Source organism: Lissotriton helveticus, chromosome 4_1 (genome assembly GCF_964261635.1).
Source record: "Lissotriton helveticus chromosome 4_1, aLisHel1.1, whole genome shotgun sequence".
Taxonomy (NCBI): Eukaryota; Metazoa; Chordata; class Amphibia; order Caudata; family Salamandridae; genus Lissotriton; species Lissotriton helveticus.
Window position 1 is genome coordinate 1,559,200,295 of NC_136063.1, and position 72,089 is coordinate 1,559,272,383.

At 43.2% G+C, this 72,089-nt stretch overlaps 1 long non-coding RNA gene across 1 annotated transcript; it reads left to right on the plus strand.

Moving 5' to 3' along the window:
• Positions 1-2,964: 2,964 nt before the first annotated feature.
• On the plus strand, positions 2,965-57,943 carry LOC144827597 (uncharacterized). The gene is made up of 3 exons (XR_013610258.1): positions 2,965-3,078; positions 5,131-5,238; positions 57,824-57,943. It is a non-coding gene; the product is annotated as an uncharacterized LOC144827597 (long non-coding RNA).
• Positions 57,944-72,089: the final 14,146 nt, after the last annotated feature.

Here is a 72,089-nt window from a genome sequence, read left to right on the forward strand (position 1 = left end):
ACTCAGGCACTACTGTTCCACTCTTCCATTCACTCAGGCACCACATATGCACTCATCCATTCAGCCACGCACTACCCATGCACTACCCATGCACACATGCAATCACCCAATCACTCTGTTTGCACTCATCCAATCACTAAGGCACTACTAATGCACTCATAGATTTACTCAGGCACTGCTGTTGCACTCATTGTAACATTCCTGCAACAGTTGTGCACTCATTCAATCATCCATACACCAGTCATCCAGTTTTTCCAGCATAAATAAATACTTTATCTTTTTAACTGTAAAAGGTGGTTCCAGCAGGAACATTGTTTTCTAAGGATTTTGTAAAGTCTTACATTTTTTTTATTCTGTGTTTATATAATAACAAAAATGGCAACCGGGACAGCAGGAACTGAAGAAACGTGCACTGAAAAATGTGCTAAACATATAAAAGAGGGATAAAATAACATGTATGCTGTTTTGAAGCATTGTGAATTGCTGTGAGACTGCTCACCAGCATTTATGACAGCACTACAGTTCATGCAGTACGTGGCCATTCTTGACATCTTTGAAGCTTATATGTTGCACTACTCTGGACCTCAAAAGCGAGATTTTGACCAGGATGTTTTGGTGCTGCCACTGAAGTAGATGGTCCTCCAGCTACCCTCTGCTTGATTGCCAGTTGGAGAGGGTTTTTATGATAGGTTTTTAGATGGTATAACATGGATGTTGTCCTACATGAATATTTCATGTTCCTCCCTCTAGAGAGGGTCTTCTTGCAGATTGTGCATTTCAGAAGTTTGACAGCTGTCTTTGATTCCTCTGATGGGACAAATCCCATGCCACACTTGCTCTCTTTTGTGGAGGTTCTTCTTTTTCCAAATCTCCATCCTCCACCTCCTCCACATCCTGGTCCATCTGTTGTTCTTGCAGACCCCTATCTCCTTGCTGTGTTACCATTTCTGCTGGAAAAAAAGGCCAACAATTTTGTAGAGCAATATGAATCCACCTGCTTAGAATGAAGTTGTGTGAAAGTAGTTTCAAGACGAAGGAGTGGGTGTGTACTTCCTATTGATTTTGCTGAAAAGTATTTTATCAAATTATATTCCTTGCTTTGCCGGTCATATGATATCCGCAGTGACCAAAATAGTTGCAGTACCCAAGTGAAGCGGAAATGCAAAATACAAGTTTAAAATACTTTTCTTTAAAAAGGGGAATAAAAGCAGATCTTTTTAATACTATAATAGTAAACAGCTAGACTAAACTTGGTGATAATACCTCTACATATATGTTTTAGAGTTGTCGAAAAACAAGCACTATTCGCGACTAACAACATGATCTCGGCTATCTCTGTTGTCGTGGAAACAGGAAAAAGTGTTTGGAGACGATTAGTCTGGAAACTCACTTGAAAAATATTAGTTTTAAAAATTACACTAATAAACCTCTACCGTTAAATATACTGTAGAATATTTCTATATATATGTTTTACACTTTGCATAAACCATGCACTCTTCATGACTACCGACTTCAGCACGATACTCCAACACTCATATATACTGCCTTTCACATATGCAGTTATTCACCTATTTACCACTGAGACATCCATTTACTCACCGACACAGCCATATGCACACTCACTCACCCATACAGACCCTCTCAGTCTTACTCATGAACCCATCCAGCCAGTGATTTACCCACTCACTCATCCATGCAGGGAGTCACACACACCCTCACCCACCCACACAGACACTCAGGCACCCATACAGGTACTCAGACAACCAATCAATAACCCATATATATACTCATTTACCTACTCACTTACCCATGCAGCCACTTACATATCAATTGACAGACTGATACAGACATTCACACAGATTAGTCACTCACCCATACATTCACTGAGACATGTATAATCTCTCACTTATATAGTCAGTCATGCACCCACTAAATCATCCATACAGGTACTCATACACCCACTCATTCATCAATACACCTTGGCAAATATATATTTAACACTCATAAACTTTTTAGAAACACTCAGTCACCAGATGATGTCATCAGTGATCAGTGATGTCATGTGAGATGTCATCGGTGATGTCACTGACCATGTCTTGAGTGATGTTAAATGTGGGGGAATTGTGGGGGCGCAAGTTATAGTTAGCTCAGCTAACTACAATTGCTGAATTTCTCAGGTTTTGTACGAGTGAAATGTCAGCTTAACTATAATGTCCCTGTAACCTTTATTTTTTTTCAGTGAATTTCTAAGGTTTTTTAAAAATTATATTTCCTAACGATAACGTCCCTGTAACCTTTGCTTTTTCAGTAAATATATATATATATATATATATATATATATATATATATATATATATATATATATATATATATATATATATATATATATATATATTTCTTTCATTTCAAAACATTCTTTTATGGTTCTTCTACTACACTTGTCTCAGTTTTGTGTGTTACTTTATCTAACGTGTGCAAGGTACACTTTCAGCTTTTCGTGTCTTAAATCAGTTAATGTGTCATGTATTATGATTTTTTAAATCTTGCATTATCTGCTACATATCCCTATATAAGGTGTACAGGTTGCAGTACGAACATTTTATAATAGGAGCAGAAAATGAATATGGAAGGGTTCTGCATCAGATAGCTCCTTGCTGTAAAAACGATGCAATGTTTTTTTTATGTGTTTGTTAAAGTTATGCTTATCCCATTACAGTTTTGACATAAATTACTTCAATTACAATATTACAAAGACAAGCCTTGAAAGGAAGCGTAAATCGTGCAATTGGGTTAAAGCACTGCAACATTAGGTCATAATGTAATCTGCATCAGTGAAGACAAGGATCTTGTTTTGCAACTGAAAGGGAAGCGATTTAGATAGAAGGGAAACAGGGGCGTGGCTTGGAGCCCGACGGAGATGGCGGTGCTTTGATGAGGCTCCCGGTCCGGCGCGGAGGAGACGCGCGTGCTTCGCTTCTAACGGGGAGCTTTCTGGCTGAGCAGAGATGTGAACTACTTCTCACATGAACGAGAGACTTTTCATGACCTCTCACATCGGCATTTAATGATTTATTGCAGGTAACGCAGCCGGGTTATTCTCTGAAGTGAAAGCCGCCATTTTGCTTCACCGGCGCTTACCGCGAACATCTAAAATTGCGGTCTTTGCTGGCACTGGTCCTAGAATCAGCGCAAAATCTACTCAGCCCCCTTGGATGCAAGGCTTACCTTTAAATGTCCTCTAACACACCAAAGTGCCTTCATTAAATCTTCCTCTGCTTGCTACAAGTTCTGAGGACATGCATATTCAGCCGCCATTTTGGGGATTAGCACAACATTGTTTTTTTGGCTCTCACCCCAGTTTTAATGCGTAATGTTATCGCTTTCGCCCACATACCAGTGCTTATTCCTGTGCATATTTGACCTATGTTACTTTTCTCCTTGTAAGAGTTTGGTGGTGGCTCAGTAGTCCAAGTTTTCCTTATCTATTGTTAGAGATTGAGGTGATGTGATTACAGCCACGATTTCTTCTTTCAATTTAAGTTACGTGGTGACTTTTCTGTGAGTCAATAAGAGTTGTAATTTGAGAGTTTGTGCATGATCCCTTTTTCTTATGGGAGGCGTTTTCCTGCTCCTTGGGTATGCTTTGAAATACCTCACAGGGCTTTTTTCAAGCTATTTGGTTGTATGCTCTGGACTGGGGACTAACTGAATTCATGTTATATGGGAAGAACAAAAGGCACCAGCTCTACTGCTTTCAAACCTAAACATACATTTATCAAAATCTCTAAAGTCTTCTCAGAGCTTTCTAACTTGGACACTATGGGTCTCCTTGTGTTATACCAGTGCAACACAGGTATGGAGCCTGCGCAAGTACCTACAGGCAAGTCGAAAATAAAAAGATTAAAAAAAGACCCCCCATCACCACCAAAACCAACTTCTACAGTATCAATGGAACTCTTATTACAGTTGAGGCAGGGCTATCCTACATTGAAGGGTAAGTCCTAATGTTTTCTGACTAGTGAAAGCATATATAGCTACTGATATTGATATGATATACAAATCATTAGCCAGCATGATATTGATGGCTTTTTTGTTTGGTTGTCCTCTCTCTCTCTCCCTCTCTTGTTTTTCCAATTTACAGATACCTTGTGTATCACCTGACAAGAAGATACAGGAATACTGGTTGTGTATAAATATTACTTTTTCCACATATTATAGCAGCAGCAATTCTATTATAGCTGGTCCTGAAGAAAGCCAACGATACAGGGAACTGATCATTGGGCTGAAACATGTTGACCATAATTTGACAGTGGTTTTAAATCTATACCACTGTGTTGCTTTACGTTTTAATGCTGTCAGGTAGAGCACAAATATAAATCTCAAGGTAGTGCATCTATCCTAGATAGTTTTAACTTTTTTCACCATTTCTTTATTTCACGCGGCTCTGCAACCTCACAACACCCATCATACTCTCATATGGGAATTAGTACCCATCCTTATAGTAAAACAAAACATCTCCGAGCTCCTTCATAACATCACGAAGTAGTAGCTCCCAGTGTTGACTAGGATTTCTTCACTGGTAAGGAGGACCCATATGATGAAGCATGTCACCTTCGGGTGAGTGAGGGGTCTAATCCTTAATGGATGAATTTCCCTTACTGATTGACACCTGCCAGAAGATCACCTGGTCTGGTGCTACACTATTCTTTGCACAGGACTATTCCAGAGCTACTGCGTCAAGGCGTAAAGCTTTTCTCGATATGAGACCAACTCTTTGATGCATGGGCACCAGATATGGACTTTTTCATCCATGTTTGTTGAAAGTTACCTATAATAACAAAACTATTTCTTATGATGACCCAGTACATTCACGAAGTTTCATTAATGCGCATAGCACAGTTTTTTATGGACTCTTCAGGGCCATCCTCCTCACATAGAACTTGATTTATTTGAGGTTACTACTTAGGTTGTGAGATTTCATGTTGATTATGCTATATTCACCACTACAAGTTCTTACATTCTAGTCATATCTTTGCTCTTTACCATGTACTTTTATACGTTTTTGTTTACGCTTAGCATATATGCCAGAGTTAATCCTATTAATTCACTTTTCTCTTGTTTTTTTTAAAGCCAGATTTATGTTTTGGCGTGTCCCCTCCAAGGTCCGGTTCGGTCCTCATTGGATGTTTCGGCCGCTCCATGTGGTCCCACCTCTCCTCACTCTTTCCTTCCCTCAATGTAAGTACGTCTTTCATTTGGTCTTTTGTTTTTTGTCTGGTTTCGCATATGTTCTCTTTTTCCTTCTGGTGTCTTATGCAATTTCATCCACTCTTTTTCTTACCTTTACTTTCGATCATCTCTTACTTCATTATTCAGCATCTTATCTTTCCTATTTTCTCTTCATTTTATCATTCTTAATTTTCGTTGCTCTCTTACCAATTTGATCTTTCATTCATAGTCAATACTTTCCATACTTTATCTCTTTTTCATACTTACCTTTATGCTTTCACTCCATTTCCGTTTACTCGTTCTTAATATTTCACAATGTTGTTATAACAAATCAGACTTCTAACCTCATAATTTTGTTGTCCTTTGCTTCTGATTATTTATGTCATTGAAGCTTATTTCATGGAACTTTAGGGGTCTAAGTTCACCCATTAAAAGACAAAGAAACAAATGTAGGTAAATCTTTTTTAACACTTCTTAAATACCGATTCATACCGAATCGGTATTTAAGAAGTGGTAAAAAAGAGGAGGGGAGATGTAGGTATTTCAGATTCGGTAAATACCGAATCGTTAAGATTCGGTATTTACCGATTCTGTAAATACCGAATCGGTAATGCCCATTGATTCCTATGGGCATTGAAGCCCATAGGAATCAATGGGCATTACCGAATCGGTATTTACCGATTCGGTAAATACCGATTTCAGCAAGGGTGCAGGGGGTGTCACTTTGACACCCTCTGGCACCCCAAAAATAGGCATGTGCGCCATGTGGCACACAGACATGCCCTAAGGGCATGTCTGTGTGTCACATGGCGCACATGCCTATTGTGTGTCACATGGCGCACATGCCCTAAGGGCATGTCTGTGTGTCACATGGCACAGGTGTGCATGCACACATGTGCATGCACACCTGGATTCGGTATTTTACCACCCAATTGGATTGGGTGGTAAAATACCGATTCTTAAAGCCCTGTGGCACTCTGACATGTGCCAGCTACATCTGCATTTACAGAATCGGTATTTTACCGAGTCTGTATTTACCGATTCGGTAATTTTACCGAATCGGTAAATACAGAATCGGTAAAATACCGATTCTGTAAATGCATGCCCTACATCTGAAAACCCTAATACCGGTCGAAAACGGCCAAAATCGGCTGTTTCCGACCGGTATTAGGGCTCCTACATCTGGCCCCAAGTGTCCTTACTCATTTAGTCAAACTGAATGCTGACTTGGTGTTTTTGCAAGAAACACACATAACAGACACTGAATCACAAGAATTGAAAATAGGGTGGGTAGGGAATGTTTTCTCATCTCCAGGAGATGGGAAACGCAATGGTGTAACTATACTTTGTTGCAAATCATTTCCACTTTCACTCTTGTCACAAGAATCTGACAGCGATGGTAGATGGTTAATTGTCAAATTGTTATTTAAAGATGTCCCAGTTTCTCTTCTTAATGTATATGCCCCCACATGTGGTGAACCCTCTTTCTGGTCAACATTAGCCAAGCAGATTGCACAATCTATGGATGACAACTTCATATTAGCGGGTGACTGTAATCTGGTTTTTAACCCATTCATAGATAGGAATTCTAGATTTCCCTTTGTTCCCAATAAACCACATAAATCCTTTGTTCATACCATAAGTCAACACAAACTTTTGGATGCTTGGCGATTGTGTAATCCAGTTACCAGGGAATACACTATTTACTCTCCTACCCATCATACCAAGTCCAGAATTGATTACATCTTTGTCTCCCACACCATATCGCAAACGCTCACCCATGCAAATATTGGTCCTATTTTAATTTCAGACCATGCTCCTGTTTCAGTTGGTATTGATATTCTACCCAAATCCTCAATCCCTAAAAGATGGCGGTTTAATAACGCTCTTCTTTGAAAACCAGAATTCACTACTTCTTTTACTAATTTTTCCAACGAATATTTTGAATTAAATCATACAGACATATTCCATTTTCAACCATATGGGATGCCTACAAACCCTCAACAAGAGACTTCATCATCAGTTTTGTTGCTAAACAACGTAGATCTGCCCATTTACAGACTAAAAATCTTCTCCAAGACATCAAGAAGCTAGAGCACTCCTACTATACCTCACACTCACAAGACTGCCTAATAGCTCTTGTAAACGCTAAGATGCAATTCAACAGAAAGTCGACTGATGACGCCTCATTGTACATGTTAAAATCTAGTGCTAAGTTCTACGGAGGTAAAATTAAAGCCGGCAAAATACTGGCTAATTATTTAAAGGTCAGACAGAACAAACTAAATATAGAATCGATATATGATGACAATTTGAACTTAAAATTTAAAGACTCTGAAATTCTAAGTGAATTTTCCCTTTTCTACAAATCTTTATGCTCCTCCAAAACATAACCCACTGTACATTCTCTAGCACACTTTTTCTCCAATATACCAAAACCTCATCTCTCCTCTCTGGACTTGTCCTCCTTAGGCTTTTGAAAAACACAGGGGACCCCTACTTATGATGCATTTGCTACACGTAGGGAACAGTAAACATATGTGAAAAACAAAATGTAGCAAACAAATTAATTCATATATGCCATTTCCTATAAAGTGGATTACAAAACTGTACACACAGACATAAAAAAACACATAATATTTAGCTAGTTTGTTGTAAAAATATATATTCTATTTATTTTTTCATATTTTTATCATTTTATAGATGTATTTGATAACATTTTCAACTTAAAGTAATCAAAATCTAGTAAAGAAAAACTATACAGACAAAAACACACAAATCAATATCAAATGACTAGTTGGTACTAGGACTGTTGACGTTGGCAGTGCGATAAGTTGGAATCAGATTTTACACAACAGGAATTATTGTCTGCACTACATCATTTGAAAAAAGACAAGGCACCGGGTCCGGACGGCTTCAAAGTTGAATGTTTTTCACACTTTTCCAAATTCCTTTTGTCTAAGCTGCATTTTTTAACAACTTTCTTCACCTCTTCAAATAAATTTTCTGGATCTTTTTCAGAAGCACATATCTGCCTTATTCCTAAGGAAGGTGAAGACTCTAGGTTTTGTAAGAATTATAGACCCATTTCACTGGTTAATATTGATTACAAAGGGCCAGATGTAGGTAGCCAAATACCGGTTGGTAACGGCCTATTTCGGCCGTTACCGACCGGTATTTGGCTTTTGACATGTAGGTGGGTCGGAATTTACAGAATCGGTCTATTTACCGATTCGGTAAATTTACCACTTTGGTATTTTTCCGAAACGGTAAATATACCGATTCTGTAAATCCATATGTAGGTGGCACAGTTTGCAGTGCCACAGGCCCTTAGGATTTCTTATTTTACCACCCAATCCTATTGGGTGGTAAAATACTGAATTCCAGTGTACATGCACATCTGTGCATGTACACCTATGCCATGTGACACACAGACATGCGCTTAGGGCATGTCTGTGTGCCACATGGCACACAAGCCTGCTTTTGGGGTGCTACAGGGTGTCAAAGTGACACCCCGTTCCCCCTGCCAGGATTCGGTATTTACCGATTCAGTAAATACCGAATCGATATTTCCCATTAATTCCTTCAAGGCCCATAGGAATCAATGGGAAATACCAATTCGGTACTTACAGAATCGGTAAATACCGACTCTTACAGTATCGGTAATTGTAAAATTAAAATTACCTACATCTGCCTCCTTCCAATTTACCTACTCTTAAATACCGATTCAGTATGATTCGGTATTTAAGAGTAGGTAAATGGGAATTACCTACATCTGGCCCATAATCTTTTCAAAATCATGGGCTATCAGACTGGACTCTTTCTTACCACATTTATTGGGAAAAGAACAGTCTGGCTTCGTTAAATGCCGTTTTATCACAGACAATACCCGACTACTTTTCAATATACTGTCCAAGTCTTCCCGCCTGAAACACTCTCTGGCTGCCATCGCGTTAGAAGGTGAGAAGGCGTTTGATAGAGTTGAGTGGGCCTATCTGTTTCACACTCTTAAATGGTTTGGCTTCGGTCCTAAATCTATTTCTTTGATTTCTCTCCTCTACTCTAATCCCCGGGCAGCAGTTTGCGCAAATTGTTTAATCTCCTCTTTTTTTGATTTGGGTAGAGGGGTCTGTCAAGGATGCCCCTTATCTCCCTTTTTGTTTAATTTGGCTTTAGAACCCTTTCTCTCCAAACTCTGCCAGAACCCAAATATTCATGGCTTGAAGATGGCTAATTCTCATATTAAACTAGCAGCTTACGCTGGCGATATTTTACTTTTCATCTTCGATCCAAATGAATCAATTCCTGCCTCTTTAGCTGAAGTCCAAGCATATTCCCTTATCTCTGGTTATAAGTTAAACAATGATAAATGTGAAATTTCACCCTTAACTAAATATACTTTTAAATTAGACTTCCATGCCTCTCATTTTATATGGAGTTCAAATCATATTAAATACCTAGGACTCCACATTACTTCTAACATATCTGATAATGTAGTACTATGTATGATTAAATTTACTCAAAACCTAATGGACCTGACCACTAAATGGCATCCTCTTTACCTATCTTGGTAGGGTCTCTTAGACACCATTAAAAAGATGCTAACACCCATAATTGTATACACTATATGTAACATACCCCTTTGATTCCTGTTAAAGTCTTTAATAAAATCAATTAAATTCTCTCTTCCTTCCTACGGAACAAGAAAAAACCCAGAATGTCTCTAAAAGGTCAACTTCGTTCTAAAGAAGAAGGTGAAGTCAACTTTCCAGATTTTCAAACTTATAAGAAAGCATTTCTTTTACGTCAGGCATCCTTTTGGTTACTTGAACCCACAGATGATCAGCCTTTGTGGACTTCAGTTGAAAATCTCTTCTTATCTCCCTTTTCATTCCGAGAGTACCTCTCCTTTTCACATAAACCGCAGACCCTCTCCACCCCCATAATCAAATTGATTTCTAATCTTCTCCAGATATCATCTCCTCCTCAAACACACACTATAGACTCCTTTCTTAATTCCCCCATCTGGCATAATAAAAGTCTACATATCCGTAACAAAACATTTTATTGGAGGACTTGGAGACAGAGAGGACTAATCTGGGTTCATCAGCTATTCTCTCAATCGGCCTTTTTATCTTTCTCTTCATTTAGCCAAATGTTTAACTTACCTACTTCATTTAATACCAAATATATTCTCTCAAAAGATGCTGTGATGACTACTTACACTAAACTCTCAAATGCACCTGTTATATCAAATGACTCTGACTCCCTCTCACAGCTAAATACCATACGAAGAAACTCACCTAGAGCTTCTACTATTTATTATTTTTTACATGGCGCAGACATTACCAGACAAAAATCCACAATTGAGGTAGCGTGGGAACATGATTTTCAGACCTCTTGGCCAATCCCTTTATGGAGGAATTTATGGATTAAATTACACAAATCTTCTAGGGCAGCAAATATAATGCAAACGCTGTTTTTTGCATTATAACAGACTTTTATTTTCACCATATGTTTTAAGCAAAAGTTTTTCAACTTTTTCAGATGTGAGCTGGACATGTCTCTCTTCAAAAGCAGATTTATTTCACATGTTGTTTTCTTGTCATTTTGTTTGTAATTTCTGGAAACAAGAATGGAATCAAATCAACTTAATTTTTGGTATTGTTTCCTTTTTCTTTCACCAATGTCTTCTTAGGGAGCCTTTCACCTGTATAGGAAAATATGACGTTTAATGTTAAAATTATAGATTTTTACTAGCTGTAGCTTTTCAGCGAATCACTATAAACTGGAAAGACTTTACAAAAATTTCCTATAGAGCCTGGTGCTACAATATTTTCCATAACCACAGGTTAGATACTGCTTTTGTTTATCCTCTAAAATTAGCAACAAAACGTTTGGATTTATGGTCACCTGTTACAATATTTCTCGATGTAAGTGCTCAAAGGTTTTCCCAACCACAACCATTACAGCAGGATGCTCCTAAACCTCCCTGATCCCCTAAATGTCCCTTTTTTCTTCTATGTTTCATTAGTATTTAAGATGTTATTTACATCTTCTTTATTGTCATTTGTGAGTCTGATTCTTATGTTTCTAAACTTGCTTACGCCTGATATTTCATTATGAGGATATTAAGCTGAACTTCTTATTGACAACTTTATATTACTAAATAAAGTGTTCTTGAACTTAAAAAAAGATAGAAGGGAAACAAAAACTTTAAACCAAACACTGATTGTCCCGGTGCCAAAGATGTGTATGAGTGCAAGGAGTCACGTGTAAAGTGTTATGTGGTGAGGGGGGAGAGAATGGCACTGGAGATAGATGGGTGGAGTGTATTTGGCACCAGCACACTCCCCTGTTAACCGTAGAGGAAGCAAATGTTGTGAGTTACAGCAGCAGATGGTTACCATGTCAATAGTGAATATGCCCCAGTACATTTTGCTAATGGAGGATTTTTGGCACACGCGGGTCCCGGAGGGGCAGCCCCCCACACCCGTCATGCAATGATTGTAAATGTTTTCCCAGTGTGGGTGAGTAGCAGCCTTGGGCTGCGCTAAGGTACATTTCAAGGTGGACGCTTGTCAGTCTTGGATTCTTCGTTGAATAGAAAGGTTTCCCAGCAATCCCCACTGATGCAAGAGTCCCCTCTCATGCGGAGCAATTTGAGAATATGGTCTCCAGCTCTGGCCCAAGTCAACCGTGCACTGAGCCATCGTTTGAGCTTGGGAGGGGCAGGGGCCTTCCATGCCATAGCTAAGTGACGTTTAAACAGCATGCATGCCAGATCAATGAAGCGATGAAAGAGTTTATCCCCCTGATACACGCACGTAAACCTGACAAGCAAGAGTAAGGAGTAGGAGTAAGGGATTATGAAGACAGCTCAGATACCATGGTTGTCACTTCCTGCCATACTGGATGCAGCACCACACAGGACTACACCATATGAAAAAAAATCAGCATTCAATTGTTCATAAAGGGGCGTTCAGGGGAGTACAAAGGGAACATGCATTGTATGAAGTAAGGTGAATGATAGATAGGCAGTTGCACATAATTGCATTGAGTAGAATGGAGCCTAGGATACAGGAGCTTCCCTTCACTGACTGAAGGGCCCAAGCCCAGGCCGTATCTGTCAGAGGATGCTGGAGCACGGCGTCCCATTTTGCATGTTCTCTAGCCATGCAAGCTGGTGAGGGAGGATTAAGAGTGGTATAAAGGGACATGATGGTATGCTGCTGTGTGCCCACTGCAGATAGTATTGTGTGTAGTATCTCTCAATTCATTGGTTCCGCATCCCCAGCATTCCATGCCATATAGCGTGATTGTTCAAGAACTGACCAGTTCTGAGGCCACAGGTGTCTGTCATGGCCTGAAAGGCCACAATAGTCCCTTCCCTTTGGAAGTCCTCTATGTGTCCAATTTCCCAGACCTCCTGTCATATAGTTACTGCTTATCTATATATTGTGTTAAGTTAGCGTGAGCTTATTAAATGTTTAAACGCCATTTTTCCTTTTGCTGCTTCTGCACACGACACTTACTTGTTGATTTAGCTTTCAACCTACAAGAGCGTTGTGATTTACATGAGAATAATATGTTATTGCTCTGATATCAGCTTTGCTTAGTAAACTATGTCTGTACAGTGAGTGCTGAAGTCTAAAAGATAACTCGACACAATTGTTGTGAAGTCTGATCTCCGCACCTTCATAGACATAACATAAGTGCAGCTCCTGCCAAATCCTGGCTTTAGGCGGGTTTTATATTGCTTTGCTTAGAGCACACATACACACTTGATGCGGTTCGCATGCAGAGAGAGCTGGTGGAAGCAGATGTGATCTCTTCATACTAGGATCTTGAGGTATGGGCCCGCCCTGCTAAAACCCAAAGAGACCTTCTTAGATATTAATATAATATGCTAGTTAGGGAGGGTGAGAAATAGGTGTGGTTAACGCTTATTCATTACAGCAGGTTAGCATGCTGTCACCTTTTGCTTTTTATGGACTAGTAACTATGCTGATAACTTTGCTTCTGATAATATGTTTCCTTGTATTATCTAAGATACTGCGTTTGAGAAAACGGCATTAGTAAATAAATATTTCAAATGTGCACGTGTCCTCATTTACTCCACGTTCTGGTTTGAAATGATTGTATAACGAAACAGTGCTCATGTGTTCCACGTGACCTGAGGTATTGTAAGTTCATGTTCTGGTTTGTCTAAACATTGGGAGTTTGTTATGACCAATGAGACACTGTAGCTAGCCTGGTAAGGGGTTTTGGGTACTGAGGTGAGTTTTGGGTCACCCTAATTTACCGAGGTTCCAAATCTCTATGCACAGTTCTGTGGGAGAACGGAAACCCTGCGACACTCCAGGGAGAACTATCGACACACTGAAGCATGGCATGCATGTGCGGCAACTCCCACATTTTGATAGCAGGAGTATAAGGAAGATGGGAGCCTCTGGAATGCACATTCTGGCACCATCAGGCACTGGCTACTGTCATCTGGCATGTCTCTCCCTGTGGGCGAATGGCAAAGTCAGAGAGCCTGGTATATATACACCAACCCCATACAGCATGTTCCTAATGTGCATTGATTCTTGACTATCTGGTGCCGGTAGCCATGCCAGCAGCCATTGCAATTGCGCTGCAGCATAATATAATTCAAAATTGGGTGCCCCAAGACCTCCCTCCTCCAGGGGACGATGTAGCATGGTGAGCACAACTCAGCACCTACTTGTGCTACAAATCAACTCGAGTAATAATTAGTTTAGTGTGCAAAAGAAGGACTTTGGGAGTGTGAGTGAGAGGGAGGCAAAGAAGTAGAGCAGTTGGGATAGTACTAACATTTTAGAAATGGCCACTAGTCCCAGTGGGGATAGGGGCAACAAACACTAAAAAGGCAGGGATTGACAGATTGATCTAACAGCCGTGTCAAGGTTGCCTCCTTGGAGATCAGCCTGGGTGTGATATATCCACACACCTAGGTACTTGATGGTGTTGTAACAGCACTGTAAGTGACTCCTTGTGAGCTCCACCCATTGTATGTCATGTCTGGGCACTAGAGGAAATAGACAGGATTTAGGCCAGTCCACATGTAGGCCAGAGTCGGCCCCAAATTTCTCAAGTAGACTCATTAGGTCAGGGATTGCAGACCATTAATCATGACGGTATACAGTACGACATCTGCATACAGTGAGATCACATGGTAAATACTGCTCTCTGGGATACCACTCTCTAAGATACCTTACTGCAATGGTCGCTGATGAAGATGACAAGCCCACTGCTCCATAGCCAATGCAAAGATGAGTGAGGACAGGAGGCAGCCCTGTCTGGTGACTTGTTCAACGTTAAAACTGTCAGAGATTGTCTGGCAGGCTTTCACCCTTGCAATCGAGTTGGATTAAAGTGTGAAAACCCAGCTGAGGTATCCCAGGCCAAATCCCATGTGGCTGAGGGTCAAGTGAAGGTAGTCCCAGCTCATGGTGTCAAACGCCTTTGCTATGTGAGTAGCGCGTGCTGTGTGATTTTTAACTGGAAAAAAAGTTGACTTACGAACTTTTTTAAAACCTGATACTGTTTGCTGCTGCTAATAATACTATTTTGCTTGCTTTGCACATTGCTTCCCCCTTGTCTTTTCGCGCTCCCCGGTCCGTCATGACTCATTAGTGCCGATTGTACGGAGGGACGCGACTCCTCCCCCAATTGCCTCACTTCCACTCTTACGGGATAATAACAGATGGGGGCCCGGCCGAGCAGCAGACGCACGCAGCGGGTGCGCCGAGGGCGCGCCAAAGGCAAGCCCGTCTGCGCCCGTCCGCATCCCGAACGCAGCCAAGGCCAGCCATGCTGCCGGTGGGGGGGAGATGAGAGGATTAGCTGGTCCAGAGCTGAGCTAATAGCCTACATAAGGGTAACTACTGCGCATTACATGAAACTGATTTAGCTAGAATGGGGCTGCCACCCAACTGCCCAATATGCAGACAGGGCTTTGGTGCAGTACTTGAGATGTCATCTCCCACTACACAGACTGATACGGAGGTAGGCCGCCCAAAGACCCCACCTAACACACACAGAACACTGTGAGACACTTCAGGCTGGCCGTGTGAACTGTAGATCCCTCCCTAGGCATGCCGATGAAATCTGGCTGATTCTGGTGGAATCATCTTGAGATGCTTTGTTTCTTACTGAAACCTGGCTGAACGAAGATACAATGGCATTGATTACCCTAGCCATTCCTTCGGGCTTTGAAATGGGTTTTCAAAAAGGGAAGGCAATAAAAGAGGAGGTGGGGTGGACATTATTTATAAAGAATCTTATGTACTGACTTCCTCTAGACCCCTCGACATATAGGGAATTGAGGGGCTCTACTTCTGCCTCCAAATTTATCTGAGGGTATCCTTAGCAGGTCTGCTCATCTTTAGGCCACCGGATTGTGCAGCTGATATCACTTTTGATCTATGCAAATACATTGTACAAAATGTGTTACTCATATTTTATGCCACTGGGGGATTTTAACTTTCGTGTTAATGATCCTAACTGCTCTCAAGCATCCCAATTTGTTGCATCACTACAAGCTGAAAACCTAGCACAAATAATCTCGGGGCCCACTCATAGGGCAGGCCATACTTTAGACTTAATCTTCTCTAATATCCAGGAAATTACAGCAGAGGTGCCGCAACGATTGGTCTGGTCAGACCATTACCTGGTCCCATTTCTCAGCTAAAATGGCCAATTTAAGCCAGGCCAGAGGCAAGCCGTCTATTATGAAGAGGAAGTGGAATAATCTATCTGCTGAAACCTTAGGTCCTATTTTAGAGATAGACTTACCCGCCCTCACCTCAGACCCAAATGGAGATGCCCTGGCAGTGAACCATTGGATTGCTTCGGCGGTGGGTGCCGGGAAAATTGGTGTTATTGCATAGACAATCTCCATCAGCACCGTGGTTTTCAGAGGCACTTAATGAAGAAAAAAGGAGCTGTAAGAGATTGGAATGACTGAGGAGACGAAAGTATAGCGACACAGCAAAGATGTGCTATAAAAATACCTTAACAAAATATACACAAATCTAGAAAAATGGCGAAAGGTAATTTTATTGCTTCCTGCATTCAGAAAGCAGGCCAGTCGAGTAAAGAAGTGTTCAAAGTAGTTCAATCCTTTTTTTAAGCCCAGAGCAATTGAGACGGAAGTAACACCAGTTCTGTGCTAAGATATTTCTAACTTCTTCGATAACAAAATCTTAAAGGTGTATGACACTTTCTCCGCCACTGTTGCAACAGAGAAGCCTGACTTCTCTTTGGCCACTAGGCTGGTCCCGTCTTTTGCCTGCTTTTCTCCTATCTCGCAGCAAGAGGCATTGGCTGAGATTGAAAATTTTAAATCGGGGGCCCCTGATGACCCATGCCCACCCAAACTATGGAAAAGGCTATCTCTTTCTCTGCTAGATACACTCACCCATATTTGGAACACATCCCTTTCTACCGGAGTTTTTCCTGATTACTGGAAGCACGCCACACTGCTTCCTTTGAAAAAGAAATCCAACGGAGCCATAGAAGATTTTAGCAATCTCAGGCAAATTTCGCATTTACCTGCGCCAGGCAAAATGTTGGAGAAACTGGTTCAACGCCAATTGAACCACTTGATTGAAGGTAATGCCATCTTGCACGAAACACAGTCAGGCTTTCGGCCTGGTTTCAGCACCGAGACCACTCTCATAGAGGTTGCAGAGTCAGTTAGATGGGCACTAGATTCAGGGGCATCAACAATGCTGGTGCTCCTGGATCTATCTGCAGCATTTGACACGGTCAACCACGCCACGTTGCTGCAGAGACTGGAAAGCATTGGCCAGGGTGGGAAGGTGCTGGCCTGGGCGCAGTCCTATTTGGGCGCCCGTTCTAAGAAAGTCGCTCTACGCCCTTTTTCGTCTAAACCCAAACCTCTTTGGTGTGGTGTTCCCCAGGGCTCATCCTTAAGCCCCTTACTTTTTAATGTTTATCTGGACCCTCTTTTGACCTTAATAGCCAACTGGGGTGTCAAAGTGATTTCGTATGCTGTTGAAACACAGCTGGTCTTCTCCTACAAAAAACAGTCAGTGGAAGCCTTTGGCAATTTTAAGGGCTGTCTTCGTGATATTGCTATTTGGATGAACACAAATACACTAAAACTAAACGCAGGGAAAACGAAGGTGATGTTCTTTGGAAAAGGCCCAGTGCCCTCGCCTGATATCTGGTGGCCTACCAAAATGGGGCCCCCTCCTCTCCCCAGCACTAGTGCCAAACATTTGGGAGTGAGATGGGATGACGGCCTTTCTTTCTCTGCTCATATCCAACAGGTAACGGCGGGGTGCCTATATAAACTTAGAAATCTCTGAAAGTTTCTGGATCTATTGCCAGAAGATTGCCGTAAAGTAGTAGTCCATGCCACTGTAACATCTAGGCTGGAGTATGCTAACGGCCTCTACCTTGGTCTGCCGAAGTATGCAATCCAGCGGCTACAGATGGTGCAGAATGCGGCTGCGAGGCTGATCAAACATATTCCGTTCAGGCATCATGTCTCTCCGCACCTACGCAATCTTCACTGGCTTCCAGTGGCAAGCAAGATTGAATGTAAGGCCTTGACCCTGGCCTATCGGGCACTTCAGGGAAAGTGTCCTAATTATTTTAAATTATACTTGCTCTCTGTCCCCCGATTTGCGAAGGCCCGCCTTGGGGGGAGAGCTTTCTCGGCTAGAACAGCTAAACTGTGGAATGCCCTACCACCTTTCATTCACAATGCAAACTCAGAGCCCTGCTTTAAGAAACAGCTAAATATGTGGCTTTTTAATCATTAATCTCTTTCACTGTTGTTTTTTAACCACTCAGTTTATTTTGCTGCTCACTAAATGCCGGGACACCTCCTTGTGAGGTAGCTGTTTGCGCTATATAAAACTCAATATTATTATTATTATTATTATTATTATTAAGACTGCCACATATGCAAAGGCGTCTGCCGGAGTGGCATGTAATATGCGGAGAAGCCAGCAGAAATACTAAAATGTGTTGCTACCTTGTATAAACCTGAGTGATTAGGGTGATCTAGCTAGTGGATTATAGGGACCAGGCAATCGGCCAGCACTCTGCCCAGGATCTTGCAGTCAAGATTAAGGAGAGAGAGGGGGTGATAAGAGTGAACATCTAATGGGTCTCTGCCATGCTTGGGAAGAACCACAATTAATGCCTCACAAAGCAAGTCCTGAAGATGACCTCACAGAACTTGCTGATCATCCTCTGAGAAGTCTGGGTGGTGAAAGTGGCCTAATATTTAATTGGTAGGCCATCAGTCCTCTGTGGCGAGCCATGGCACCTGCTGCCCCAAGCGGTTGCCTTCTGCACATTGTAGAGCTGTGTGCTTCCTATAATCGTGCCTGCTCAGTATTGCCTCTGCTTCGCTGCACTGCTTGCGCAATTGTTGGAGTTGGAAACGCTCGGCCATACAGTCATAAACCTGCACTGTTAAAGTGCTAAGTGTGCATTGTACACCAGTGAGCTCTTTCACCAGCATATCCCCCATGGAGCCTTCAGGCAGTGAACCAACACCCCCAATTTGTGCATGTTCTACTTAGTTGCCTAGAGCAGTGGGGAATTGACTTTGCTTTCAAAATAACATTCAATGCATTGCTCTAGGTCTGCATGGATTGGTAGATCAGTGAGCGCCTCCACTTGCAGACACCTCGTGGGCATGGTGTGGCATGTTTGGCCCCATTGCACAGTCTGCCGCAGTGGGCAGTGATCGGAAAGGGTACGGGGTAAGTATTCTGTCTGAGTGATCTGGACACTAAGGTGGTGAGTGCAGAGGCAGAGGTCAATCCTTGTGTGCATGTCAGGCACTTAGAAAAAAATGGACTATTCATGCTCCAGTGGGTGTGCCAACCACCATGCATCGCAAAGCTGCAATCATGTAATCCAGCTACCAAAATGCTGAGTATTGCAGACACTGGTAGCCATGCAGAGGGTGGGTGTGGAGAGATCCAGATTTACTTCTGGAACACAATTAAAATCACTGCCTCATTTACCGGGAGACGATGGGTCCCAAAATAGCGCCAACACGAGGGCTTCCAGGAATCCTGTATGGTTATTGTTTGGTGCATAAATCGCCACCAAAGTCAGTGGAGCATCATTCAGATGGCCTTCTAGGATTCTGTATCATCCTCCAGCATCGACCCTCTGTGTGGCCACAACAAAGGGAACCCCTGGTGCAATCCAAATAAGAGCCTCCCGCACTTTGCTCAAGGTGGATACATACGCCTGCCCCCTCCAATTTGCATGAATTGTAAGCATTTCTGAGGCGGTAACATGCTTTTCTTTGAGTAGTGCAATACGTTTGAGATGGCACTTGAGGTAAGCATGCACATGATATCTCTTGATCGGGGTAGCCATACTGCACACGTTCCATGTGAGGACAGGGTAGTGTGGAGCAAGTATGTCAGGTTTTACTCTTGCCATTGAGGTCAGTGGGCAGAACAGGAAAAGAGGTAGGTAAAGCCCACAGACATCCACAAATTGTGGATAGCAACAATTCGGATAACCAAATCCCCTCCAGGACAGATGCCCCAACATAGCCTGTCCAGCAAACCTCAAATAGAAATCAAAAACAATAAGAGAAAGAAGAACAACGATTGTTAAAGTCCACATGGGAACATTGCTATAGTGTGGCTTTGCAGTGTAAGTCCCGTTCCTCCATCTTCTGAGGGGTGACGGTGTTCAGTCATCCAACTACATAAAAAGCTCCTCTGGCCTGTGTAGGGGAGGTCAGGCCACAGAGAGAATCCACCATGTTGGTTCTGGCTCCCCATGGAGTGGTGGAGGTCTGTTCTCACAAGTCATCTGCTGATTTGGGGTAACCTTCAGGCCCCAATGGACCCCAACATTCGAGGATGTCAAGCCCCCGAGTCTGATCCTAATTCTGACAGTAACTCCGAACGCAGAGGAGCAAATGAGTTCATGCTGCGAAGGGAGAATTCGGTCACTGCTCGGGCCTGTTCTGCAGCTGCTTGACCCTTTGTGGGTTTCTTCTTGGAAAATTTGGATTTGCAACGTCTCGACTTGGGCACCAACCATTCCCCATCACCTGGTTCATCAGCTGAGAGGTGCATTAGGTGATTAGCATGAAGTGAAGTCCTTACATCCAACGGAGAGTGGAAAATGTGGGTGATGTCACCATTGATCACTTAAGAAGCGAAACGATTGCCAGTACTGAGCTGTACTCAAATATTATTTGTTAATAGACCATATCAATCAAACATAATAGTCCACGTTTTTACTCCACCATCAATTGGTTTATTTCACAATTAATTAGGATGTGATTTATCACAAAGGTTTTGTGCATGTGTTTTCTATGTAATACAAATAGACAAACTATGTACACTAATTACAAAACATCTTAACAAGACACCTAAACCCACTAATGTACACCAACAAACGTACCCCTCACAAATTTGGCCAAACACTAGCATCACGCACTCTCACAACACTCATACAACATACCAGCGCGGGTCAGGCTCACTGTTGCGTAGCCCACAACCTGGTAGTGAATGTTCTTAATCCCAATGTCAAACAGCTCTAAATGAAATCCATTCCTAATGGAGTGTAGATATGATTCACCGTAATCACAATTGTCTAAAACAACAATCTGAATCGTTAACTACACACAATTTATATGAAATTTGTTTGACACGGGATAAGCAAGGTCGACGCGTTTCGAACCCGGCTGTTTTCAGGGTTCTCCTCAGGACCACAATATTCTACAAAAAAAGACAAAAACACAAAAACATTAAAATTTAGACTACCTCCTCTGTAGAATTCGTAAAAACAGCACCCAATGGTGCAGCCTGCCTCCCTTATTTGCTCAATGAACCAATCACCCCCTTGGGACATTATTCATGTGCCAACATTCTGAAACGATACACAAAAGACAAAAACAAGTTCTCTTGGTCAACTGTCACAGTCATTGATCACTTGGAATTTCACCAGTAACAGCAGTGTACAAATAAAAATTACAGTACCTGGAGGCGCTGCTTGACTTTGGTGAAGGAGCTCCAGTGGCACTGCACCTCCATGATGAAGTCAGGGTATAACGTGATCATGGCATTTTCATAGCTCCAGGGGCCCTTTGTGCGAAATCTTTGGAGCAGCAGGCCTTGATCACCATAACTGAGGAGGCAGCGATGATAGGCAGGCCGTGGTGGGGTGCCAAGGAGGCGTGGACAGCCCGGTGTTCACTGTTCTATTGAGAAAAATGCCAATATCTTATCTTCAAGCAACATCTTTCCTAGCCAGTCCTCCAGAAAGAGTTCTACACTGGGATCTTCAGGGCATTCCAGAAAGCCCATCAGGTCAATGTTGTTACATCTCGACCTCCCCTAAGCGTCCTCGGTTCTGCTATGTAGGTTGGCAATCTCACCTTCCATGCATTTCAGCTGGTTCTGTATGCCTTGTACCGATGGGCCCACCACAGCCAAGGCAGACTCCGTCTCCTCCACTCTGTCTGCCAACTTGTGGTGATCCACTTGTAGCAAAGTGACGTTTTGGGGGACAGTGTCAATGCAGGCCTCCAAAGACGTTTTAGTGTCCATGCTGACTTGGTGGACCATGTCAAATTGAGAAGAGTGAGTGAAGGGTACTCAATTTACGCAAGCTGTCAAGAGTCTTTTCCGTGGTGTTGGATTAGACAGCGGCTGCCCTGCATTAGTGGGTGCTGATTTAGTAGCCTTGGGCTTCATCATCATTGTGATCCAGTCTTAACACTTGCGGGAGTAGTCCATATAAAACTAGTGTTTTTGGCGCCAAAGGCAAGCCCGTCTGCGCCCGTCCGCGCCTAGACCGGGCCCAGGGCCATACCCCCTGGTCGACAACTCACAAACACCAAGAAATTCTACTCATGCAAGGAACTTCTTCAATAACGCCCATCTCCTGATAATAACTGTATCACACTGGAGTTTGAGGATCCGGCCAGAAAACAGAAAACATCCTGTCCCCATTGTGATTTTAAGCTATCCTTATCACCCACCCGAAAACCACCACCACCCGTTGTATGGTTAACAACAAGGCACTGACCATAGTAGCTCCACTTATTAATGCTCGCTCCTTGAGCAAACATGAGCAAGAAATAGCAGACCTGATCACTGACCGCAACATCGACATACTGTTTATCACAGAAACATGGACCGATCAAGCCTCTGAACCGGATTTGGCGGTAGCCACTCCTGATGACAGGATAAATTAAACAAAAAAGGCGGTGGATTGGTGATAATCTCGCGTAACAATCTTTCTACCAGAATAGTCCACGTTCCTTCCTCAACGTGTGAAGCTATTCACTTCTCTATTTTGCTAACTTCCTCACAAAATTTCAAAGGAATCCTACTCTACCGACCCCCAGGAACCAGGACAGAATTCCTAGCCATTTTTAACAATCTGATGGAATCCTTAGTGGTAGAGGACTCCTTCACCATTTTAGGTGATTTCAATTTCCACCTGGAAAATACACATAATAACGACACCAACTTGTTACTAGCAGACCTGAATTCCATGGGCCTAGTACAGCTAGTCACTAAGGGCACTCACGTGGCCAGCCGTACGTTGGATGGTTTATTCTCCAACTCAAAAAATGTCCTAGTAAAAGACATCCTGCCTTTAGCATGGACCGATCACCATGCCATCATATTTAACATACTACCTAATACTTACCCACCTATTAATTTGTTAGCAACCAGCCCAGAGGTATTTAAGGTATGGAAAGACATAAATAATGAACAACTTAAGACTCTTCTATCTTCCACTCGTCCTGAGGTCCCACCCAACCCAAACATAGCCACCACCAGATACGCTAACAGGCTCCATAATGCAATGAATTTGCTAGTGCCAAAGAAAATGTGCCAAAGAAAATGATTTCCAAAAATAGGACCTCTCCTTCGGCACCCTGGTTTACAGACTCTCTCGGGGGAAATCGTGTAAGACACTGGCATAAACTCTACACTGGTGCAAATAAAATTTGCTATAAGGAAGAATTGGCCAAATACAAACTTATGATTATGCAGGAAAAAAGAAAATTCTACACAGCTCAAATCGAACTAGCCAAAAATTCAAATAAACAACTCTATCAAGTTGCCGCCCCTGTTCCATCATAATCCCTGTGTAACCTGCTAGCGGATTATTTCTACGAGCAAGTAAACAAAATCTATTCCGAATTCACAACGCATACTATTAATAACAAACAGTCCATATTTATGAATCCTTTAGACTACCGCTTTGTTCAGTTTGACACAGTCACTGGGTATCAAATCGCCGAGATAATGAACACTCTTAAAGCTGCATCAGCCAATGACCCTTGCCCACCTATGGTGCTTGTCCCTGTCATGGACCTAATAGCCCCAGTATTAGCACAAATCTGCAACACCATGTTCACATCTGGAATTTACCCCACCTCATGGAAAAAAAATATTCTAAAACCACTTCTAAAAAAAAAACACATCTGGATCCGGAGGACACCAAGAACTATAGGCCTATAGCTGGCCTACCTTTTCCGGCCAAAGTGGCTGAAAAGGTGATGAACCAACAACTTTCTAAATACATTGAAGACCACCACTTGATAGACGACACTCAATTTGGGTTTCACAAAGCACATGGCACAGAAACAGCTCTAATCAAAGCCTCAGAAGATATAAGAACTATTATGGACCAGGGAGGCACGGCTGTGCTCATATTGTTAGATCTTCCAGCTGCTTTTGACACGGTCGATCACACCACCCTGATCGACAGTGTCTCTGCAATGGGTATCCAAGACAGGGCAAAAGAACTACTGTCATCCTTTCTTAACAACCGGACCCAGGCTGTGACCCTAGGCTCTTTCCACTCTGACCAATTGATGTTACCATGTGGAGTTCCACAAGGCTCATCCCTAAGTCCAACACTTTTTAACATCTATGTGTCGGACCTAGCCAGAGTCATAAAGGCTCATGGGAAGGGCCTTACATCCTATACGGATGATACCCAGTTTGTGCTCGCAGTTAACAACAATGGAGAGAAGGTAGCAGCCAGCTTTCAAGAGGGCAGGCTGGCCATCAGCAATTGGATGGCCAGCAACTGCCTAAAATTGAACTCCGACAAAACGGAGGTCATTATCTTCGGCAAGCTATCCCCTTCATGGTCCAGTTCCTGGTGACCACCTTCATTAGGTGCCCATCCCAACCCAGTACCCAAGGATAGGAACCTAGACATCATGTTCGATGATAGATTGACTTTTGTTCCCCATGCAAATCTGGTGGTCTCTGCAGCGTTCCACAAACTTCGACTGATCAAAAGAATTCTTCCATATCTCCCAGTGAACGCAGGTAAAACCCTGGTCAGCACTCTGGTGATGTCATTCCTGGATTACTGCAATGGGCTGTTCCCTAATGCACAAAGTAGGGTTATTCACAAACTGCAAACCGTTCAAAATGCGGCTGGCTAGAATGCTGTCAGTAACCACCAAATTTAAACCTGTCTCCCACGTGATCAAAAGGTACCACTGGTTAACAGTAAGGAACCATATAAAATTTAAGGCATTATGCATCGCCTATAAAGCCTTTCGTAAAATAGGCCCTCAGTTCCTAATACATCAGTTATCTACATACCTTCCTAAAAGACTGCTTTGCTCCCCTACTGCATGTCAGTTAATTGTTCCACGCACAAAAACGGTGTCCTGGGGTGACAGGCGTTTTGTCTTTACAACGGCGAGACTCTGGAACGCCCTCCCGCTGGCGATTAGAACTTGTCAGTCATTGTTACTCTTCCAGACGATGATAAAGACTTGGCTGTTGAACCAATAATCCTGTCCACCGTTTCTGCTTACCGTCCGCAGCGCCGAGACGCCCTAGGGCATTTGTGCACTTTATAAATTTCATAAATAAATAAAAAGTGTTGCAGGAGTCCATCCGTGTCAATAAAGGATTGTTTAGTGCCTATGGGTGGAGCGAGTTGAGCCATGTCTCCTGAGAAGATTGGTGGAACTCTTCCGTAGGATGATAAAGACTTGGCTATACAACCAATAATCCTGTCCACCATTTCTGCTCACCGTCCGCAGCGCCGAGACGCCCTAGGGCATTTGTGTGCTTTATACATTTCTTAAATAAATAAATAGTGTTGCAGGAGTCCATCCGTGTCACCAAAGGATTGTGTTGTTTAGTCCCTATAGGTGGAGGGAGTTGAGACATGTCTACTGAGAAGATTGGTGGAACTCCTTCAAAGGCCGGGAGGATTCTCCTGCTGCGAGAGCACACGCGCCCTCAGAGAACAGTTGTGAGGGACCAGGAAATCAATGGGAGAGCCACCCCATCAGCTGGAGTAATCCAGGAGTCATCTGGGCCTCACGCAGCTCCCATGATAAGAAGGGTTCCGGGAAGCAGGCGTGAGAGTCCACTGCAACTAGGTGTGGTCTCTGCAGGTGTAAGAGTTTGCCTGCTTTGGGGCAGTAACTATGGTGTTGTAGCAATGTGCCCTTGAGCTAACCCAGGTGCCTGGGTACACCCAGGCAATGGGGACAGCCAAACTGCATAGTTAAGAGTACATTGATGATGATATACCAATGAGTCACGGAAAACATGAAGGTGCAAGTGCCACCAGTGAACCAAGCAATATAGGTGCCTGAGATCCAGTCCCAAGGTATGCAACACGAGCACAAGCCCCTTCCTGGTATAAAGCAAACAATTCCCAGGTCCAGGGAGTTGAGGATTAATTAGCACTAGAAGTCTCCCCAGCAGTTTTGGAACACCCACTGTATATGGTCAGTGAGCCTCTATGAAAGTTTTAATCAGGTCCAGGTGAGAGCCACCCTGTCTGCAGAGGCAGTCTACCCCATTTCATCGGCCGCTGGATGGAAACACAGCAGGCAACTATAGGGGGTAAGGTGTCCTGCCTATGGTTGTCTGTCTGAGTGTCAGAGAGACTGCAGGGGAAGCTAGATGGAATCATGCAGGCCCACCACCCTGCAGTAGGCCGCTCAGTGCCTCCCTGTGGCAGCAGGCAGGGATTCACATGTTCTGCGGCTCGTGGGCCACGGCCAGGTAGGAAGGGGGCCCTGGGCTGACATTCGTAGGATAGCTCAGGTTCCCCAACATCCACTAGGTCATGGACCACTCAGCAAAGGTAGCGGCACTGCAGTCCAGGCAATCTGGCATTGGTGAGAGCAGGCCCAGATTACAGTTTCCCAGTGGGCCGTCCAGGGGCACCAAGCCACTCTCAGCGCCGTTCTTCAGCGGAGTCAGGGGTTCTCTAATTAGGAGGAGTCACATCTCCGGTGCAGATGCAGTCCACTGAGCCACGCACGACCCTGTGCCAAATCCCTTACAACAGGCAACAATGAACATCTACGGGCCCAGCCAAGCCAGGAGACCCCGGTGCCAGGAGCAGCAGCGGTTGGTTTCCCCACTTAGCACTGCAATCAGGTAAGGTGTCAGGCAGCAGTGTAGCAGAGGATGACATAGATGTTCTAAGAATAATATATGGGCCAGAGACAGAGCTTACTAAAGCGTGACCGCTTTGGCTGCCATCTTAGCCATGCCCATCAAAAGGATGCAACTTGAGTAATTATAGAGACCCTTACCCAAAACAACTAAGAAAATAGTCTGAAGCACACCTGTGGAGTAGCAAAAATAAATAAAGTATGCAAACATGAGTTCAAAGAGTTATAGAGATAGACTTAAACGGTTATACGGCGGTACAACACAGGTAAATACATCATATGCCATTGCTATGCATTTTTTTAGCACGCATGTTTTTACCGCGAATAAGCATTTACAAAGCATGCCAATACCATGAGTTGTATTTAGATTTGAAAACAATGTATTTGTGGGGGGAGACCCCACCCCCTCCATCTTACCTTAAATGTGTGGTATGGGCATGGGTTGTAAATGCATATTTGTGGTAAAAATATGCGTGCTATAAAATGAGTGGTAAAGGCACAACGAGGTAAGAACCTTGTTGTAAAGGCTGTTTCCCGGACTTAAACGTCCCATGTATGAATGCTTTTAAAATGTCACTTGTAGCTATATTGTTTTCACGTACGTTTCATGACCTTAGTGCCGATCGCCATGCTGTCTCTCTTCACTAGTACCAATCAACTGTAGATAATTTGCTGAAGCATTTCAGACTTCAAAGTTTGTTCGTATTTGATTAAATAACATATTGATACATTTCGACATTACATAAGAAAAATTTATTATCAGGCAGTCAGGGACACCCCCGAGTTTAGTGAGGGTGCGGACTGCATCTGTTAATTCTATATGGGACTGGTTGTAGATTTCCACAACTAGATTTAATTGTTGGTACCTATAGAATAACAGACTTCCCTAAAATGGCAGCCATGTGGTTGACTGATGAAACCCCATATAATGATAGATAACCTGGTGAATGGTAATGCCTGCAAAAAATGGCGGTAACTCTAAAGATGGCACATCTGCCAGAATGGGTTGAGAATGAGGTGGGGTGTATCCACTGGAGGAGGCCTTGTTACTTGTTAACACACCATGATATCAATTGAGAAATGTTGTGGCATCTTCTGTTGAAGTACTACTGCAAAGTTAGTTAAATATCAGTTTTTACAGTAAGTCCATACAATATATACAGTGAGCCTGCAAAATCTTAACAGAAGGACAGCAATGAAAAAGGGAAAGTAATGGAAAATAGTAACACATAATTAGACATGGCCCTGAGGAATGAAAAACATGAAAATAGAAGAAAAAGATCAGATAGATAATAAGGAAGGCATGAGATCAGAATGAATCAGTACAAACAGCCCATAGGTCATAAATAACACACACTCTAACGCATGTTTAATTTTAAATTAGCAGACGTTCAAGTCCTTGTGTTTTCGGTATGAATTGATGATACTTTTTCCACATGCAGCATTTAATTGTAAAATTAGTTAAAGGTAACGATCCCCATTTTCAAGCTAGTTCTCAACAATCACCTCAATATAAACTAGCTGCCATTTTCTTAGGATTTTCTGGGGTCATGTGTTAAGTACGGAAGATACTGTATCCAAGAAAGTGTCATAGTCCATAGCAAATTATGTTTTGTATTCTAATACAAAGCATCCGTATGTTTGAGTTCCTGGCACAACCATAAGAAACGCATTACGGTCTATTCCACATGTTCAATCTTGGACGCTTGTTTGAGTATCTTGCTAGTTTCCCCTATGCTGTTGTTTTTGTCTTAAAAAATGACAGTGGTCGAAAAACTGATGAAGAAAGATCTTTTGTTATCTAAATGTTTTTTGAATGCCAGTGTACCAGCTGGTTTACTGCTTCCCCCTTCCTCACAGTATGGCATCCCACTGAAATTGATTTTACACGGATTGGCAAAGGGCCAACTCGTGTTGCATTGCATCTCCAAACCCCAGCTGACATCATCAAACAAAGTAACATTCTAGAATGCCGATGGTTGTTTGGTAGTGATGAAGGACTGGCTTTTTTACTCTGGGTGAACATTTAAAATCGCAACTACTGATATTTCTTCCCAGGAGCCAGTGCCTGAATTTCAATATGGGTTGCATAAAAATAGTACCGCTTTCAAACTCCAGGAAATTATCCCACATATCCAATTGAATGCACTAAAAGCAACATATATAAAAGGTTGTGACTTTCCATGACGCCATCTTAATTTCCCCAAAATATGTTGACAGGTCATCAAACAGAGCTAAGTTAAATGTACCACGAATATTTTTACTTTGACAGTGCAATACATCCTGCTCAGGAAAATGGCTCATACTTTCTTTTCTAGCAAATAGTATTTAACGTATTATTGCGGCAAGCCATGACTTTTAAGAGTAGTGTTGTTGCTCATATTAACTCATCGAAATAACTTATTTATGATATAATCTCTCTGGTGTCATCCTAGACCATTCTTTCTTCCTCCACCCGTGCACCCCTTGCTATTATGGCTGTATCCGTCTGTGTCTTCTGCTTCATTTGTTGTTAAACCCCCCCCCCCCCCCCAAGTACTGAAATACCTCTTTATTCCACTGCAATACGCCTGTTCTCACATCATGCGTTTCTACCAGGTTATTATTCACCTCTCCTTTCATCATTTGTAACCGTTTTATTATCTTTCACCTCCTCCTCTATTGCCCCTTCTGTGCCTTTTTGTCTTGAACTGGGCAAAAGCTTAATGATGAAAAATAGGTTCTAATACTCAAATTGGTGCTGTTGCCCACCATCTGCAGCTACAAACACAAATTTAGCGCTGTGTATTACAGCTTACATTTCAAGTGTTTTCTTGATGTAACATTCCACTTCACAACCAGTGGCAACTGGTGGCATTTCATAGTGGTAGGGCGTAAAAGGTAGGATGACTTTTAAGTAGTGAGTGAGCACTGCATTTTCTTTTACTTCCGCTTTGTCATAATTTTGGAAACAGTGTAACCCCATGATGGGGGCCCCATCATACCCATTTGGTCAGAATGACAATTACAACTGTAGTACATGACAACTTCCCTGTGTGCTCTGTAGAGAGGCCAAGGATTGGATGGTCATGTATTCTGAACATCTTTTGAACGATTGATAGGCACTGTGAGAACCTGGCAGTGCCTTTAGCCATGGCTCCCTAGTTCTCTATCGCGACCCGTTATAAACCCAGTATGCACTGGACAAGACATGGTGCACAGATTATTTGAAGGAGTTACATATGTGATATAATATTTGTATTGAATTGATATGCTGTGTATGTAATATATAAAATTGAGCAATGATATATGTTTTTTAATGGTATGTAAATTTATGAATTCTGTTTGATGATCAATTTTTAATGTTTTTAACGTCTTTTATTAAAATAAAGGAGGCATTCCTTCATCATCCAGTCGTTGTCATGTGGCATTGCAAATAAAGGCATGCGGGCTTTGTGTATTTTTGATATGAATGGTTTGTGGTATACTTGAGATGAATGGTTGAAAAACTATTTCCATTTGGTTACCAAAGGGAATTTATATTCTTCTTTGACTAAGTTACGCCCTGTCCCTTTGGTACGTGGGGCCTCTCTCTCTTGATTCGGTCAACAAGAGTAATGTGCTACATGAAAAATACAGAAACAACATCCTGGAAATATCTAATCCTTTTAGGGAATGCAGCTATGAACGTTTAAGTAAAACGCACGCAATATAAATGTGTACTTAATCACTGACCTTAACTTTTTGAAGTAATAATTAGAGGTTAAAAATGTTGACATTTACCTACATCAATTGCCGGCTCTTTTCTCCTCCAGTGCGGTCCCAAATACTGTGATCACCTTCTTGCCGCCTATTTTATTTGTTCTGCAGAGACCGTGCCCTTTGAAAACGTGAACCGTAAGGGCTTGGAGTTTATGCATCCTTATACAAGCGTTCTGTCTAAAGTAAGCCCTCCCGCCTATTCCTTGCTTCTCCCTGACAAGGAATTCTGTGCCAGACTCGGGGTTCAGTTTTCTCAGCATGTCAAGGTATATCACAGATCTTTCCCATGCACTCTGCCCATAGGCCCACATGCATCAAGCATTTTTGTAGTCGCAAACGGTGCGATTCCTTAAAATCGGCCGTTTGCGAATGCAAAAGTGCTTTTTGGGATGCATGAAGCAATTTTAGAATTCGTAACATTGTTGCGAGTTCTAAAATTGCGGGTGCTTTTAAGAAGTCGCATATGTGCGATTTCTTAAAAGCAATGCATCATTACTTTTACAAGTGGAAATTCGCAGTTAGGGTGCCAAATTTACCGAGTGGTTGAACCACTCGGTAAATTTGGAAAAAGTGTTTAAAATGGTGAAAATTGTTTTTTTTCAACATTCATGTTTCACACACACATGTCCTTAGGACATGTGTGTGTGAAACATGATGCGAAAAATACATTTCAGGGGTGCATGGGGGGGTCCTTTGGACCCCCCCTGCACCCATGAAATTTTCTAAGTGCCACTCGCAATTTGCTGATGCCTTCCCATTGACTCCTATGGGCCTTTTGGCCCATAGGAATCAATGGGAATTGCGAAAATGTACTTAAGAATTCGGTATTCATTTGGGATTCGGTAAAAATTGCGATTTTTACCGAATCCCAAATGAATACCGAAAATAATGATGCATAGCATTTTGCACTTCTTAATTTGCGATTCCTTATTTTTCGCAAATTAGGAAGTGCAAAATGTAACAATGATGCATGTGGGCCATAGAGTCTAGAATGTGCGACCATGGCTCAGAGCCAACTTACCTAAGCAATCTCGGAGCTGCTTTCAAGCTGCTCATAATAGTAAAAGGAATGAGAGAAGTGCCATGAGTGTTTGGAACAGGACAACGTAAAGCTCCTTTTGAGACTGGGTGACTGTGTCAGCATTCCACCTTGTTGTCCAACACAGTTCTAGTTCGAGAGGTCTGAAGTGCGCATGTTGGGCTAGCCATCGCCAATCAGAATTTATATTTTAAGGCTGAGTCGTCCCTTCTGAAAATCAGCAGGAATGGCCGTGCACTTGCCCTGACATTTGGGCAGGACCAGGGAACTTCGTTTTTTTTATAATAAAATGTTAATGCAGCAAATACAACTTACAGACCATGTTAGAATGCACCTTAGAATGTGTTTAAACTGCTGCCGAAATATTCTTACATGGAAAATAACATGTAGAGAAAGTGCCTGTTTGATAACGTCAAAGAATCCTATTCAAAAGTAATATTTCTTTTGTAAATAATTCATGGATTATTCATAGGTAGGGATAATGTGTAGTACTTAAATGTTTGCAATATGATATAGAAAAAATTATTTTATACCAGGCTAACATTCTTAAATGTGCCTCTTTAGTTCAGCCTAAAAAGCCTTTTCTTTTGACTCTTGCTCATTGCTTAATAAACATTTATTTAGAACATTTTGCCTAATACCAGCAACTAGTTTAGGAAAGTGTTGATTCCAAATTTATGTTTTTTAGCTTCATTGTACCATGTTAGGTGAGTTATCTTAATACAATGAGCTGCTGCGACTACTTGAATAAATTGTGATTTAGAATTTTTTTTTAATGCTTTGCAGAATATTATTGCTAGTTTGTCTCATCATATCCAACTTGCTTTGTATTCGTAATGGACACAGAGCACATATTTTAGCTTAGGTAAGAAGGTTCTCATGAGAACTTTCCTCCATGTAACAAAGTCCAGAATCAATGTTTTACACTATATCGATGAGAATGTTTACAGTGTGAATCGAGAAAAGAAGCATCGGAAGTTGACGATACCATCTAATGAATGGTTTCCATTGGAAGAGAGGAGCTACGCCTAACAATTATTGATATAATATTGTGTGACTTTAAACTAATGAGTGTTCCTAGCTAGAGTAGAGGATTGCAGAATCAAAGGAGAAGACTCTGACCCAGATTTAATTATCCTCCCTTTGCAACTTTTCTACAGAAGAGTGGCTCCTTTACATCTATTACCCACAGTTACTGCTAAATGTGACTTTATTTTTCCTTGATCAATGCTGCTGCAAAGAACACCCGCCTATATTGGTTAGTACTGCAACTGTAAGGAACTCGACTGAGTTTCTAGCATAACTCTTTATGGGTAGGTCTCATTTTCTAAATCTTGCTCTTTTACGAAAACAACTCTTCATGGGTTTTATTTAGAGTACATTTGGCTCCTTAGTTAGTTTTGTGATAATGTCCTCATGGAACACTCTGTATTGATTTATGCTGTCGCTAATCAACATTTTTATTGACATTTCTGTAAAATGACTAGTGAAGCAGATAAGCTACTGAGTCCTCACTTGACACATAAAACTGAACTTGACACCTTTTGAGAGAAAAAAAAAGACAAATTTATACAATGTTTGTGCATTATGCGTTGAAGATTCATGAGACAGAGGTCATAAAAAAATGTATTACTGCATCGCAGAGCCATGCAGAAGAGTGTAAACCAGATGAAAATGTTTGTTTTAATAACATAGGTCCGCGTTTACTAAGTTTCCTTGGCGTAGTCTTTCTTTTTTTGTTTTTATTGAAATCAGACATATTACGTTACAATATACAAGATACTGAAAAGAGAAAGAGAGAGAAGAAAAACAAAAAAAACACAAATGTATAGTTCATCGTAGTCAATCTTATAGCTTGATATTTCATTACACTTGACCAATTTCTCATTTTTCTTCTCTGCTCCTCCCCATCGCTCCCTCCCTTCTCTTCCCTCCCCTTTTTCCCCCCAGGGTTATCACCAGATTTCAACAGTTAGTATGATACTTCTCATTTACAGCAAATAGCAATTCATTCCATCAACCAATACCTTGTCTGTTTTGTTCCTCCATCCAGACAATTAAAGGCTCCCAAATGTTCATGCCTTTTTTCATAGCTTTTAGCCCTTTGCATTTATAGAGGGTAATTTCCTGACGCCCGATATTTATTAGCCTATAAAGTCACTGGTGAAATGTAGGGGGTTCCTGGTCCTTCCATGCTGTGGCAATCAAAAGGCGTGCAACTGCTACTATTACAAACACAAAATCCCTCTGTACCAATTCTAGCTGCAGCCTACAGTCATATCCAAATAACATCATTATAGAGGAGATTCTTATGATTTTTCCTAGCATCTGGAGCATAAAGGACTCAATCCCTTCTTTTAGCTTATCCAACTTTCCACATGATTAAAACATATGTACCATATCTGCGGGACCAGTTTGACATCTCGGACATTCGTCAGATTGTCTCTTTCCCCATTTAAAAAGTTTGGATGGTGTATAGTAAAGATTATAAACTGTTTTATATTGTTGAGCTTTTAAGTTAGCTGACATAAAAACTTTATTCCCAATCGCCAGCACCATATCTATATTTACCTCCCCATCACTTAGCTTAATTCTATCTTTTCAGTATCGTCCGATATACTCTTTATCAGTTCTTGATAGAGATCTTTGATTCTATTCTTTGAGTTACCCATAATCTGCAGAATTGGTATAGGCCCCAAATTGGTACAATCCTTAGAGATTCCTCTTATACGGTTACGTATTTGTAAATATTTAAAACAAGCGTCCCGCTGTGCTTTCAACGTGAAATAGAATTGTGAAGGTGATGACTCACAAGTTATAGAAATCCCATTAATCCATTCTCATTTGAATAATTATTTATGTGAAGAATTATTAGAACTAGATACTCTTTAGATAAGCATACGTACATTTATTGAAGAGTTTTGTTCTAATCACATCATTGCTCATGTTAAATTGTGCACCACCCAAGAAGAAGAAATGGTGCTGCATGTGTATGCTGAATCAAAATTCACTGAACCTTCCAGAGAATGATCTTTATGCATGCACTAATGGGAATTACTAGTGACGATTTAGTTGCCTTTCATTTTGAAATGATTTTTTACGTTGGTACTTTCAAAATGTAGTATTGTGCCATAGTTACAAGTACAAACTGAAATGAATTTGCACTTTATAAATAACATACATTGAAGTAAGAATGTAAGGATTTTAGAAACCCTAGAATAGAAAGCATATTTCTATTAACTTATTCCATGTATTTCCGGAGAAAAACACAACTTGGGCCTACATTTACTTCAGTTCCTTGATTCTGTTCTCATGAGAAGCTCATAGAATGACAATGTTGGGTGATACTATGTTTCAACAAAAGACTTGTCATCCACATACCAGGATTATTCACAACAATATTGTTTACTCTGAGAACAGCTGCCATGAGAAACTGTCCTTTTGACTCACTCATGTGCCTTTGCTAAAAGAGGGTTGTTTACACTCTTATTTTTCAAATGGCTCAATAGCTTATGTAATGATCGCCATCTTTTTTCCAATAAAATGTGTCTTCTTTATGCTGCATGGCAATCACCCTATACAAACTGACCAATGAACTCGGTGGTCTGACCAGATGAGGTGACCCAGGAGGTGTTACCCTGGAGCATGGGAAGTTATATTACTGGTTGGATTGATGATGAGGATGCCATTTTGCCCTTTTTTGCCAATTTGATATTCAATGCCAAATCTATTATTGAGGATTGATTCCTTGAGGACTGAGAGACATCACTTGTTTTTTACTACTCTACTGGCTTTCCTTGGTTTGATGCATATGCTGTATGCAATAATCCCAGACTGTTCTTTCCCCTGGGAGAAGAACTATTGAGCTGACAAGGTCTATGTCCCTTCCTGAACTTTCCCCTTTGAACTTTGGGAATTGGGACCCAAAAGATATTAATTGGATTATTCTTCATTACTAAAATAAATGCCTTATATTGATGTATTTACTGAAAAAACCTACCCATCGTAAAACATTGTTTCCGTCTTTCTCTGACTTGTCTTCAGGATTGATTGTGCATACCAATATAGTATTGATGACGGATAGGAATTTGAGGAATGGGAATTCTACTAGAGAAGGCTCTAGTCAACAGATTCTGATGTAACTGTTTGGTGTAGCTTTAACCAGGTTATTAGTTTGTATGATCTTAGCACAATTGAATTTCTTCAGGAGATTTTGCCTAGCAGTAATAATCTTGTATTTCTATAGCATGGTCCTGAGAGTTATATATGTGAATCTAATCACGAGTTTGTAAGTCAGTTGCCCAATTCCTGGTCCCCGATGCACAACTGGATTGGATCCCCTATATCCGATCCCTCACGGCACGGTTAAAAGATTCATCGGAGGACCAGACGAATGCCTCTGAGTTGTAGGCGCCAGAAAATACCAAGAACAATTATAAATGGACCCGTGTTGCTGTAGCATGACTATTCTGAATAAAGATGATAAAAATAATACTAATCCTTTAAGATAAATATCGGTGTTGAAACTTCATCATTCGCTCATCATTAAATGAACATTAATCTGACTATTGATAAAGCATGCAAAATGTATGACTTTGTTCTAGTTCTGTTCTAACTCGGTGGCAAAGGTCCATCAACCTTTTCAAGAGCCATCAGCATTTCCCAAGAGACGAAATCTGTAAGTTGGGTGTTTAGACTTAAATACCATTCTTGGCTAGTCCTCAGGCGTTCAGTTTCTGGTAGCAGAGGTGATGGATCAGATCCTGAATGGAGCATTAAAAATAGTACCCAAGCTATATTAAAGTAATCCCTGATTCCAGTGTCCAGATACAGATGGTATGGGAAAGTAGTGTCCGAAAGGGTTCCTGTACGGCAGTTGCAGTTTGAAGGTGTGAGAACTAATAGGGTGAAGAAGTTGCAGTTGTGAGTATAGTGGTTGTATGTTTTTTTCCTTCCAGGTAGTATGAGGGACTAATGAGAAATATTGAAGAGTTGTTCAAGAGGAGACGATGAATTCAAGCTCATTGATGTTGAAAGATCCCAGGATAATAACAAAAGTTATTAACTTGTTTGCTGGAGAAGTTGATTTGGAGTGTGAGGTACTATCACTTCCATCCGTAACGTTAGGGACAAGCTGTTGTGTTTGATTGACATCTGTTAATGTTAGTGGGACCTTACCGCACAAATGGGTGAAGCTGCATTATTTTATATGACTTTTAGCTGGTTGAGTTTAGACTATTCTTGAGTGGTTCTGATACTTAATTTTCTTTAGAAGAGAAAACAAGAAGGTACGTAAGAGGTTATTTGAAAGTGTGGGGGAGAGTGAAGAAGATTGTGAAGGTGGGTGAGCTGCTGTAAGGAGTGACTTATACATCATAGTGTTTCATACTGGGATAGGACAGTTGGTGTACTTTTGTGCTGTCCATGATTAGAAGGTCTCCTGTGCTGCATTGTGATTAGACATTGTTGATTTGAGTTCATCCTTCAGATTTGGTAAAGAATAACATAACATTTTAGCTGTCATTTCATTGGTGAACAAAATTTGATGTATATGGAACAGAATCAAAACATTTAGGTTTACGTGAAAAGTTTGGAAAATTCAACTGTCATTGTGAAATGTTTTAAGGGTTTTAAGAAAAATGTTCGGGTTGATGTCACTATTACTGTACGAAATAATGAGAAAGCACCTCCTGAAGGTACTGTGGCACACATTATGACTACTGAACTTAGATTAAATTCACGTCTATGGAAAATAAGGGTGCTTTAAGATTTCTGAGGTATGGGGCATTTAACACCAGAATCCAGGATCATTTGAAGGGACAATTGTATGAGATGAAGCCACCACTTCAACCCACACAATATGATGCTTTTAATGCTTGGGAAGAAGTTGCAAGGGAAAAAGAGAAGGCGAAACATCAGAGAAGGACTGGGTGAGTGATTACAAATTATGCAAGTGCCCTATGGCATGAAGAACAGCATAGATAGAGGAAGGCCATTATTGAAGGAGCCAGATTATATTTGGTTCTTACATCAGAAAGTGTGAGAAAGAGTAAGGATGCTGCTAGGCAAGAAGGAGATGATTCAGAAATTGATTTGGGAGGCAAGATAGAACAAATGTTGTCTTTCCTACCACCACCAGCTATAAAATATACTATCCCAGGAGAGATAAGTGCAAGTGCTATTCAGACCATAGATAGCTACTGCTCCTGTGAATTCAGATTCACCTCCTATTGAACAATCTTTACAGCTTTTTCAAATTGCTCCACTAGTTGTGAGATGATCAGTAGCTCTGGTTCCCATTGCGACTGATCCAGTTGCATTACAAGTGGTTCCTACTGCACTACTCTAAATTGAGAGAAGAACAGACGTCTTAATGACACCAGTTGTTGGAAATGTACCAACAGCACAAAATCAGTGTCTATTAATAAATGCCTATTTTTAAGCCACCTTTCTCTTTAAAACAATTAACCTACCTTAGTGATCCTCTCATGACACAATATAAAAACAGTAAAAAGTTAAGGGGAAAACAATTTGGAAAACAAGAAAGGAAATGAGAATTGAGGAACCAAATATACCCAAAAGAAAATTAATATTGACTAACCATAGTTTGATATTTCAAAAGGCAAATGTATTTAAGTCGTTCAATTGTTATTTAACTGACAATACAATTTGGTCCCTCTTCTTTTAGCTAAGGCAATAATATGGCAAAAAGAGTGCAAAGACATTACAATGGATATTACTGCCCTGTTCCTCATAGCAAAAGATGGTGAAAAATCAGATTCAGGATTCATCTATATTTCTGAGCTATGAACTAGTCAAGTAGATCAAACAAGTATCTCTTATTGGACACAGACAGTCTTCAATGAATGGTGGTACCTGCAACATTCATTCTTTACATATCTGATGTCTTTCAAGCAAACTATGATAAAATATTAAATGTTCCTCACATTGGTAAACCCCAGATCTAATAGCCACGTTCCTTAGACCTCTTGATGGAGCAAGGTTTCATACATAAAAAACTTGCTCGGATTCAATCCTCTCGAAAGAACATGTAACTTATTTATCAACATGTTTTGTGTATACTAAAACCTGCATTTCACGACATTTTAGTATCTAGGGGAAGCTTGACAATGTGCTTTTACTAACAGTAACCTGAGTGACTTAATATGGGCGCCAAAAACGCGGGAACCTTTCTGCGCATGCGTCTGCCACTTCTACGTGGAATGACGTATCTTTCGTGTAAACAACAAAGAGGGACCTAAAAAGGACAATATTTATGGGGGTCCAGTGTACGTGTCCTATAAACCTGTAACCAAGTGATGTACAAAGTTCCCCAAGGAATAATGTTAGTATGTCTCTCTCTCTCTGATTGAATGTGTGAAAAATCGTCAGGGAATCAAAGGGATCCCTTGTCGGAACTTAGGATGCCTCACACAACTAATTGGCTTGATGACTGATGTCATTCTGCCAGATGGTTGTCTTGTCTCATCATCGGCTTCCTGCTCCAACGTCAAGCCGGCGCTGCAATGCCTGACGGGTAGCACAAAGTGCTACGCTTTTGTGGAGTTCTTTTGTTCCTGGCCGTTGATTGAGTGTGTGTGAGGGGCCTAAGGGGTGAGGTAGTGAGCGTGAAAGAGTGTTTTAAAAAAGGTTAGTATAGTCCACTAAGACAACTTTATTCATGTAGCTAACTACCTTGTTAAAATGGTGAAGGGAGGGGTACTGGGACTCAAAGACAATGTAGTTTGGCCTCGTTCAACCCTCGCCTATAGTCTGGTCAACATGTTTCATGCCCTATCGGCAATTCTTCAGGACCTAATTGTGCTCATAAACTCATAGTGTGCCCGATGCGGGCTAAGAAGTGTGTAATATACAACCTGAGGGGTCAGTAACCAAGGCAGGCAGGTATCCTGCATGGAAATCAGCCCTAAAAAGGAAAATAGACATGTAAATGTTCTCCACAGACGCATACATACTGTACTATGCAGGTCAATGCTGTATATAAAGAAGAGACCCTTAACCCAAGCGTAGATTGTCGCCCAGTGGGGTCATGTGAATGAACCGTGAGAGAGAGACAAAAGATGCCAGACATCTTTTCATGCTTATATAAAAACAAGTGTATCCACATTATGTGACTAACCAATATTCTGCTACTCGTTCGTATGTCAGATACAATTAATTAGTTGTGCAAGGAATGAGGAGCCACGTGGGCCAAAAGAACAGGGAGTAAGGAAAGAGGGGGATCCCGAGTGTGTAATATGAGAGGTTGGGAAACTTACCCTCAATCCCTGGTCATGGTCCCCACAGACTGTTCTTGTGGGACCTGTGCTGCTAGGTAAATACCTGTAGAATAGGGAGTAGAGAGCAGGGTTAACTCGCCCCGACCCGGGGGAGAAGGGGTGGAAAGGACCCGGCCAACAACACGTCTGTGGTCTCGCCCCACCACCCGTCGGTGCCCGTTAGACATACCACTCAGGTCAGGCAGCGGCACAAGCGGGGACGCCGTGGGCACTAGTCGGGCCCCAAACCTAACCACAGTGTACCCCTTGGGATGTATTACGGTTCATCCCACTGGTGGCGGTACCTCCAATTGTCGTAGGCAAAGTGGCAAAATGGTCAGAGTGATCCCAGTGTGGCCGCGCGGCGGCCAGTGACCCAAAGGTACCACGTGGGTCGCACCCGCGCCACATACCCGGGTGAGGGCATTCTCCGGGAACCCCTGAGTGGCGGCAGAGCAAGACCCAGACGACCTCGCTGGAAGGTCCAAGGGCCGGTACATATCTTAGTATATCACACCACACCGCCTTACCTGGTTAGCACGAGGCCGTTCCTCTAGGCACCTACCCCCACACTTCGGCGTGACTCGGCACGCAGAACAGCTGGCAGCGCACTGCGGTGCTTGCCGCTGTTAAATACGGACCCTCGAGGCCGTTGTTTGTGGGCGTCTCCCAGGGTTTGTTGCTAGGCGACACGGCCAACCAGTCTCGGCGATGCGTATGGGCAGGACAAGAGTAATGACGTCTGCATGCCGTCGCGCCGCAATAGCGCGCCATGTTGGAAAGGGATAAGTGCTCTAGATAAGCAATGTGTAAGGAGATGGTACCGTCTACTCGGAACGTGAAAACATTATGCTATGGTTGTACAATCGATCCATCCTTATACCCATTGATGATGGATGTCAAGGATATATAGGCCGCATCGACCATCATGTGGGTAAAAAAGGGCTTGTTAACAAAAGGAGTATATTGGGGTAAAGTGTGCCCCTGGTCGCGTTGCTAAGCGACAAAACCCAATGGACGCCCAGTGTATCTAGAAACGGCAAAACAGAGGGTAGGACTACGTATATTGGTGTATCACAAGGGCGCCATCTTGGACCGAGGTGGTGTTAATGGGGACTGCCAACGAAGGAAGACCTTGTCATGTAAAGTAGGTCCATAAGGTAGTGTTATGGTCTGCATTAAACTTAGAAGTTAGGCCACAATAGCTAGAGTTATCTGACCAGCATATTCCAGGGAACAGAGTCATTCAGTCCCTGGGTGTCTTATTGTAAACGATGCACCCATCTCTGTTCGATTCTGTATAGGGCTTGTTGACTGATTGAAGGGTGCCATTCCAAAACAATCCATTGTATGCTTTCAGCAGTGTGGCCTTGTTGTTTGCAATGTTCATACAAGAGTGTATGTGTCTTGGTACAGCGGATGTTGCTGTTGTGTTCCATAATGCGCACTTTGACAGTGCGCATCGTCATTCCAATGTACTTTAACCCGCAAGGGCAGGTCAGCATATAAATGCACTTGCTGCTATTACAATTCGTGTGTTTTTTCAGATGCCTTGTGAAGGTATCAGATAGTATGACGGATTTTCCTTGTGTGGACTGGGGACAGACGACACAGTTGCCGCACCGGAAATGCCCCACAACTGGGGGCAGCTCCCAAAGAGTGTTCTGAGGGCGGGTACTCGTCTTCTTTGGTCGGGTGTGAATCAGTGTGTCCTTAAGTTTAGTTGTTCTTTTGAAGGCAAAACGGGGGCGGGGGATATCCAAACCCGCCGAGTTCAAGATCCCCCAGTGAGTGTTCACTGTTTTTTTGATGAACATGGAGTTTTTCGTGTAAGAAGTTACACAGGTGATGATATCCTCTGTATCCTTTGTGTGTGTTTCCAGGAGAGATTCTCTGTTATTATTGAGTGCTCTCTTCACCGATTGTTTGAGTAATCTTGTCGGGTAGCCCCTATCCTGGAGTTTATGTTGTAGGGTGGTCGCCTCCCGTTTGTAGTCCGTTACGGAGGTGCAGTTCCTGCGAAGCCTCAGAAATTGACCAAACGGTAAATTGTCCCTCAGAGCCCTGGTGTGGTGGCTGTTATAGAGCAGGAGGCTGTTTCTGTCGGTCTCTTTTTTGTAGAGGGTTGTGGTGATTTCTGTAGGACCCAACAAGATTGTCAGATCCAAGAAGGGTAATGAGTGTTCAGAAATGGTACCCGTGAATTTTAGGAATGGGTCCTGGAGATTAATCCATGAACAGAAGGCATCACAACTAGTCCGGTCACCTTTCCAAAAGATCAAAATATCGTCAATAAACCGTCGCCATAAGGTGAGGTTTTCGAGGAATGGGTTTCGATCAGGTGAATAGATGAAGTATTTCTCGAAATCTGCCATGTATATGCATGCCAAGCTCGGTGCAAAGGTTGATCCCATTGATGTTCCACGGATCTGGTGGTATAACTGTGACTCATATTTGAAAAAATTCTCCGTTAGGGCTATGTTGGCCAAAGCCATAACGAAAGAGATCGGTGTAGGAGATGACCATTCTTCCGATCTCAAAGTGGACTCAACTGCCTCTAAGGTTGCCTGTTGAGGGATGTTCGTATACAAGGCTTCTACATCCAATGTTAGTAGGATATCGACGTCCTCTCTGCCGTCCACATCGTTGATCAAGCGCAGGACATCTCTGGTGTCGTGGAGGTAGGATGGAATTTTCTTCACTACTGGTTGTAAGAAAACGTCACAAAATTGGGACAATGGTTCCAGTAGAGAACCTATTCCAGAGACAATGGGTCTTCCGGGAACAGGGGTGACACCCTTATGGATTTTAGGAAGTGTATAAAAATAGGGTGTAACTGGTTCCGTTGTCATGAGAAAATCAGCTTCCTTCTTGGTTATCCATTCGTTCGTCTCGCCCTCGATCACTAGACTCATGATGGTAGTAGTAAAACGTTTCGTTGGGTCCACGGGCAGGGGTCTGTAGTGGGTGTTGTTAGACAGCTGCCGTCTACACTCTAGGTCATAGTCATCATAGTCTTGAATGACCGTGGCTCCCCCCTTATCTGCTTGTTTGATGACGATGGTGTCATCATTGCCCAAAGAAATAGAGGCTTGTCTCTCTGCATTCGTCAAGTTGTGGAATTGGTTGACATGAGGTTTGTCCTTAAGGCTGGCAAGAACTGCTCGCTCGAATGTTAGGACCTCTGGGGGGACCATTCCATCCGTTGGAGTGAAAGTAGAAGGTTTCCTTAATCCAGTGTCTTGGGTCATTGGCTCAGGTTTATCGTCAAAGAAAGCACGCAAGCGTATCTTTCTGAAGAGTTGTCTGATTTCGATCATTTCTTGAAAGCTGTCTGGGGTTGGTGTAGGGACAAACCCTAGTCCTTTTTCCAAGACGCTCTTTTCAGTTGGGGTCAGAACTTTTGTTGAAAGGTTGACAATTAGACTCTTCTCCCCCTGGTGGTGGTGCTCCTGGTTTCCCTCATGGTCTGCGGTGTAGGTTGGTCTTGCCACTGCACCCCTTTCTGTCCGCATCGCTTTCGCCCTCTTTCTCTGCCCCAACCTCTGCCTTGAAAAGGTGGCGGGTTCAAAGGGTAAAATTGCGGTGGGCCCTGTGGGAAAAAGGGGTACTGCCATGGAGGTGTCATATGCGGAGGGCCATGGAACATTGGTCCTTGTTGGTAGCCTTGTTGCCAATTGGGGCATTGTGGGAGACGGTTATTTCTTGGGGTATAGCCTCCACTGGAGTCACTACTCGCGGAGCCTCGTCTATTGTTGTCATCCGAGCTGTCATCTGAGGAGTAATTAGTCTTTTTAACTTTGAAACCGTCCTTTAGATAAGGATATACCTTCTCTTTCTCAAACTTTGAAATATCCTTTTGCAGTTTTGCTGTTTTTTGTTGCAAAAGGTATTCATGATGGTCCGCCATTTCCTGATTAATATCAGCTAGTTTGGTGGTAAAAGCGGCTTTGTTGTTTTTGTTGACAGCACTCTTCATTGTGGCTTCTATAGCTGCAATTTTTTCTAATAAGGCATCAGATAGTCGTTTTGCTGTTTGTGTTATTAGGAAAAGTAAGTCTTTGGTACATTTCCACGACACCTGGCACCAGTCAACCTTGAATTGTTTGTCATCTAGAAAGAGCCTTGGTATAATATTCACGACTAGTCCCTGCGGGGCTATATTGCTTCTAAGGTATTCTGTCATCATTATACCATGCATGGTGATCCTTATCAGTTCTTTCTTCATCTCAGTCAAAATCACCCAGTCGTCACTGGAAGTGCCTGAAGCAGAGGCTGTCGGGTTGTTAAGTAGGGGGGGTACCTTTGGGTCACTGGCCGCCGCGGGGCCACACTGGGATCACTCTGACCATTTTGCCACTTTGCCTACGACAATTGGAGGTACCGCCACCAGTGGGATGAACCGTAATACATCCCAAGGGGTACACTGTGGTTAGGTTTGGGGCCCGACTCGTGCCCACGGCGTCCCCGCTTGCGCCGCTGCCTGACCTAAGTGGTATGTCTAACGGGCACGTCTAAAGTGCTGTTAAAAGATGTATATGGTTTATTTGAGATAGTTGTCCCTGTAGATTTATGGACAAAATGTAAAACTACGGAAGATTGGCCTAATGATGAATACCATAGAGATCTAAAGACAGGAGCTCCGTCAGATCATGTAATGAAAATGTATAATCCAGTAATAACTGATTTGAAAGGAAAGGTACCTCCAAAAGAGACAGATTGGACCAAAATACACAGACCAACCCAAAACAAGAATGAATCAGTACATGCATATTATGAGTGTCTTTTGCAGGTGTTCAAACAGTACAATGGTGTGGAAAACATTGATAACAAGGACATGACACATTTTATATATCGTTTTGTGTCAGGATTAAAACCAGAAATATCGCAAAAGATTAAAGAGCATAAATTATGTTGGCAAGCGAAGCCTATTGATGAAATTCTCAAGTTTGCCAAATACTGTGGAGATGAAATCGATAATAGGCGAAAGAAATTAGAAGAAAACGTAATGTGGGCTCAAGTAAAATTGGCAGAACAGCAGGAACTCCAGTTAAGTCAGCAGGCAAATAATCAAGGTGAAGGCAGTGGGGGTAAACCTAGAGGGAGAATGAGCAAAGAAGAGGCAAAGAAAAAGTTTCCCTGTTACAGGTGCGGGAAATTGGGGCATTGAAAAAACGAGTGTGAATTAACATAGAATAATAATGTCCAAACTCAAAACTTGAATCCACAGGCGCAGAATGAAGTGTCACTGAGGCAATCACAATAGTCAGTTACCATCTGCCCCTAAGCCAGATTTTGTGAGTCAAGCCAAATACAGTGTGGACACTGGAAATTGGGAGGGAAGTTGTAAGAAAAAGACGGTAACACCACCGTTTCTTTTGCAAAGACACATTTTTAGAAGAAGACAGTTACTGACGGTGCCTGAGAGGGGGGAAGAGGAATACATACTTGGTGCATCCTTACCGGTAGATCAGTCAGGTCCTTACGTGGAAGGAAAAGTTGAGTGAAATGACATCACCTTCTTGTTGGGCACTGGTGCTACCCGTTCCACTGTGAGAACAGCAGACATCCCAAACCTACCCCTCTCGGGAGAAGCGATCCAAGTAGTGGGCGTTTCTAATAAACAGATCAGGACCCCTGTCACAGAACCAATGGAAGTGTGTATTGGCAAATTTAAAGAAATGCATACATTTGTAGCATGCGATTCCAGTCCTGTAAACTTGCTGGGAAGAGATTTACTGTGCAAAATAAATTGCACAATCTATTGCACCCCAAGTGGTGTTGAGATTCAGACTCTTGATGAAGATGGATTATACAAAATCATGTTAACTGAACACGAAACTGAAATTAAAAAGATGACCCTAAAAGATTTACCAGAAGAACTTCAAAATACTGTAAACCCTGATGTGTGGGATTTTACGGAAAAGAAGTAGGATTAATGGCAAATGTTGATCCAATAAAAGTGACAGTGAAGGAAGGTGCAGTTTTCCCAAATAGCTGACAGTACAAAATGAGCCCAGAAATAAAAGCAGGCGTTGCAGCAGAAATAAAGCGGTTGGTTGAGCAGGGCATTTTAAAAGAAATAATGAGCAGTCCATGTAATTCACATATAATTGGCGCAAAGAAACCAAACGAAAAATATAGGGTAGTCCAAGACCTAAGGAAAATTAATACGATTGTCGTCCCATGTTGCCCAGTAGTAACGAATTCAGCAGTAATTTTGTATCAGATACCATGGAGTGCAGGATGGTTCACTGTCATTGATTTATGCCATGCCTTTATCTACATCCCATTGCACCCAGACAGTAAATTTGTATTCTCGTTTAAATTTGACGAACATGTTTACGTTTGCAATTATGTTCCTCAGGGGTACACGGAAAGTTCATCGATTTTTAACCAGATATTGAAAAAATGTCTTGAATCTTTGGTGCTGCCTGGACAGTCTGTTCCGGTGCAGTATATAGATGACCTACTAGTTGCGTCCAAGACCCAAAATGACTGCATTACTGAATCATTTGGCTGAAGGAGGACATAAAGTGTCACCTGAAAAATTACAGTCCTTTACCACATCAGTCAGATAGAAAGAGGGGTCAGAAGAGTGACTTCAGAAAGAATCAAAATAATTAGAAACATGAAATTACCTCAGACGCAGAAAGAAATCAGAATGTTTCTCGGAGTTGTAGGTTACTGCAGGCAGTGGATTGTATGATTTGCAGTGGTAGCAAAACCCTTGATTAAACTGACAAAGAAACGGGCACGAGATCCAGTCGAATGGGACGATGAAAGCATGACAGCTTTCCTAAAATTACGCAACTGCCTGTGCAAAGCCCCAGCATTAGGGATGCCTGATTATTCAAAACAATTTGCACTGTTTTGTGATACAAGAGACAATTGTGCTCCTTCAGTCCTAAGCCAGACCCATGGTCTAATGCGATGTCCTGTGGCGTATTACTCTGCCACATTGGACCTTGTGGCATCAGCATTACCAGGGTGCCTAAAGTCTGTCACTGCAACTTGTGTAAGTCTTGAGCAGAGTGAATCCATTGTAATAGGACACCCTGTCACTGTATATGTCCCACATGCAGTTGTGATCTTGTTGACACAAACTTGCACACAATACCTCACTCCTAGTCAGTTGACCAAGTATGAGCGAGTCATTCTAGGTGCAGAAAATGTAATAATAGCCAGATGTACTAACCTGAATCCAGCAACCCTGTTACCTAATTCACAGTTTGAAGAGGTGAAAAATTAACTCGAACATGATTGTGTCGACCTCACTGAATACAGTACTAAACCACACCCAGACATATAGGAAGAACCTTTAACAGAATCAGAGTATGAGCTATTTGTAGCTGGCTCATGCATAAGAGATGAGGAAGGAGGATTGAGTCCTGCTTATGCTGTGTGCACATTAGCTAGCATCTTATTTACCAGGAGTCAAGTCTGCACAAGTAACCGAATTGATTGCTTTCATAAACGCGTGCAAAATTGCGAAAACATTGTAAAGCAACCATTTACTCTGATAGTCAGTATGGTTACGGGGTTGTGCATGACTTTGGGCAACTGTGGATGCAAAGGGAGTTCATGACTTCTTCAGAAACCCCTAATAAAAATGGACAGTTTGTAAAAGAATTACTTGAAGCAATCAATTGCCAGAAGAAGTGGCTGTGGTCAAGTGTGCTGCTCACTAATCTGGAAATGACAAAGTGACAGCTGGTAATTGTTATGCTGACCAAGTGGCCCAACATTGTGCCAAAAACAAAATGGCAGTAAACAAGAAAATTGATGCATGTGGAATCAGCTGCCAACTTATGCTGCTAGAGGGGGTAAATACATGGGAGGAAGTGAGAGATTTACAAAATGAAGCTGAACAAAAAGTAAAGGAAATATGGTCGATAATAGGTTGTCAGAGAAGGGCTGAAGATGGTGTCATAATTTAATTGGATGGGAGACCTGTGTTACCAGACTGTATGCTTGCTCCTATGGCTAGGATGTGCCATGGGGACGCACACATAGGTAGAGATGCAATGATAAGACTGTTCAGACAAGATTGGCTTAACGGGAAGTTCAGGAATGTAGCAGAGAGTCTTTGCCACAGATGCTTGGCTTGTCAACAAATGAACCCTTGTAGGAAAACTATAGTTTGCCCTGGGAAAATTGGAAAGGCAGAAGGTCCATTCAAAAGACTCCAACTTGATTTCATTCAGTTACCTGCTTGACGAGGAATAAAATATGTCCTTGTCATTGTTTGCTTATTTTCCAAATGGGTAGAAGCCTACCCGACCAGAAGGAATGACAGCTTAACTGTAGCCAACTCCTTTTAAGAGAGCTCATGCCTAGGTTTGGTTTTCCAGTAACGATTGAATCAGACCAAGGATCTCATTTTAATAATGAAATAATTTGATTATTTTTGTGAAGCATTCAAAATTGAGCAATAGCTGCACTGTGCATACCACCCAGAGGCATCTAGAGTGTTAGAACAACTGAATGGCACGATCAAATTGAGATTGGGAAAGATGTGTGAATCTACCTGATTGGAATAGCCTTCGGCTTTACCTCTTGTCCTGATGGGACAAGAGGTAACACAAGCCAGGACACAAGCTGTTGAATATATCTGATGCTTTGGTATTGGAGTACTGCAAAGAGTTGGCTGAGTATGAGCGTTCTATCTCTCACCAGGTTGGGGAAGACGCTGTGGTCTGACAATCAACTCCATCACATGATTTGAATCCAGGTGATTGGGTAGTGATCAAAGAGCACACCCAAGAGTCATGGCTTGCACCACAGTGGGGAAAACCACACTAAGTAATATTGGTGACCACCACAGCTGTAAAGTGCAAAGGAATTCCAAACTGGATTCATGCCAGCCATACCAAAAGAGTGACAGAACCTGACGAAACAGAGGCTGAAGGTTGTACAGCTGAAGGATCTCAAAAAATCGATCCTGAAGTAGCTGATGAGGAACAACCAAGCACAAGTCAGGATGAGAGGATTCCAGTAGTCGACATACCTAAAGTGACAATAAGAACAATAAGTCAAACATATTGAGATAGTCGGAGTGATAGTGAGGATGAGACAGGAATAGAAGAAGGCACTCAGATTATAGAAAACAAAATCAATATAAAATCTGAGGATCAGATGACGAAAGAGCAATACACTCAGACAGAAGAAAACAGCAACCATATCCCAGAGTCTGAGGAGGGACAGATAGGTACTAGAGAAAATGCTCAGGCAGAAGACAATAAAGAAATTATTAGACCTGAGCAGTACCAGACAGGTATAGAAAAACGTGTTCAGGAACAAGAAGGTGAACAAAACCAAAGTAAAAGCCAATCCCAACAAGCTCCTGAATGAGGTCAGATTAGTATAGAAGAACCCACCCAGGCAGAACCGGAAGAAACAATAAGCCCTGGACAAGGTCAGATAGAGAGGAAAACAGAAGACGAAAATAAGCAAGTGTGTGCCACAACTGAACGAAAACAAAAGAACATCTGAAGAAAATCAGTGCCAGCTACGAGACTCAGAAAATGTGGTGCTTGGCCTAGATTTGTCAAAAGACTGAAATATCGCCTTAAGACAATAAATGAAAAACCTGACCAAGTAGCCGAGGTAACAAGTCAATCTGGACCATCGACCGAGAAACCAAGAAGAATAGTCCACGCTTGAAAGGACTAAATAATAAATTCAAAGGTCCTGAGTGGACATATATAATACTTGAGGACTTTGAAAATCTGGAAATCAGTGATGAGAGTGATGAAGAGCTGATTACTGATGCAATTGACAAAGAAGTGAGACCAACTTGAAATTAAGTCCACAGTTTATTCTGTGTAAAAGTTACAGAGAGGGTCTGAGTCTCCTTAGTCCAAAATGGCAATAATAGAGTTACTGGAAACTCGAAAAGAAATTGTATAAAGACTGACAATAGCAACGACTGCGCCAACACCCTCACCCCTCTCAAGACCTCCACAACCAACCACAGCAACAAGAAAGCATCCTGGTTCACCGAAGACCTCCGGATCTCCAAGCACACCTGTCGGAAACTGGAGAAGAAATGGCTCCACGACCGATCACCAGACAACCACACAGCCCTCAAGAGCGCCACATGCAGACACCACTAACTCATCAGGACCGCCAAGAGGACTGCCTTCAAGGACCGCCTAGACAACAACGCACACAACACCAAAGAGCTCTTCAGCATCGTGAAAGAACTCTCCAACCCCAGCTCCATCACCAATGACATCCCAACTTCACAAGACCTGTGTGACTCCCTGGCCACCTTCTTTCACCGCAAGATCACCGACATGCACGACAGCTTCAACTCCATCCCCCCGCAACCACCACCAAGCCCGCCACCCCTGCGACCATCACCCGCACCAGCCGCCTGACCGCCTGGTCCAGCATCACCATCGAGGATACCATCAAAACCCTGAACTCCATCCACTCTGGATCCCCTTCGGACCCCTGTCCTCAGCACGTCTTCAACAAGGCCTGCACGATCATCACACCCCACCTCCGGAAAACAATCAACTGTTCCTTCGAGACAGCAACCTTCCCAGAAAGCTGGAAGCACGCCGAGTTCGAAGCCCTCCTGAAGAAGCCCAAAGCGGACCCCAAAGACCAAAAGAACTTCCGGACCGTCTCCCTGCTCCCATTCCCGGCAAAAGTGACTGAGAAGATTGTCAACAAACAGTTGACCCGTTACCTCGAAGACAACAACATCCTGGACCCTTCCCAATCTGGGTTTCGCAGCAACCCCAGCACCGAGACCGCCCTCATTGCCGCCACTGACGACATCAGGACCCTGATGGACAAAGGAGAAACAGCCGCCCTCATCCTCCTGGACCTCTCAGCAGCCTTCGACACAGTCTGCCACCGCACCCTATCAGCACGCCTCCATGACGCCGGTATTCAAGAGAAGGCCTTGGCCTGGACCACATCCTTCCTCTCCGGCAGAACCCAGAGCGTCTGTCTCCCACCCTTCCGCTCAAAAACCACAAGATCATCTGCGGCGTCCCACAGGGATCCTCCCTCAGCCCGACGCTGTTCAATATCTACATGGCACCCCTCGCCCACGTCGCACGACAACATAACCTCAACATCATCACCTATGCCGACGACACCCAGCTGATCATATCCCTCACCGAAGACCCCCACACCGCCAAAACCGACTTCCACAGAGGAATGAAGGCCGTCGCAGACTGGATGAAGGATAGCAGACTTAAGCTGAACTCAGACAAGACGGAGGTCCTCATCCTCGGACCCACCCCTTCAGCCTGGGACGACTCCTGGTGGCCCACATCGCTAGGAACAGCCCCAGAACCCACCGACCACGCACGTAACCTGGGAGTCATCCTCGACTCCACTCTCTCCGTGACCAGGCAAGTCAACGCCGTCTCCGCGTCCTGCTTCAACACCCTCAGAATGCTCCACAGGATCTTCAAGTCGATCCCCATCGACACAAGAAAAACCATCACCCAGGCCCTCGTCACCAGCAGACTCGACTACGGGAACGCCCTCTACTCAGGAACAACAATCCAGCTCCAGAGACGACTACAACGAATCCAGAATGCCTCGGTTCAAATAATCCTCGACGTCCCCCACCGCAGCCACATCACACCCCACCTGAGAGGCATGCACTGGCTCCCAGTCAACAAGAGGATCACCTTCAAGCTACTCATCCACGTACACAAAGCGCTACACAACACCGGACCTATCTACCTCAACAACCGACTCAGCTTTCACACCCCCACCCGAAGCCTCCGCTCAGCCAACCTCGCCCTCGCCACAGTCCCTCGCATCCGGAGAACCACCATCGGTGTCAGGTCTTTCTCCTACCTCGCCGCCAAGACCTGGAACACTCTCCCTACCAGCCTATGACAGACCCAGGACCTACTGGCCTTCAGAAGACTCCTCAAGACCTGGCTCTTCGATCAGTAGCACCCCCCCCCCGCGCCTTGAGACCCTCACAGGTATGTAGCGCGCTTTAGAAATTAGTGATTGATTGATTGAGCATCATCATCAAAGCTTTATTCGACGGATTGTCATAAAAGCAGAATCCATGACGCCGGTATTCAAGAGAAGGCCTTGGCCTGGACCACATCCTTCCTCTCCAGCAGAACCCAGAGCGTCTGTCTCCCACCCTTCCGCTCAAAAACCACAAGATCATCTGCGGCGTACCACAGGGATCCTCCCTCAGCCCGACGCTGTTCAATATCTACATGGCACCCCTCCCCCACGTCGCACGACAACATAACCTCAACATCATCACCTACGCCGACGACATCCAGCTGATCATATCCCTCACCGAAGACCCCCACACCGCCAAAACCGACTTCCACAGAGGAATGAAGGCCGTCGCAGACTGGATGAAGGACAGCAGACTTAAGCTGAACTCAGACAAGACGGAGGTCCTTATCCTCGGACCCACCCCTTCAGCCTGGGACGACTCCTGGTGGCCCACATCGCTAGGAACAGCCCCAGAACCCACCGACCACGCACGTAACCTGGGAGTCATCCTCGACTCCACTCTCTCCATGACCAGGCAAGTCAACGCCGTTTCCGCGTCCTGCTTCAACACCCTCAGAATGCTCCACAGGATCTTCAAGTCGATTCCCATCGACACAAGAAAAACCGTCACCCAGGCCCTCGTCACCAGCAGACTCGACTACGGGAACGCCCTCTACTCAGGAACAACAATCCAGCTCCAGAGACGACTACAACGAATCCAGAATGCCTCGGTTCAACTAATCCTCGACGTCCCCCACCGCAGCCACATCACACCCCACCTGAGAGGCATGCACTGGCTCCCAGTCAACAAGAGGATCACCTTCAAGCTACTCATCCAGGTACACAAAGCGCTACACAACACCGGACCTATCTACCTCAACAACCGACTCAGCTTTCACACCCCCACCCGAAGTCTCCGCTCAGCCAACCTCGCCCTCGCCACAGTCCCTCGCATCCGGAGAACCACCATCGTCGTCAGGTCTTTCTCCTACCTCGCCGCCAAGACCTGGAACACTCTCCCTACCAGCCTATGACAGACCCAGGACCTACTGGCCTTCAGAAGACTCCTCAAGACCTGGCTCTTCGATCAGTAGCACCCCCCCCCCCCAGCGCCTTGAGACCCTCACAGGTATGTAGCGCGCTTTAGAAATTAGTGATTGATTGATTGAGCATCATCATCAAAGCTTTATTCGACGGATTGTCATAAAAGCAGAATCCATTACGTAAAATGTCCAGTAAAAACAGATAAAATGAGTAGCATCTTTCAAATGTAAAAACAAACCATTTAAAAGATTATAAAAACAACAATATTAAATGAATGTTCGCTCATATAAACACAACTCTGAATACAAATAAAGATGGTACAACGAGCAATATAATTAATTTGTGTGCCATAATCATATGTAAACTCATCTATATAATGTTTATAAGGGATTTGGGGATATAATACATAATGTACATTGATCATAATGCCACAGTCACTTTGGATCTTATAATCCATGCCCAACTTAAAAATGTGGCTAAAGAATGAGAAGTGGTAACCATACTTCTATACGAAGTAATCTCAGAGCCACATCACATTTACTGGTGCTCAGAGTTCGGCAAATAGGAGCCAGCCATATTTGCCAAGGAACTATATAGGCGGGGCACACAAATAACAAATGGGACAAAGACTCTGGACTTTCATTGCAACTGGGGCAAAAAGTATCCATAGCTGCCACCCACCTTGCAGTAAACGATTTGACGGTTAAGGTGCCCACTCTCAGTTGAAACAAAAGCTTCCTATCATGTGGCTTTGTGATAGCGTCCCAATAAGCCTCTAATTTTTATAATGGTTTAGCCATAAGGAATTGACGAGGGATCACAACTCCTTAAAGTGTTGGCATCCACCCATCCCCAGTAAATTTCCTTCATTTGCTCTCTCGACGGGAACCGGGTGTTATCAGCGTTCTCCCATAAGGCCACCAAACCAATATTTGTTATAATACAGATCTAACCTGCTGTAACCAAGAAATGTTCTTAAAAAGATCAGCTCTTATTAGATCTTTAAAGCCCTCAGCATAAGGAGACAATTCAGGGCTTGTCCAGATTCTCCCCCAGTACATCAGGGGGCATAGTCTAGCACTGTCTGCTCCACCCCTTATAAAACTGCACTGACAACTTTCATATTGTAAATGGTCAAAGCTGGACTGACTGGTTTAGTGAAGGGTGCATTGAACTCGGCTAATATGGTACACGCTAGCCGGCGATGTTTCAATGTGGCCATGTTCAGATGCTTACCCCAGTTCACATTGTCCTGAATAATGATGCCTAAATATGTGAAGTCTTTCACCTTCTCCAGAGGGCGCTTATTCAGCAGCATTGTTCCTCCTGAGGATTTTTGCGGATTAAATGTCATAAATTTTGTTTTTGAGACATTTATCTCGAGACCACGCAAAAGGCAAACTTCTTCAAAAAGTATTAGTGCACGCTGTAAGCCGCTCAGAGTTTTTGCTATTAGGAGGGTGTCATCGACGAACATAACCATATAAATCTTTGGGGGCTGGTGTAAATCTGGTGTAAATCTCGTACCGGGGGTGTACTACGATCATGCTGCCTACGAGTGTTTATAGGAAACCCTACACCCAATGTTGTGTGCCTGATTTGGTTCTGTGGTATGTCTGGTTTTAAAATAGATGCATAGGTGGATCCACCCATTAATGTAAGTTATTTTCTAAGACCATTTACTTCTCCGCTGACTTCATGATGTAGGGCAAGAATCTTGGGCCGGGCACCTATAGAAGTTAAAGCAGTATAGTTTCCCTATCTAAATATTTGATTATGATGCTCCGACTGATTTACTCTATGGTTAGAATTTTCTATAGGGGGACGGATCCTTTGAGATAAAGTATCAACCTTCGAGGATAGTTCTACCAATTTCAGTCGCATTAGTGTTACTTCCGCTTTTAACTCACCAATAAGAGCGGGAAGCCCCTGTAAATCAGTGATATTACATATGTGAGGTGATAGAGGAGTGCTACAAGATGACATCACGGGATTGTTTACAACCTCATCTGCCCTTCCTTGCTCTTGCAAATCTATAAGGGGTGAGAATCTATTTGTACAAACAACTCTTATTTCCCCTACTTAAGAGGATCCAGCCTTGCTTTCCCCTAAAGTACTACCTTTTCCTGTCGGACCCTCCTTTTGGGGCTCTAAGATGTCACCCTTACTCGTTTTGTGGAACATTGCAGGGATTGTTATCTGTTGGGCTATGGTGGTTTTAGCTAGATGGGAGGAGCCTGCGGCAATATCACTACTAGGAACTTGGATAGATGTTTCACTGGATAAAACATCCTCACATTCGCGTATCAGCAAATCTATCCTATCCCGGGTACAACTATTAGCTGTTTGCTTCAACTTTAGAGATTTCCTCACCCTTTTTCCCTTAGAGTCTCTACCACTCTGCCCCCCCCATAGCTCCACTGATACCATCCATGGTTTTTATAATCCCTGTACTTGGACTCCACTCTTATACAAATTAATAATAATGTCTTAGTTCCCCAGTCAGAAGCCGACGGATAGAAGATAAAACAGAACAGTACTGCTTCCTTAGACAGAAAAAGTGTTCCAGTACAGCTTCAGGATTTTAGGGGTATACAGTCAACTCACCCAACCCGGGGGCTATAGGCAGTGTTCACACTATCTTCCTCAGTATCAGGATATAAAGCCAGGAGCCCTGGCCCAGCCCAGCCTCTTCCCGGCGAGGACGGGCAAGGATGGGCCCACCCTTGGCCCGGGGTTGCCCCGGGCTCGCCCACGCTCGCCCACGCTCGCCCACGCTCGCCCACGCGTGTCCCGCACCGGGGGAGCCCCTGGGAGATGAAGTCTGGGGCAGTCCGCACTCCACTCTTGAGAGCAAATGTGGCGATGTCCGATGGTGGCTGGAAATGCAGCTTAGCAGGTGTAGCAGCGGAGAGAAAAGGCAGAGGGCGACTGAGAACAGCAATATCTTACTTGATGGCTGCTAACAAACTAAATGACACTAGTACACATGGAAAGGTAGAAAACCTTAAACCAGACAGAGTAGATTTAGAAGCACCAGATGAGATAGAATTACACCATAGCACATTTAGAAATGAGATGGATTTAAATGTTTTTGCTACTTTGTTAGTACATTATGTAGAAACTATGAAAATTAGTGATTGCTACGTCAGTATGAACTTACCGACATCAGTAGCAGAAGGAGTAACATATCATCATTTACCACTGACATATGGTATTTCATGTAGTATTTTAGCTAGCTTGTTTTATAGAACTGAAAAGTTACAATATTATTATTCTAACATGGATGTGATTTTTTTCTGAAATTCCAATATGTAGAAACATGAACACTGTCCTTAGCAGTAAAGACTCACAGTTTATGGGAGAATTTTTCTTAGCAATGAAAACAATAGATATAGCTGAAGCACATAACGGAAATTTAACATGCAAGTTATATGAACAAGAAAACGTGTTTTTTAATCTAGAAGAGACAGGATTTCTATAGAAAAGCCACTGAACCGAAACCCAAGATACCCAAGTGGGCTGAAAGGGAGGATCTATTTGCAACTGGCAAGATTCATGCTGCTATGAACCTGGGCTTTGAAAAGGAGGGGAACATCTGTCTCCAAAGGTTAACAATGTATTCATCGGTTCCAGTGAATGTGAACACAATTTCCTGATAATTGGGTTTGGGAACTAAAAGGGAGAACTGATCCAATATTTCTTGGAGTTTATTATATTTGTGGGAACAAAGCTTACTTTAAGCTGCCTGATCATTGGTAATGGAGTTGCTTTTTCAGAATAGTATTCCCGAAGGTATCCCATGTAAATAGAATCACTTTAATCATCTAAGACAATAATATACTAACACGTAATAAAAGAGCTCGTTTTTCAGAAATTGTAGGTGATATATTTAGTGCATTGATACCTTCAGTGGGGGTAATTCTGAATACACAAAGAATTTGTAAATTGTCTACAGTGGTGGATGACTTATCGACTGACACTGCTGGAGGATTCTTACTGATCAATACTGAATTAGTTGCGATAAGACTAATGGTTTTGCAAAATCGTCTTGCTCTTGATATATTATTGGCAAAAGAGGGTGGAGTCTGTAGAATTCTGAAGGCGCAAAATTGTTGCACTTACATACCTAATAAAAGTATTGAAATTGGAAGGTATGTCAGAAATATCACTCATTTGGAAGAAGAATTGAAATCACTGGAGGGTGACAGTGCATGGGAGAGACTAACTGATGGTCTCTCCTCTGTAAGTAGGTTTTCTAATGAAGGAAAAAGTATTGTAGGTAGAATACTGATCCCAATAATGGGAATAGGCCTACTGATTTTAATGATAATGATTTGGTGCAAATGCTGCAGAAACAGAAGGTGGCATGCAGTAAATGAGAAAAGAAAGAAAAGAAAAGAAAATATGATGAAATTCAGCTTGAAGAAATGTAAAGGGGATATTTACAAAAGAATGAGGGGTTAATAGAAGAAATTGAATTGGGAAACTGCTGAAGTTGGCATCTGGTTCCCTAATTAGTGATGGTATAGAATACCATCAAACAGGGGATTGATGGAGCAAGGTTTCATACGTAAAGAAGCTTAACCGGATTCAATCCTCTCGAAATAACATGTAACTTATTAATCAACATGTTTTGTGTATACTAAAACCTGCATTTCACGACATTTTAGTATCTGGGGAAGCTTGACAATATGCTTTTACTAACAGTAACCCGAGTGACTTAATATGGCCGTCGAAAACGCGGGAACGTTTCTGCGCATGCATCTGCCACATCTACATGGTGTGACGTATCTTTTGCTTGGTGAGAATTTCTTGCAGCTGCACACTAGTGCCAAGATGACCACTTCATGTCTCACACATTTATGCACATGCTCCTGCTCGAACTAAAACTTTTGTGTTCTGCTTAACTATTAATGCTATAGTTAAAATAAAGTAATGGATTAGACTGGAAATAAGTGGTATACAGTGCATTCATTTATTTTCGTATTCTAATATGTTTCTTTTTGACTTCTTTAATAGCTCATATTTCGGCCTGAAGGGTGACTTGAATCGCCATATTGAAATCCCTCTGTGCATGTGCTGGGACCACTGAGAGACCTTGAGCGGTGGCATTGAAACCCTGCCAAAGACCGTCTTACCCGGGATGCACCTGGGAATCTAACCCCATGACCTGGACAAAGGAAGACAACTTGCAAATTTGTTTAAAATTGTATATTAAAATGAAATAATATTGCTGGGTGGAATAAAATCATGGGAAAGTAAAATTATGGGTGGGAACATTGATCATCTTTATTGAATGAAAATGATTTCATACTGGTATGGTGTGATGACCTCTCCTCGCTTTTCTGACCAATCAAATGAAGTGGATACACAAATTTGCAACACTGGGGAGTGGTACATTGCCCCGCAAAATAGTATAACTAAGATAGGCTTAGTCAATTAGATTGTCCGACTTGTCACAGACCTGTCACTAGCCCAACGTATGCTGAAGGAGAATCGAGAGCATAGGGCTGGTCAAGCGCTCTGTCAGAAGAATCGGGGGTTTTACTGAGGGAGAAGATTCGATGACCCAGTCGGGGTCCGAGTATTAGCCGCAGAGAGGGGCGTGACACTGGCATTGCACTTAGCTGGCGATACCTGTCCTGACCTGCACCTGTCCTGTTCTGTTGGCACCTGATTAGACAGGAGACTTTTTCTTGTCCCAGCCCATGGCCAGGGTTGGTCCCCACACCATTCTTGGTAAATATAATCTGTGTGGTATGTCCTTGTACCGATTTCCTTTCTCACCCTTCCCAGGTACCAATGTCTAAAACTATACCTTTAAAGTCTTGCAGAATTATTGCTTTAATAATTATTTTCCTACTTGAAAAATCTTTAGTTTCATTTTTGTGGCTCTCGACTCACAAAATATTGCTTAGATAAAATGTTTTGCTACCTATTATTCTAACTCCCTGATCCTTTGATTTAGGACTTAAAACACAAGTGACAAGGACTTGGTAAGTCATGGTGTATAGGTGTAAGTCCTAAAGTGAAATAAAATTCAGATCGGTAGGTAGTGAAGCTGGATTACTGGTTCAACGTGTGAATGTATATGGTCCCAGGTGAGTATGGTAAACTGAGATGGTAATCCTGCGCGCCATCACTCTGAATGTTGTATCTTTTAATGTTAACCGATTTACACATTATATCAAACATTAGAAAACACTTACATTTTTAAGACAATAATAACCCGACATAGTACTTCTATAGGAGACACAATTGACCCCATAAGAATGTAATAAACTGTTCAGAGATTGGTTGGGCCAAGTTATTTAATGCTAGTGGCTCAGGTGCCCCTGACACTACAAGCAAATCACAGGGCGTAAGTAAGAAAAAAAGTGTACAAATAGTCTTCCATAAATCACTAGCCTGCAAAGGTCTGCAGACATGGATGGACATGAAGTTTTTAAATGTCTTTGTCAAACTTAAAATCAGGGATACACTAGTAGTAGGGTCAGTTAATGCTCCTAGTGGACATACCATGGAATTCCTGGCATCCATCTCTAATGTTTTCCTACCTCTTTAAACAGAACATGAGTCTTGAGAGAAGGGGACTGGAACATAATAATAGAGCCTATTCTAGATTGATCTGACCTTCCCGATCTGCACCACACCAAACCTTCTGTTACATTTAATTCAATGCGTGATAAACAATGGGAGAGTAAGGGTTTTCTTTTGTGGTTCTACTCCCAATCCCCTGGAGTTATATATAAAAGAAGGAGTATCCCCAGGACACAGTGTTCTAGTGATCAAACATGGATGGAGAAAGATGTAGTCAAAGAAAGAATTCTTTCTTTTTTTATAAACCCCTCACTCACCAACCTGGTTGGTGACATGCTTCATCATCCGGGTCCACCTGAGTGACCGAGTGCAACTCAGGTGTGCTTCGACTCTGTAACTACAGCGGAGCTGGTTCTTTTGAGAGATGTGAAAGTGTATTTGTAAGTGAGTGAGTTAAAAGTGTCCTATATGTACTCCCTAACAAGTTTATTCTAGAGTCATGTGACATGGTTAAAAACAGGTGGGATACTTCTACTGTTGAACTGGAAAGTATCAGTGTTGTTGTGAGGATATGGTCAACATGTTTCAAACTTTCAAAAATGTTTCAGTTTTTGACAGGACCAAGTGAAATTAATCGAGAGGTCTGCACACGCTAAGGCGCACCCTTCTCAGACTCAACAGAATGCCAGACTGTGTTGTGGATAGACCTGGAGATGTTTCTTGACATTGTGATTCCAACTGATTTGTGGGTAGAATGTAAGCTAGCAGTGCAGTTGCCAAAAGCAGTACCACAGAGAGAGAGAGGAACTTGTGCACCTTCACAGCTTGTGATGGAGAAATGTGAAGCAGTTATGATCTTTTTGAAAGGGAAAATACCTCCCAGGGATACAGATTGGTTACAAACTAAAAGAACCATACAAGAGCTGAAGGAGACAATTCATGAACGGTTGTTGGAGGTATTTAAACAGCACAGTGGATGTGAATATACTGAAGAAAATGATATGGGAATTGTGTGTCTCAGTTTGTTCTAGGATTCAAACCTGAAATGAATGCTCACAGTACGCAAAGTGTTATCTGCTGGTTGACAAGGACGCTAAACAAGATCCTGTGTTATGCAGAATATTGCCGTGATGAATTGGACACGAAGCAGAGGAAAATAAAAGGGAAATTCATCTTGGCTCAGAGTAGACTGTCTCAGAAAGGCTTCCAGAATCCTTCTTTTTGGAGGAATCAGGGAATGATGCAGGGAGAGGTTGCTCCGCAGGCTGGATTTGCAGTCAATCAGAATGGAATGCGAATGCCCCACAGCAGAGGTAGAGGTGTTCCGCAGGTGTAAGATCTGGGACAGATATTGCTGCTATAAAAAAGGTGACAGCTTGTAACATTTGTAATTGATTGTAGCATTGGAAATGAGAATGTGGATTAATCCTGAAAATGCTGTAGGATTAGTGCAAAAGTCACGAGTTATGCAGGTCAGAGGATGCCTATACAGCAAATACAGGCTCCCATACAAATCAATTTCAGACGGTGCCCATTGCTCCTACGCAAATGAGAAATTCCAAATTGAACTTAGTACCAAAATCAGGACTTTGTAGGACGATATCCCTTGTTTGAGACAGATGGGTTTGGTTCTGATAATTCCCAATGATGGTGACTGGGAGAGAATACATACTTGGCATTGTCTTGGAGGCAGTTCAAAGTGCCTCATATGTAGACGCAAACGTTTATGTTCAAAATGTGTCAATTTTTTTTGACACAGGAGCTACCTATTCCACAGTTAGAATAGTGTAAGTACTAGAATTTCCTCTCTTGGGAAAAAGATCCAATAAACAGATGCTAAATCCTGTCTCAAAAGAAATTCCAGTAAAAATAGGAACAATTGAAGAAAAGCATCAATTTGTGGTTTGTCATACTAACTATACTGTTCCTTCTATTGACTAAGTCTGAACCGTCAGATGATGTCAGAGATACTGTAATATCCGAAGTTTGGGATTTCACAGGGAAAGACATTGGACTTATAAAAGGTGTAGAACCAGTCCAAGTCACATTGAAACTGAATGCTGTTTATCCCAGAACACCATCTTATCCTTTTTCCCCAGAGACCATTGCAGGAATACAGCCAGCAAACGAAGACATGCTTCAGAAAGGCCTATTTAGACAGTTGATTGGAACCCCATGTAATTCAGCTATGATGGGTTTACAAAAGCCTAATGTCACATATAGAATTGTTCAGCACCTGAGGCAGATCAAGTAAATAGTGGTGCCTTGCTGTCCAGTAGTTGCAAATCTTGTTACTGTACTTTTCCACATTCCCTGTACTGCAGAATAATTCACAGTCATTGATTAGTGCCAGGCTTTCTTTTCAGTGCCCTTAAGTGAAGATAGCCTGTATTTATTCTCTTTCATCTTCCAGCAAAAGACAATAACGTGGTATCACGCTCCTCGGGGGTACACAGAGAGTCCCATGATTTTGAATCAGATCTTAAAGAAATATCTTGGGTCTCTGCAGATGCCTTCCGAGTCTACCCTTTTTACAGTATATAGATGACTTACTGATCGCATCAGATGGATGTGATGCTTGTAAGTACATATCAAAATCAAAAAAGGACTAGCTATGTTTAAGGGAGAAGGAGACTCAATGAAGTACGTATGTCGGCAAACCAGTTGGTTTGTTCAAGAAGCCCTCACCCACCAACCTAGTTGGTGGCATGCTTCATCATCGGGCCCACCACAGTGACACCGAATGTGTCCCGGGTGTGCTTCAACGCCAGTTTACTGCGGAGCTGGTATATTCGCTGAGTGTGCAGTGTAGTGAGTGAGAAGGTGCAAATTAAAAAACCATACAGTGGGTCCCAGTACCCGAGGGTAATAAAATATACTTTAATTTACTGGGCCCCTGTTAGTTATTTAAAAGGCAGACGGACGTGTTGGAGTATGGATTATGACCTCCTGCGTCCTGTCCTCAGGACCAAGTGAGTATGTGATTAAGGTGCAATTTAAATAAATAAACTAAATTATAGTGGTTGTGTTGTTTTGGCTATGTGTAGCACTCTCCAAGGTGCTATATGGGTGAGAGGGGGATTCCCTCTCGCTTTGCTACACATAACATATAGGGGACATAGACAGACGTACAAAGTAGAGTCATGTTAGCATTATATGGCAAGTTGCGCATCATTCAGCCGACTTGTGAGGTGAGTGATCGAACTATGTTTGGCTAGGGTGTGGTCGTGTCAGTGACAGGACCTGCGTGGGTTTTATCTAGAAACCGATTGTAGTGGTGAGCTAGAACAGCGGATATTGGCATGGTGAGGTACAGGTAAGTAAAAGAACATTATCCTCACACAGGCTATTTGCTGTACAAAGCTTCCTTGGGTCACCTGGCAGAGAAAGAGACCCTGAAAGAAGGTAGTGAAAGTGATGAATTGCATCCGACCTGTAGGGAAAAAGATATCAACAGCTTACCCCAGTAGTTGCTGTAGTGCGTGGTCGATTTACTCACGGAATTGCCGGTCTGGTTCCTCCTTGGACCTATCGTCCTTCTGCGGTGCCCGAAATGCGAAAGGAGAACCTTGCAGATCGAGTTTAAATAGCCCCGTTTATCGTTTTCACCTGTATAAGTGTAAAGATAGAAGGAGGGTTGCAGTCGCGCAAAACCGCTAAGTCATTGCCGCAGGGCGCATGCCCAATGGTGTAGTGATTCTCGCGCCTGCGCATTGCAGTGCTGGAAGCACCTGTGGGTGTGCACATGCGCGGTGGGGAGACGGAGGTTGTCAGTTGGGAAATTCCTCACCGGATAGCGCGTGTCTATGCGCGGGTGGTGGGGGCATTCCGAAAGTGTAAAACTATGCGTGAAACGGTGCAATAAGTAATTGCACCATTCAAGGAATTTTGATGAATTTTGATGAGTGTGAAGCACAATGATCCATTGGGGTATGGAAAAACATGGGCTGGGTTGCACAAGTGGGAGAGAAGATAAGGAACACTATTAGAGAGGAATACTCAGTTCAGATTGTTAGGGAGTTCCACGGTATTGAGTCATTCAAGCCCACAATATGTGTGGACAGCCTGTATATCCAGCGTTGTTCTTTCTGTAGAAGGTACTTGTCAATATTTTCTGTTGTGTCAAACTGTTCTATGACAGTCCATGTGAGGTCGTTGGGAGTATGGTTGTGGGACAGGAAATGATCTGTCAATTTGCTTATGTTTTTGCCACATCGAATGGTACTCCTGTGTTCTGTCATTCTGGTTCTGACCTTGCGGGTGGTCATCCCGACGTATCGTAGTCCACATCTGCAAGTTATTAAGTATACCAAATTTGAGGAGTTACAGTTTGTAAACTGGCGTTGCGTCCATGTTTTACCTGGTTCCAGATCAAGGGTTTCGACGGTGATGTTAAATGGCATACGCTGCAGTTATTGCACGGTTGGTGCCCTGTGAGTTTGGGTAAACCCCATATGTTGAGGATTGTGTTGTCTTTGGGAGCGGTGTTGGGTCTGGGTCTTGTGTGGACTAGTGAATCTTTGAGGTTTTTAGCTCTTTTGTAGGCAAACGCGGTTTTTCCCAGTTTCTGCCGCCTGAGTTGATAATCCTCCAGTTTCTGTTGATAATGTTGGAGACCTGATTTGATGCAGTATTGCATGTTGTTACACAAGTGAGAGTGGGTTCTTCAGGTGGTCTGACGATGGTCTCAAGTAGTGCCTCTCTATTCTGATTCCGCGCTCTTTTGCAGGTGGTTTTTATAATTCTGGAGGGATACCCTCTGTCCTCCAGTTTGTGGATTAGGGCAGCTGATTGTTGTTTGTAGTCCTGGATGTGACTGCAGTTGCGTCTGAGGCGCAAGAACTGTCCATAAGGGAGGTTTTTCCTTAGGGGTCTAGGATGGAAGCTATCGAATCTGAGGAGGGAATTCCTCGATGTGGGTTTGTAAAAAGTTGTGGTTGTTAAACCGTTTTGATCTGCTTTGATGTTCAGGTCCAAAAAGGCCAGTTCAGATGGGCTGCTGGTGCTTGTGAATCTCAGGTAGTTGTCACGTCTGTTGATCCAGAGGAGGAAGTTGTCCAGGGTCTCCTGATTGCCTTCCCAGATGATGAGAATGTCGTCAATATAGCGACGCCATAGTTTTATGTTAGTTGAGTATGGGTTGGTAGGCGTTTGTACATGGGTCTTTTCGAAATGGGCAACGTAGAGACCAGCTACGCTAGGGGCAAAAACACTCCCCATGGAGGTCCCATTGGTCTGTAAGTAGAGTTTTCCTTCATATTTGAAGTAATTGTCTTTTAGCGCGAGAGTTGCGCATTCCATGATGAAGCTGCGGGGGGTCTGATAATCCCAGATGTTTTCCATGAGGACCTCATGTCGTACTTTCAGTGTGGCGTCTTGTGGCAAGCTGGTGTACAAGCTCTCTATGTCTAGTCCGACAAGGAGTTGGGTTGTCGGATCGAAGTTTATTTCTTTGATGACGTTGAGGAGATGTTTCATGTCTTATATGTATGATGGTGTCTGTTGAACCAGGGGGTTGAGAAAGAAATCACAAAAACGGGACAATGGTTCTAGGAGTGATTGGATTCCCGACACGATCGGTCTGCCTGGTGGGGGGGTAACTCCTTTGTGTATCTTGGGGACTGTGTAGAAATACGGGGTTCTGGCATTTTTGGTGCACAGGTAGTCAGCCTCTTGTTTGGAGATATGTTCTGCATCTCTGGCGTTCATTACCAGGGTGTTGATTGTGCTGCGTAGCTCCTCAGTGGGTCTTTTTTGAGACTCCTGTAGTTCCTGGTGTCGCTCAAGAGTCTGCGGCACTCCTTATCATTATCAGTTTTGTCCATGAGGACAGTGCCCCCACCTTTGTCCGCAGGTTTGATAACGAGCGATGGATCATTCTGTAGGCGTTTGATGGTTTCGCGTTCCTGGTGGGACAAGTTGTTAAAGGTGTCCTTCTCTTGTAGTTTTTCTACCTCCGTATATACCGCCTGTTCGAAAGTTGAGATCTCTACTGGGATGCTGGCCGGTGGTGGGATGAAGTTGGACTTTAGTCTGAGGCCTTTCTCATTGGGGATCTCCTCATGATTGTTGCCTGTGTCTTCTTTCTTTTCAAAGAAAGCCTTCAGCTTAAGTTTCCTGAAGAACTCTGCTAGTTCTACATGTAGTTTGAAGGTATCCAATTTGGTTGTGGGGACGAAGGAGAGGCCTTTATTCAGAACTTTTATTTCTTCATTGGTTAATTGTGTGCTGGAGATGTTGAAGACTAGTTGGCTGGTGGTTCTTGGGGGTACTACTTGCTCGGCCCGCCTGTTCTTTGGATTTGTTCCTCGTGTTTGAACTCAATGGGTCCGCTTCTGGTGCCCATTGGACCTGTGGTGTGTTCCTTCTCTTTCCGCGATTTCTTCGGCCCTGTGACAAAAAAGGGAATCTTTGGTTTTGGTTGCCTTGGAAGAAGGGCATGTGCCCTGGTGCATATAGAGGTGGAAATCCGTAGTATGGGGGTGGTATTGGTCCAAATTGTGGTGGCCCGAAGTTGTGGTTCTGTTGTGGTCCCTGCCACGGTTGTTGCCAGTGTTGTCCTCGTCGTCCTCTGCCTCTAGATTTATTCGATCCAGTACTGGAGTTGCTCGAGACGGAGCTGTTTTCCCCGGAGCTGTCAGAATCTTTTTTGGGGGCAGTGTAGTCATCGTCTGCGTAGGGGTAGGTCTTCGTAAAGCTGAACTTCTTCAGGTCCTTCTTCTCGAAGTTCTTGACCTTGGTCTGGGTTAGATAATGGAATGATCCATCGCTCGTTATCAAACCTGCGGACAAAGGTGGGGGCATTGTCCTCATGGACAAAACAGATTATGATAAAGAGTGCCGCAGACTCTTGAGCGACACCAGGAACTACAGGAGTCTCAAAAAAGACCCCACTGAGGAGCTACGCAGCACAATCAACACCCTGGTAATGAACGCCAGAGATGCAGAACATATCTCCAAACAAGAGGCTGACTACCTGTGCACCAAAAATGCCAGAACCCCGTATTTCTACAGAGTCCCCAAGATACACAAAGGAGTTACCCCCCCACCAGGCAGACCGATCATGTCGGGAATCCAATCACTCCTAGAACCATTGTCCCGTTTTTGTGATTTCTTTGTCAACCCCCTGGTTCCACAAACACCAACATACATAAAAGACACGAAACATCTCCTCAACGTCATCAAAGAAATAAACTTCGATCCGACAACCCAACTCCTTGTCGGACTAGACATAGAGAGCTTGTACACCAGCTTGCCACAAGACGCCACACTGAAAGTACTACATGAGGTCCTCATGGAAAACATCTGGGATTATCAGACCCCCCGCAGCTTCATCATGGAATGCGCAACTCTCGCGCTAAAAGACAATTACTTCGAATATGAAGGAAAACTCTACTTACAGACCAATGGGACCTCCATGGGGAGTGTTTTTGCCCCTAGCGTAGCTGGTCTCTACGTTGCCCATTTCGAAAAGACCCATGTACAAACGCCTACCAACTCATACTCAACCAACATAAAACTATGGCGTCGCTATATTGACAACATTCTCATCATCTGGGAAGGCAATCAGGAGACCCTAGACAACTTCCTCCTCTGGATCAACAGTCGTGACAACTACCTGAGATTCACAAGCACCAGCAGCCCATCTGAACTGGCCTTTTTGGACCTGAACATCAAAGCAGATCAAAACGGTTTAACAACCACAACTTTTTACAAACCCACATCGAGGAATTCCCTCCTCAGATTCGATAGCTTCCATCCTAGACCCCTAAGGAAAAACCTCCCTTATGGACAGTTCTTGCGCCTCAGACGCAACTGCAGTCACATCCAGGACTACAAACAACAATCAGCTGCCCTAATCCACAAATTGGAGGACAGAGGGTATCCCTCCACAATTATAAAAACCACTTGCAAAAGAGCGCGGAATCAGAATAGAGAGGCACTACTTGAGACCATCGCCAGACCACCTGAAGAACCCACTCTCACTTGTGTAACAACATACAATACTGCATCAAATCAGGTCTCCAACATTATCAACAGAAACTGGAGGATTATCAACTCAGGCAGCAGAAACTGGGAAAAACCGCGGTTTGCCTACAAAAGAGCTAAAAACCTCAAAGATTCACTAGTCCACACAAGACCCAGACCCAACACCGCTCCCAAAGACAATTCAATCCTCAACATATGGGGTTTACCCAAACTCACAGGGCACCAACCGTGCAATAACTGCAGCGTATGCCATTTAACATCACCGTCCAAAACCCTTGATCTGGAACCAGGTAAAACATGGACGCAACGCCAGTTTACAAACTGTAACTCCTCAAATTTGGTATACTTAATAACTTGCAGATGTGGACTACGATACGTCGGGATGACCACCCGCAAGGTCAGAACCAGAATGACAGAACACAGGAGTACCATTCGATGTGGCAAAAACATAAGCAAATTGACAGAGCATTTCCTGTCCCACAACCATACTCCCAACAACCTCACATGGACTGTCATAGAACAGTTTGACACAACAGAAAATAACGATAGATACCTTCTCCAGAGAGAACATCGCTGGATATACAGGCTGTCCACACATATTGTGGGCTTGAATGACTCAATACCGTGGAACTCCCTAACAATCTGAACTGAGTATTCCTCTCTAATAGTGTTCCTTATCTTCTCTCCCACTTGTGCAACCCAGCCCATGTTTTTCCATACCCCAATGGACCATTGTGCTTCACACTCATCAAAATTCATCAAAATTCCTTGAATGGTGCAATCACTTATTGCACCGTTTCACGCATAGTTTTACACTTTCGGAATGCCCCCACCACCCGCGCATAGACACGCGCTATCCGGTGAGGAATTTCCCAGCTCACAACCTCAGTCTCCCCACCGCGCATGTGCACACCCACAGGCGCTTCCAGCACTGCAATGCGCAGGCGCGAGAATCACTACACCATTGGGCATGCGCCCCGCGGCAATGACTTAGCGTTTTTGCGCGACTGCAACCCTCCTTCAATCTTTACACTTACACAGGTGAAAACGATAAACGGGGCTATTTAAACTCGATCTGCAAGGTTCTCCTTTCGCATTTCGGGCACTGCAGAAGGACGATAGGTCCAAGGAGGAACCAGACCGGCAAATCCGTGAGTAAATCAACCGCGCACTACAGCAACTACTGGGGTAAGCTGTTGATATCTTTTTCCCTACAGGTCAGATGCAATTTATCACTTTCACTACCTTCTTTCAGGGTCTCTTTCTCTGCCAGGTGACCCAAGGAAGCTTTGTACAGCAAATAGCCTGTGTGAGGATAATGTTCTTTTACTTACCTGTACCTCACCATGCCAATATCCGCTGTTATAGCTCACCACTACAATCTGTTTCTAGAAAAAACCCACGCAGGTCCTGTCACTGACACGACCACACCCTAGCCAAACATAGTTCGATCACTCACCTTACAAGTCGGCTGAATGATGCGCAACTTGCCATATAATGCTAACATGACTCTACTTTGTACGTCTGTCTATGTCCCCTATATGTTATGTGTAGCAAAGCGAGAGGGAATCCCCCTCTCACCCATATAGCACCTTAGAGAGTGCTACACATAGCCAAAACAACACAACCACTATAATTTAGTTTATTTATTTAAATTGCACCTTAATCACATACTCACTTGGTCCTGAGGAAAGCCTGTTTTAAATTAAAAAAAGGCCAGGCTGAAACATGTAGACCACACAGGACGCAGGAGGTCATAATCCATACTCCAACACGTCCGTCTGCCTTTTAAATAACTAACAGGGGCCCAGTAAATTAAAGTATATTTTATTACCCTCGGGTACGGGGACCCACTGTATGGTTTTTTAATTTTCACCTTCTCACTCACTACACTGCACACTCAGCGAATATACCAGCTCTGCAGTAAACTGGCGTTGAAGCACACCCGGGACACATTCGGTGTCACTGTGGTGGGCCCGATGATGAAGCATGCCACCAACTAGGTTGGTGGGTGAGGGCTTCTTGAACAAACCAACTGGTTTGCCGACATACGTACTTCATTGAGTCTCCTTCTCCCTTAAACATAGCTAGTCCTTTTTTGATTTTGATATATAATACCGGGGATTCGGACTAGCTTACCTAGTCCTCACTCTCTCCTTTGATTTAATAATATTAGGCAGCGCACAGCTGCGAGAGTCCTACTTCCACAACCAAAATGGCAGAAAATATCGGCCTCACATTCACAGAAGATGATGTCAGTGAAATCCTATCCGACCCATCTCTCCTGGCAGATTTCAACATCTCCACAACAATAGCACAAACAACCGACTGGGACACATTGACTGAGAAGAAAAGGAACAGAATACGAACCATCCTACACGGCGTAATTCTAGCACAATACTTACGCACCAACACGGCCCCCAAAGGTCTCATAGTCACCAACGCTCCAAGAATATTTCTAGATGATGCCACCTTTAGAAAGGATTGGGCCCAGATCGCCTGGCACTGCTCCAGGGACTGGCTCATCCTGATCATAAAAACCGCCAAACGCCTATCGGATGCCATCATGATCGAGATCCAAGCAACAGAGACCCATTTCAAAACCACCCTCACTGGTTTCAAAAAGAAACTAGACGACCAGAATCGAGAAATGGCAGAGTACAAAGATTATCTAACCCAGACCAAGGTCAAGAACTTCGAGAAGGACCTGAAGAAGTTCAGCTTTACAAAGACCTACCCCTACGCAGACGATGACTACACTGCCCCCAAAAAAGATTCTGACAGCTCCGGGGGCAACAGCTCCGTCTCGAGCAACTCCAGTACTGGATCGAATAAATCTAGAGGCAGAGGACGACGAGGAAAACACTGGCAACAACCGTGGCAGGGACCACAACAGAACCACAACTTCGGGCCACCACAATTTGGACCAATACCACCCCCATACTATGGCTTTCCACCTCTATATGCACCAGGGCACATGCCCTTCTTCCAAGGCAACCAAAACCAAAGATTCCCTTTTTTGTCACAGGGCCGAAGAAATCGCGGAAAGAGAAGGAACACACCACAGGTCCAGTGGGCACCAGAAGCGGACCCAGTGAGTTCCAACACGAGGAACAAATCCAAAGAACAAGCGGGGCCGAGCAAGTAGCACCCCCAAGAACCACCAGCCAACTAGTCTTCAACATCTCCAGCACACAATTAACCAATGAGGAAATAGAAGTTCTGAATAAAGGCCTCTCCTTCGTCCCCACAACCAGATTGGATACCTTCAAACTACATGTAGAACTAGCAGAGTTCTTCAGGAAACTTAAGCTGAAGGCTTTCTTTGAAAAGAAAGAAGACACAGGCAACAATCACGAGGAGATCCCCAATGAGACAGGCCTCAGACTAAAGTCCAACTTCATCCCACCACCGGCCAGCATCCCAGTAGAGATCTCCACTTTCGAACAGGCGGTATATACGGAGGTAGAAAAACTACAAGAGAAGGACACCTTTAACAACTTGTCCCACCAGGAACGCGAAACCATCAAACGCCTACAGAATGATCCATCGCTCGTTATCAAACCTGCGGACAAAGGTGGGGGCATTGTCCTCATGGACAAAACGGATTATGATAAAGAGTGCCGCAGACTCTTGAGCGACACCAGGAACTACAGGAGTCTCAAAAAAGACCCCACTGAGGAGCTACGCAATCAACACCCTGGTCATGAACGCCAGAGATGCAGACATATCTCCAAACAAGAGGCTGACTACCTGTGCACCAAAAATGCCAGAACCCCGTATTTCTACACAGTCCCCAAGATACACAAAGGAGTTACCCCCCCACCAGGCAGACCGATCGTGTCGGGAATCCAATCACTCCTAGAACCATTGTCCCGTTTTTGTGATTTCTTTGTCAACCCCCTGGTTCCACAGACACCAACATACATAAAAGACACGAAACATCTCCTCAACGTCATCAAAGAAATAAACTTCGATCTGACAACCCAACTCCTTGTCGGACTAGACATAGAGAGCTTGTACACCAGCTTGCCACAAGACGCCACACTGAAAGTACTACATGAGGTCCTCATGGAAAACATCTGGGATTATCAGACCCCCCGCAGCTTCATCATGGAATGCGCAACTCTCGCGCTAAAAGACAATTACTTCGAATATGAAGGAAAACTCTACTTACAGACCAATGGGACCTCCATGGGGAGTGTTTTTGCCCCTAGCGTAGCTGGTCTCTACGTTGCCCATTTCAAAAAGACCCATGTACAAACGCCTACCAACCCATACTCAACCAACATAAAACTATGGCGTCGCTATATTGACGACATTCTCATCATCTGGGAAGGCAATCAGGAGACCCTAGACAACTTCCTCCTCTGGATCAACAGTCGTGACAACTAACTGAGATTCACAAGCACCAGCAGCCCATCTGAACTGGCCTTTTTGGACCTGAACATCAAAGCAGATCAAAACGGTTTAACAACCACAACTTTTTACAAACCCACATCGAGGAATTCCCTCCTTAGATTCGATAGCTTCCATCCTAGACCCCTAAGGGAAAACCTCCCTTATGGACAGTTCTTGCGCCTCAGACGCAACTGCAGTCACATCCAGGACTACAAACAACAATCAGCTGCCCTAATCCACAAATTGGAGGACAGAGGGTATCCCTCCTGAATTATAAAAACCACCTGCAAAAGAGCGCGGAATCAGAATAGAGAGGCACTACTTGAGACCATCGTCAGACCACCTGAAGAACCCA